The sequence below is a fragment of the Euprymna scolopes genome, chromosome 22, assembly GCF_053919585.1.
Source record: "Euprymna scolopes isolate OS-2025 chromosome 22, ASM5391958v1, whole genome shotgun sequence".
In the NCBI taxonomy this organism is placed as follows: Eukaryota; Metazoa; Mollusca; class Cephalopoda; order Sepiida; family Sepiolidae; genus Euprymna; species Euprymna scolopes.
The window spans coordinates 27,496,988-27,559,487 of record NC_136503.1 but is presented as its reverse complement, the minus strand read 5'-3'; the positions used below and the strand labels follow the sequence as shown (position 1 = coordinate 27,559,487).

Here is a 62,500-nt window from a genome sequence, read left to right as displayed (position 1 = left end):
AGACATATAGATATAGAGATATATAAATTTGCACACCTAGATAAATACATACAAACATAGATACACAAATAGACATATACATAGATAAATAGATATATACACATACGAGATATACACGCACGATAGATAAATTCACACACATGAATAGATACACACACAGATAGATATATACACACAGATAGATATATACACACATAGATAGATAGATAGATAGATAGATAGATAGATATTAATTCTCATTCTAAGATAATTCGAAGGCGGACCGAAAACGTTTCTGATACATAAAGGACATATATTAATATTTTGATTTCACACCAAAATTAAGCAAAATCGAAAAAATAAAAATGTTTAATTAAAAAGAAGCTTTCTATTATTTTAAATAATGTTTGTTTAAATGAAAAAAATGCTGCCTAAATGCGCAGAATATATACATATATTACGTTTATGAATTTTTAAAATGAGGATTGGTTATTCGAATTATTTGTTCTTATCTTGAGTGTGATTTTCACAACGTTTCGGTCGATGTAACCTCCGACCTTATTCAGGTGTTTCTTGTCGAACGTGGGAATGTTTCTGCCGAACTCAGGAATTTAGACGGAATTTCGAACGGAACCCTTTATTTACTTCACGGGGTTAGCATGCTCTCGTTCCGTCGGCCATGATTGGATAGATATTCTAAGTAATTCGCAATTGTATTTTTTTTCGGTCGCCGACAATGAGAATTGAACCTTCAACCTTCAGGAGAATATCACTTTTACAATTGATTTTTTCAAGTACTCTAACCTCTGCACCATGGATCCTTGCGGACTTCGCAATCTAGCAACTGAAGGTTTCTTCTCTTCTCTACTGTCCTCTTTTTCCACACAAGAAACGTTACTAGTATTTCTCCGCTCTATCATTATTTACATAAAAGGTGTTCGACTGATCTCCAATCTACGGTTCACCCTTGTAAGGCATTTGCAGAAATATCTCGCCACAATTGAAAATAAATTTTCTTTTCTTTCCCCACGTTCCTAACGCCAGGCGGAATTTTCACGAACAAAGTCTGTTCCTAATAACTTTATAACTGTGGAATACATTACAATGGGACTGCTTCCTGTTGTCTATTACATAGTCATAAACTATACTTGTCATGAACCGTCTTCACGAACAATCATTGTTTTATTTTAATTTCGTTTATCAATTTAAATCCTCTTATAATGTTCTTCATCATTCAACTGACAATCTACTCGAATCAACTCTTCGGAGACCTCAAATAGCAAACGCGGCCTCATCGTCAGAATGTTCGGAGGTAGGTAATATTAAACCTACTCGCGAATGACCACGTAACATGACTGGATAAATTAAAATATAGATTTTCTCTAGGTTTTTTAGGGAATATCTTGGACACATATGAACCAAGATACTAGACCTTAGCCTACAATTCTGGCTTTTCAATTGGCATTTTAAAGTTTTTTTTTTTAAATCACATTCGAACACCGCATTCCTAATGTGGTAAGCATTATGTCGGATACGCTTGTTTTAATCAATGGATCTAAAAGTGAACGCTGTTGATGTTTTATTCCAGTCATTTTAAAGCCGGTACTCTTGCAGAGAAGGTACTGCGCTGAAATAATAACGTCATTATTTCAAAATTCATTCTTAAACATGTGGAGGAAAAGATGTTTTGTAACTATTTAATACTTTCACCAAACAATTTAATAAAACTGCCTTGTGGAGGTACAGGATATTTTCAGGAGTAAGTAACTTTCTAGCACGGTAGAGACGTATACGATCGTTCTAGATACGATAAGTTTACTAATGTATGATTGCTTCATCATCAAAAGGAAGCGTAAGGAAAGATTGACACTAAATTAACAATCAAATAACAACATCATGTTTATTTCGATTCATCATCGAATTGATGGCTTATTTTTGTTTATCATAACTATGCTGCAGAATTGAATTAACCTCATAACTATATTCATCGTTTCTAATTAAGTGGAGTCACAGGTGACATTTTAGCTGGTTTCGAATCCCTCAATCAGCAATAATTATCACTTTCTGCACTGATGATAGCGAAAGCATGAAACACGAGTGTCTGTATGTATAAAAATAATTATTAATATATATATATATATATATATATATATATATATATATATATATATATATATATATATATATATATATATATCATGCTCTTCTAGGAACATCTTCACATTGCCAGCTTTGTGAATGGGAGCATTATCCTGCATGAAGATTGGATTATCATCCAGATTCCGACCAAAGTAGGGTAGAAAATGCTCAGTCAACATATTAATGTACTTGGTCGAATTAATTCGACCTTGCAAGGAAACTATAGGCCCTGGACCATTGGTGCTAATAATGCCCCACACCAAAACCGAACCTCCACCCCATTGCAGCGTGGAAACTGAGCACCTAGGATTAAATTCTTCGTCTTTTTCTTACAGACGTATTACCTACCATAATTGCATAGCCTATTGAACTTTCTTTCGTCACTAAAAAGAACTTTTTACCAATATAAAGAGTTATGATCTGCATTGCATCCGACGAAGTCCAAATATCGCTGTCTGTTTTTTGCAGAAATCATTGGCTTGCGTCTTGCAACATATCCTCGCAAATTAAAGTCCTTTAATCTGTTCTTGACAGTAGAAAGAGAGCACTTTTAAACAAGATTGCACTGTTGTTGGATTTGTGGAGCCGTTTAAAATCTGTTTCTTAGGCTGCGGATCTTGATAGCATTGTCTTCCCTGTTAGAAGTAACTCTAGTACGACCAGATTTATGGGCATCACGAGCACTGCAGGTGTTTTTGTGCTTTTACACAGTCTTTCGTACCGTTTTCTTATCACATTTCAATCTACGGCCGATTTCTCGATTGGATAAACCAGAAAGGTGAAGATTTATGAGCTCCTGACAATCACTAAGAGAAAGTCGTAGCATTTGGACTAAAGGCTACGTTGTATAACCTGCAACCATAACAATTACGATTAGAGATGCTTTGTTGCCTGTTGGTGGATATTCAAAACTGATTTAGGGACGATAATTTAAGCTGGTTTTAAGCGAATATGTTGCTGCGGACTTTCTTTTTGCCTCCTCAATTTGAAGTTATTTTTTTAAATTGACGTGAACACTAGAATATTTCAATTAAAAGTCAAATATGAACAGGTAAAATTATAGGCGAATAAAAGGCGAATCAAATGAGGTATAAGTTGTTTAAACAGTTACATTAAATTTAGCTTAAATTTGCAGATTTTGAAAAAATTACAAGTGCGGACTTTCTTTTTGCCGGCACTGTATATATAGATATATAGTCTTGGAAGTTTTTAACCTTTAGAACTATACAAAAATAAATTTATTTAATTTTCATATTTTTTATCATTCGTTAGAAAACTATTTAGTCAGTAAGTCGTTTCATCACCTGCAATCAATGCATCAAATTGCTCTCTCGATTTCATTATAGTCGTAATGTTAATTTAAGGGATCATCAGTTGTTTACCATGAAACATTGTTTCGAGGATTTAAAAACAAAACAGTATATTAAATCATGACTTCCCAGCAGTGTTGATCAAACACCACCTCCCTTAATCGCAAGAACAATTTTTGTTTTTACAGATATTAGATCTAGTTTCCAACTCTTAATTAATTTGGCTAGCCTATTCATGTTATAAAAAATTCTTCCTTACCTGTGAGATTCGTTTGCTTCCAAATTCAAAGTGGATATATTTTTTTAAATTCACCAGTGTTGTATTTATACGATTCGGATTCATTTTACTACTTATCTCCTCCTGCTATGATTAGTACTTAATGTATTTAGATTCTTATTTATTTAAAATTAAATATATATAAAAGTAAAAAATATTTATCTTAGGTTGAGCATATTGGAAAGTGATGTACAAATTACCATTAGCGTATGAAGCGATGCTCTTTGTGTAAACAAATTGAGCTTAAATATTTGGACCATGTCAAAACATACAGCGGCTGTATAGCGAAATGGTTAGAAGCTCCGATTGTCGTTTGGGCGATCGGGTTTCGATCCTGGCTTGAGTTAGTTGCTTGTCTAGCTGCACTGATGAGCTGCGAAACAGTACTACATGTGGATGACTATATATATATATATATATATATATATATATATATATATATATATATATACAATTTATTCATGACTAATATAGTTTTGGATTGTATTTGTTACTACATTCTGGTTAATTTTATACGATTACAAAAGCATCAGGATAACGAACAAATACTTTATTTAACTGTTTAAATATTTTACTTTTATCCCCACCTTGTTTTATCATCCATAGGACTAAACTAGAAACTGGGGGTATAAAATCTATTAATTTAAAGGCAATGCGAGCTATTCTCAAAACCTCTGACATAATGGTTCTATAAAACATAAAAACAGGGAAGGTACTATCTTTATGCGGCATACTAACGGGAAAGAGTTTTTTTTTATCAAATATTTTATAAAGAAAAATCCCATCCTTAATTTTTATATCTTAATCCAGAAATGTAGCCTGTTGTCCTCTATGTTCACAATTCAATTCTAACTCCTTTGGATATATAAGATGTTTTGTTTTTCGAATTCATCGTTATCGTTTATACATTTTTTTTTTACACAGTGATCACCACTTATCAAGGCCCGGAAGCCACTCAGAGATAAGGGTTATTGCAAGTACATTACGTTAGTGTGGAGATTTGATGAAGTGTTTACTTAAGGGGGCGGTTCATTAGGAATTTGTTAACGTTGAACTTGAAGACATCCAAGTTGTAGTCCGGTGGGAAACAGGCAGACGGAACAGAGTTCCACAGGCATGCATATAAGGTCATCTATAAATCTCCTACACTCATGAAAGTTATATGTTTGAGACATATCATTTTTTATTAGGGATGACATAGATATATCTATGTAAACACAGATTTGCCCAAAATGGTGTAGGATCCAATCCCATTGGGATACTTATCGTTTGGAGTAATATTTTATTTCCTATTTGAAAATAACATTCTATAATAAGATTACTTATAAGTATTTTTCAAATACCTTTAGAAACACTAGTTTTGCTGTTTTTATTTTTACACCAGAAAGCTTTAGGCTTTTCAAAAGCTAGATCTATAGTATTGTGTAATTCTTTTATAAGTTTTTGTGTGGAATTTTAGTATATAGCGTACTAAAATCACTGTAGATTTTACTTTTATTCTGGAATTTCTGTTATGTAATTTTTCTGTTACTGGTTTTGAATCATTTTACCACCCAAAATAGATTTATATTACTATAGAATTTTCTTTTCTGGTGGAAATTATTTATTTTATTTATAATTAATTTAAACACTTTAGATATAGCTTTACTTAAAGGTTTAGTAATGCACGTCTTTGAAACTACAATAAACCAAGCGCTAACTTGATTTTTGTTCATTTCAGGTATCAAATACATACATGACAGTTTTTTCCTTCTAACTTTAATCTTATTTTTTCACTAAGAATAATATTATTCAGATTAATACTATTTAAATTAATATTACTTACTTTATAGGTATCTGAAACTTTACCTATAATTCCTACTTCTAACAATAGACGTTGTATATAATATTTTTTGCAGAAAAAAGCTATATTATTTACCGTTTTATCAATAGAAACTATTACAAACTTATCTTGAAGTATTTTAAGATCCTTAAGTATTTCTGAATTTTTAAGATATGATTAGTTTTTTAGGGTGTTTAAATTTTTTATACGTTCAGCCTTTTTATTTACGAATTCAAGTATATCATTCTTCCATGCATCAAACGTAATAATTTATACTTATTTACCATAGGCATAATAAAACTCTCTAGTGCCTTCGTTACTTCTTTAACGCATTTAGTATAATTTATACATTTAGGTTCTCTAGATTTGAATCTTTACTAAGGGATTTTCTTAATTTAGTTTTTTTTACTTTCTTTAGATTACCTGTAATTATACGTTTTATCTCATTATTACAGAAAGGAAAGAATTACATTCATAATATATATATATATATATATATATATATATATATATATACATATATATATATATATATATATGAATGAGTCCTTCATTTAATCACATAAATTAATATACGAAGATATAATTTTATGCGTAGTATATATATATATATATATATATATATATATATATATATATATATATATATATATTATGGACTTTCCCGTCAATTTCGACGTATGAGCTTTCGCCAAAATAACTAAGTTGCTCGGAAATCCACACAGATAGTTTATAGTGGTGGAAGGTTTTCGTAGAACCAACCATCCGTTTTGGTATTACTGCTAACCTTTGTCAGTGCAGACAACCGTCACAAGACAGAGTATGCAGTAAACCGCATGTTTTTTTCATCAGAGTTTCCTTCTCCTAGATGTATGTCTTAACGAAGACTGAGGGTGCATCTCTGCCAGTGAGTAAATACGCCCCCAAATACCAACCTGGAAATTTCTACGGCTTGACGAGGATATATATATATATATATATATATATATATATATATATATATATATATATATATATATATATATATATACATACATATATATATATGTATGTATATATATATATACATACTTATATATATATATATATATATATATAAGAGCAAATAGTTAATAAAACATGTTAAAAAAACTTTGAAAAAGAGTTAAAACATATTTAATCTGAAAAGGAAACACTTCATAAGTGGATAGTCATTAATCCGCAGAGTTTCGAAGAAATACTTTCCTTCTCATCAGAGGATAGGAAATTAGCAAAATGCGCGATCGGATTTTGCATACAAAAGTATTTGATGAAACTGCAAATAAGTCAAAGATATTACTTGATAACAAAAAGTGAAGCAGAGGGAATATGGTTAAGAAAAAGGTGATTTCGCATGAATGGATATCATTTATTATATATATATATATATATATATATATATATATATATATCTGTAGAAATATATTTTCTTATAATATATACCAATCCTTATTTAAGAAGCTCAATGTAATTACAGAGAAATATAGAGAATAAATAACAAAAAATTATATTCCAAAATTCATGATGTTGACCATCTTATAATTTATTACTTTAATTCAGTTGACTTATATAATTCTTGACATTATCTGTTTCGTAGCGCAAAATCAATGATTTAATTATTATATAAATCAGTGAATCTACTATGCCCTTAACTCATCAGAAGAAATAGCAGCAATCAATCTGTCAAAAGGAAATGAAGTGAGATTTGACATCATTAAAATCCGAAAATTGGAAGAGAAGCTGCAAATTGCAAATACCTTTTTAATTTTTCCATTACGCAATTTTGAATATTTATATATATATATATATATATATATATATATATATATATATATATATATATATATATATATATATATATATATATATATATATACACGCGCGCGCGTGTGTGTATAAATGTAGTTAAAATTTTGCAAATTATGATTTACCTCATTATATGTTGGTACACAAGGAATACAAGATAATGATTTTTTTATTTTATGTAGTTTTAAAAAGTTGACTTTTTTTCTTTCGAGGAAAACGGTTAGCAAAATAAATTGCTATAATTTAGGCTGGTTAGCACAAAAGCTTCTAAGTTTGAAAAAAAATATTCGAAAAATTATAAAGAACTATATACAGGTGTAAAAATGATATTCAAATTGGACAATTGTAGGCGGACGAGATTTTTTTAAAGCCGTTTCGTATTTATTTTAGCTGCCATGAGATAGGAATTCTTCAGAAATCTTTATATTTTTCTGTTTATACGTTTATATGTGCAGGGTTAACTTTAAACTAACGAACAGATCATTACGACTTTTTCAGCATAATTGTTATGCGTGTAATATTTTACACGTTTGCACACGTGTTAACATCTAGGCACTCAGGACCCAACACGTTGTATCAGTGTACGTCGATACGAACATAAAACAAGTAATAACTCGACTCCTTTTTTTTTTTTTTAAACAACGACATTTATTTCCGGGTACTTTCCGGAATAAAAACGCGATCGAGCTCCTTCTCTCTGACCTCTGACCTCTCAAACACCCTCGTTTGTCTGGTTCCACGTTCTTTTTATAGTTATTTCCTTTTTCCCTACCGTGACGTCATTTCGCACACGGCTTAGTATTGGCATACGCGTACCGCGCTCTGTTATAGACGTAAGTGGTCAAAACGTGAATTACATTTAGTTTACTTTGGTTTTATTCAACGTGGTGAAAAACGGTCTGGAAGCTTTTCATGAAAATTCAGATATCTCTGCATTTTTTGAAGTTTTAACAATATTTTTTAGACCATTCAAGTAATGATCCGGTTTTTGTTGATTTTGTAGTGAAAATTAAGTACTGTGCAGTTCTAGGAGGTCCAACCCACCCAGGCTTTACTTTCATTCTTTGAGAAGGAGTTTGTGTATTGCTGATCGCATGCCAACGGGGATGTCCAGACACTTTTTTTTCAGGTTATCTCAGGCGTTGACTTTTCAATACCACTTTCCGACCCTGGTGTCTTGCAGTGGGAAAGGACTACACAAAAGAATATTTAAATGGATTTTGGAAAGCGTAATATTGAAACAATTCTTCCATTTGAGAATTCAATATTTTCAGATGTGCAAAGAATTGATAGATAGTCATTAGGAACACATTCCGCAAGATTCTCGGAAAACATTTTCTAAAATAACAAATTTGAATAAGGATACTAGAAGTAAGGTTTAGTACAACTATATCTTGATTTTAATCTTTGTAAGATAACACACATTTTGTGGAATTTATTTTACACAGTATATATATGTTTATCTCTAATACTAGCTGGCCGCCCGGCGTTGTCCGGTCGTAAAATACGCATAAATATTGCATTTTGATTGACATAGAAATTGAGGCATGTGCATGCGAGTATTATCTTTTATCTAAGCAGTTTACTTACTGTAAGTAAAAAAAAAAAAAATACTCGAGTTGAGATCGAAACCAAAACCTAAAGACCCTGAGTCAAGTGTGATAGCCATCAACCCAGCTTGAGACGTCTTTACACAGCGTTTTCAAACCTACTTATTCTTAACATAATGAATCTGTAATATTTCACGGTCGCACATGCGTATTCGTGAAACAGTTAAAAAACAGATAAACATCCGAAGTACCAATTTTTCAATGTTGACCCCTTAACAAACATTTTCTTCCGGATGAAAACACATCCAAAAGTTTTCCACTTGGCTGAATACACTATATACCAAATTTCAAGTCTGTAGATGAAAAATCCGTTGAGTATATAGGTTAAGCAGTGTCCACAAACACACATTCCACCATTTATAGGTATACTAGACTAGATTATATAAAAGAAACTTTGTGTATGTGTACGTGTATGTGTGTGAGTTCGTTCCCTATAGACTCCGCAACATTTGGGCCGATTTTTTCTGAAATTTCGCACAAATGTACTTTATGTATCTAGCAGTGTCTTCGATAGATTTTGTATCGAAATGTCTTTGATAAGTATCGATAATCGATAATTAAAAAAATATAATACATGAAGAAACAGGCGATTTTGACCAAAGTGAACACCTAACACAGCCTAACACCACAAGTGCATTTGAGAAGTTTTATTGCCCAACAAGTAGAAAGGCCCGGCATATATAATCAATAGTAGGCTGTTTGATATGACAAGGGCGCGTTCGAAATGAATGTTTCCTTTCAGAGCGCAATTAAATCATGCTACTTGACTTTAGTATTTTAAACTTTAATTCAAGCCGTATAAAAATAATTTTATAAAATCAACAGTAGGTTCTCTACAGTGCAATGTAGCCTACAATGTATTGTGGACTAAATCACTGCAGGGGATTATGTGAAGCCTCTTCCCGGTGCATCGCGATGGGTTCCCAACTAGAGCAGGCAATCCATCGATTTGGTTGAAAAATTAGCTATTTCACCGATTTCGATTACTTCCTTGGCCTTTTGGTCAAGATCAAAGTGTAGTATCTGTTCTTCAGATGCTGCACTTCTATTTCTTGTTCTCTTTCTGTGGAGGAGAAATCCTTCACGACTGAGACAATGTTTATTTTTGTACCTTTTCTCCACGTTAAAAAACGTCCCTGGTGTCTAACTCTGTCCCGTGGGGAGGTATAGTAAATAGGTACAATAAAAGTATTGGAAATATCGAACACTCGTGGATCCTCATTAAATCCCGTGCAACGTCGGGTCTCCCTGCTAATAATAATAATAATAATAATATATATATATATATATATATATATATATATATATATATATATATATATATATATATATATATGTTCCTTTAAATTCACATATTCACACTTCTAAATATATATTTTCTTGATAAAAAAATTAAAGGTATTTTCAAAAAGGCTTCATAACTGAATAAATTTTACCATCACAATTTTGGCCTTCGGGTCAAAATCAAAGTGTAGTATCTGTTCTTCAGATGCTGTACTTCAATTTTTTGTTCTCTGCCAGTGGAGGAGAAATCCTTCACGACTGAGACAATTTTTTATTTTTTTTCCTTTTCTCCACATAAAAAAACGACCCTGGTTTCTAACTCTTTCCTGTGGGGAGGCATTGTAAATAGGAACAATTTAACAAGCAACTACCAAAAAATCAAATCAAAATAACCGCCCCCCCCTAAAAAAATAAAAACTATATTAAAAAAAATAGATTTGTCAGTTTATGGATTTTTGCAAATCACATGCACACTCAAGAAAGCGAAAAATAACAAAAGTTACTTACTATGTCATCTTGTAAGAAACTATCTCTGCTTCTAAAACAAACAAGGTGTATAATTTTTAAATAATGTTGCCAGCGGGGTGTTTCATTTCATTATGAAGAAAGGCAACAGGCGATCTATTGGTCATTTTCTTTTTTTTTTTTTTTTTAAATCGCATTTGTTTCTTTTCTTCTTTTTAAAAAAAGTAAATATCATACGTCGGTGGCGTTTCAGAATTCAGATTTACTTTAGACCACTCCCCTTCGCATGAATATCAAAAACTGAAATTAATACGAAAGGCGTAGGAGCTCATTGTAATTGTACTCCCTAAACAAAACTACTCCAACCCACCAACTTTTCTAAATCCCACCGCTTTAACGTAAGTTTTCTATCCTCATAACGTCTTCCATAGGACTACTTGCCTATGGAATTCCCTTACTGCTCCGTGTTTATCCAACGGTGTCAACATGCAGAAATCTAGATGTAATGTGGACAGATATATAAATAGAGATACACAGATACACATAGATAGACACACGCACACATAGATACACACATAAACGCTTCCCCAAAGCAAAACACACATATATACACACATAGAGAGATGTACACATAGATATATACACACAAAGGGGGATTTTTTCCTGTGGAACTCAAACAAGAAATAACATTCTCCTTATTGATTGCGATATGTTGCTGGTCCTGTGGGGTTCTAGGACGCCCACCTTTCCAGAATTTACATTCCCTTTTTGGGAAGAGGTTAGTTTATTGCTAATCATCCGAGGCGCTACCTACCGGGGAATGCCAACAGAAATGCCCAGGCATTTTTTTTTTTTTGCATGTTAACATGCTCTTCATCTAGTGTGCTGACTTTTCAATCCCCATCCTCGACCCCCACCCCGTGTCAAAACTTCTCGCCGTGGGAGAGAGATGTATCCATTATCTCCCAAACCAGGATACTCCCACTATAAATTTGGCCCCTGTATCAATAGCTCGTTACGCTTTCATGGCAATATGCTATTTTTTTTGGGGGGGGGAATAAATTTTTTTTTTAAAACTGTATTAAACTAACGTACAGTTAATTCCTTTAGCATTCTTTCAATCTTTATTAATCGAGTCATGTCAAACTCTGTGAATAATTGAGTATAAATCATTATAAAACGCTAAAAGATTTTTAAGTATGTGATCAAACGGATTTCGAAAAATGTACATAATAGTTGTGAGCTTGTGTATTAAAAAAAAAAGTATGAGTTTTGATCCTCACCTGAGTATGACTCACGCGGTTCCTGGTCCTGTTAAACCCAAGCCTCTCGGGTAAGTTACCCTCTTAGCTAATCGGGTGAATGAGTCCCGCCCCTTGGTTATAGAACTCCTACTAGATGCTCACTCCTCACTTGCATTTTTTTGCCCTCAACTCCCCACCCTCAAATTATATTTATGCTGGAAATACACCATCCACTCCCAGAACTCCACCCCTTTTGCTTTCCTTTTCCACTTTAATCCCACTCCTATTTAGAGACTTCTGCTTCTGTTCTCTTCTGAATAAGATTAAAAAAAATATGGACTGTGTATTATTTAGTAAAGGGTTAGAGGGTCTTATTAATTGTTTTTTCTTTGCCAATCTTGAATTTGGAAAAAAAATATTGATAAATAAAAATGTAATTTTCTAAAAGACATTGATGTTGTTTTTAATTAGGATAGTCTCTAATGTAGATGTGGTATTTTGACAACTGCAATGATTCAAGCTAATAGTAAGATAGTAAATTTTGCTACATCAGACAAAAGATGACCAACGACCCTCCCCCCCCTCATTTTGCCCCATACTTTTGTTGGCATTGTATCTAATTTTGCATATTATATTGTACTTTTATCATAGAATAAATAATTTAAACTAAAGTATCTAATCTGTTTTTGGTCGAAAAAAAAAGAAGAAAAAAAAAGAGGAATCCTTCCCGACTGAGTCAATTTTCATTTATGTATTATGCATGGTGCCTCTTGGATATTCTCCAAAATTAAAAACCGGCCTTGTGTCTAACTTTACCTTCGTGAGAAAGGGGTCACTAAATCCGATCATACCTACACTTCCCAGTCTGCGGGCTGGAATCGAAAGTGTAGTATGGATTCTGTTTTCAGTCAAAGAAGAAGAAATCCTTCTCGACTGTGCCAGTATTTTGGGAGGATAGGAGCTAGATGACCTTCACATAGAAATAACCTCATACTACATGCATACCTTGTGTGCAGTTAATAAAAACGTTTCACTTTTTGGCTTGCGTGCAAGGACCAGGTTGTATTATTTATTCCGTCCTTACTTCAAGGATGCGAAATCCTCATCGAATCAAGCATTTTAACAACGTTTCCTTCCGATCCAGAATAAAGGTTCTGGTGAAGCTGTATTCTTCACATTAATTATGTCTAAATTTATCCTCGTGTGGAGTAAATACATTACACTTTTAAATAACAGTTTGCCTAAGATTAAAGTGTAGTATCATTTTTTCTGTAGCTTCAATTTATTCCCATCCTCATTAATCCTTCACAAAAAAAACATTCGTCTAGCTAAAATCATTGTCAATAAATTCCCCCACTCTTTATCGTTGGGAGTCAATGAACAAAGCTTCTTACCTAGAACTACCCGCCTGTGGAACTCTGTTTCGCTGGTCTGCTTTCCAGCTGACTACAATATCATTATTTTAACGTCCATCGTAAACATTAGCTAATGGGTTGAAATGTGTCTGATTAAGAGTAGGAGAAAGACACACTTTCAACACTTTTGATGGCCTTGTGCCTAATTTATTACATAATTATATTTTACTAGCGGGGCGAAGGGGGGCTCTGCCTGGGTGTAAAATACGCTTAAATATGATATTTTAATTTGTCCAGATTTTGTATATATTAATATAGAATCGTGATTTCAAACGTAAAAATAAAAGTATTAAGGTCCCATCAGCTAGAATCAAAAAGGGCAGCAGTAAAAGCTGGTGACGTTATCACAGTACCAACGTGACACGCATATAAACCGATTAAATATTAAAAATTATAAATAAACTATGATGAATGTCCAAAATGTCTAACGATTTTTTCGATTTGGACCTATTTTTGACCCCTTAAAAACAGTTTTAACCGGCTAAAGACCCATCAAAGAACGGCTCGTAAAAAATCGTTAAACATTTTGCGACTTTAGTTTCAGCAGAGATAGAGTTTGAAATTATGGAGACAGACAAACGGACCGACAGACAGACATATAGCCGTTTATATATTAGATTTGCGAATAATACAGAGTATTGCGTACTTTGCGTTTTTGTTTTTAAAGTCAAATTTTGCCTTTATTTTGAAGACTTCCACAAGAGAGACAATTCAAGAAGTTGTTTAAATTTTCCAATAATGACTGCTAAAAATATTTCTAATCACGGAAAACACAACTGACTTTCATAATACGTTCGCCAAACGTATTCTTCCGGCATTTCAAAATAACACCACCGTACACAGACCAACACGTGGACTCTTTGTTTTTTCTTCAGTCTAACACCATGGTGAGAAGGAAAAATATGCATAAGATTCTGAAGATGGCGTATTGTTCTCATAATATTGCGTTGTCATTTGGCTTTCAAGCGTATTTCATACGTATTTTATTTTAACATTCAATCAACGCTTCTATTACCGAAAACACAACTGACTTCATAAATGTTAATATTTTTATTTATTACGAAAGTTTAATTTTAATAGATTTTTTTGTTTTAAGTTATACATTTTGTATGACGACGACGACGTTCATTCGTTTTATTATTATCTTTTCTTAGACTGTTAATTAAAAAGTTCGATTGCAAGCAGCCATACATTTTCATATAATGGCCACATTTATTCTATTCAGAAAGAAAAAAATGCAAAAAATGCTTGTTGTAATATATTTTGAAATTTTAATTACATTGGGGAACAAATCTTCAGTAACTTTGAGTTGCATTGGACATTTTAACTGATTCTGAAGAGTTTTAGGCGCTGATTTCAAATCTGAAATTAGTTTTTCTCTATATGATCTAGTTTGTGTGCAATTTGAGGTTAATGAAATTGTACAAATGTGAACTTGCGTAAACCACGTATAAGCAATTGCACGTCCATATATATATATATATATATATATATATATATATATATATAATAAAAACATGATCACACACTTATGAGAATTTTGAAAACTTGAAAGTAAAAATTCTCATTTAATTTTATTTAAAATAAGTATCTTCTAATGTGTGACCATATTTATATATATATATATATATATATATATATATATATATATATATATATATATATATATATTGTTGTGGAGACGCCTACTAATTAACATAGGCGGGTGAGTGAGATATATAAAGGTATCAATCACCAATACCTGGAAAGTCCGGCAACGACCGTCAAATAGGCAAGACGCTTATGCTGCATCCAGTAAGACATGCAACACGCCACCTGCCGGAATATCCCCAACTGAAGTATATCTGAAGACATGTAAATATGTATATAACTTTTCTTCCTAATATATTATTGTATACCTTTACTTTCGTGTTCTTGTTAATTATTTGTGCAGACACAACATATATATATATATATATATATATATATATATATATATATATATATATATATATATATATATATATATATATCCTCCTGAACACCAAAATGAAGCAAAACCCTGTGTACAGGACTTCCTCCCCTGATTAAGCTATTTCAAGCGAAATATATCGAACTGACAACGGCAATAAAAATAAATAAAATGATTTTATCATTATTTCTGGCACTTTCAAGTCTTCAAAATTCTTATATATATATATATATATATATATATATATATATATATATATATATATATATATATATATATATATATATATATATATTCGTTCAAAAAAGATTTCCTAGATTAAAATAAAGCATCAGACAGCATATTAAGTTATAATATGTTTGGATTAAACAGGAAAGGAGAACCAGAGCTTTGAAATAATACGTCCCTAAAGTTGATATTGACCAATTTTTGTGGCTTGTATCAACTTATCTTCTTAAAAGGCTCAGGAATGTAAACAAGAATAAGTCTGTCATAATACATCATTTTGAAACCAAAAAAATAAGGAAATAGATGAGAATGCTTATTTAGTCATAAGAATGTTTCTTTATAAAAAATTCAAGTGAACGTTGCGTGCTTATTTTTTTACTCTACTTGACTATAAGTCTTCTTTTCCTTCAGTTCAAACATGGCTTCCATAAAAAGACATCATTGCAGAAACAAGCCTGACGCCTTATATTATATAAGTGGATGCTACACACTAGATCGTTAGAGACGTAACATATCCTCGTTCATCAAGCTTGCTTACAAGGTATATTTTGTAGTTCATCTTGGTGATCAATAAAAGCAATATGCTCCTCATATTGTGTGCCACAATTGTAAGGAAATACATCGAGACTGAACCAAAGGAAAACGCAAAGGTCTGCTTTTTGGAGTTTCAATGATTTGGCATGAACTCAGCAACCATGTAACTGACTGTTATTTCTGCATGGTAAACACATCGGGTGTTGTGAAGAAAAATCGACATAAGATAACGTATCGGAACATTCCCTCAGCTATTCGGCCAGCTACACACTGTAAAGAAATTCCTGCTCCAGTTTTCACAGGCTTGCCCTTATTGCACGATAAAGACATTGGGCATTATACAAACGAGCAAGACACTTCTGATAGTGAATTCGCAGAAAAGTGTTAATTGTCGGAGGACTGTTCTTCAGACACCGAACCTTTCCTCATCCCCAAGCCTCTTCCCGAGACTGAACTGAATGACTTAGTGCGGGATTTGGATATTTCAAAGAAAGCAGCAGAAGTTTTGGCATCAGGATTACAAGAGAGAAATCTTGTTGATCACTCTGTTAAAGCATCATATTTCAGAAATTGTGACCAGCTTTTGTGATCTTCTTTTCAGAAGACAAACAGCTTTTTTACTGCCATGACATCTTCGGCCTTCTCCAAGAACTGGATACACCTTACTATAATCCTGCTGAATGGAGACTCTTATTAGACAGTTCAAAACGCAGTCTAAAGTATGTTTTTTTTACATAATGTTAATGTTTATAGAGCAGTACCTATCGGACACTCAGTGCATTTGCGGGAAGACTATGACGATATGTGAATGGTCATGGACTTATTAAAGTATCATGAGCACAATTGGATCATTTGATTTAAATCAGTTTAAATCAATTGAATCATCAGATTTAAAAATGGGGTAAACTTTCTTCTTGGACAACAGAAAGGTTTCATCAAGTTTCCATGTTTCCTCTGTGTGTGGGACAGCCGAGTATGAGACAGACATTGGGTCCAGGAGAACTGGCCTATTCGTGATGCTCTTGAAGCAAGCATGCAAAATATTATGAAAGACCCAATTGTAAACAGAGATAAGATCATCTTTCCTACTCTTCCCATCAAATTAGGTTTGATGAAGCAATTTGTCTAGGCACTGGAAACCGAAGGTGAATGTTTCCAACATATCATCACAGTATTAATGACTTGAGAAGATCCAAGCAGGTCTGTTTGATGTCCCACAGATTTGAACCGTAGTTCGTGATGATCAGTTTGTTGCTAAAATGACCGCTTTAGAGAAGGTAGCATGGCTATCTTTTGCAGCAATTGTTTAAAACTTCCTTGAAAACAATAAGACGGAAAATTACAGTGAACTTGTGAACAGAATGCTCATCGCTTTTCGTGATCTTGGGTGTAACACGAGCATTAAGCTTCATTTTCTGCACAGCCACCTGGATAAGTTCCCTGACAACCTGGGCGCTGGAGAACGAATGCTAACATCGATATATTACATATGAATGAGTCCCCTGTGGAATTTCCATGTCTACGTCTATGGAATTTCTATTTTCATGTCTAAACAACGGTGATGAGTTTCGCATCACTGCCTCCATATACGGACGAGGCAAAATTTTGGTTCGCGCAGGTAAACGCATTCTTCGAAATACACAATTTTTCTTATCAAAGGCAGTTACGCATGTTGTACTGTGGCATGCCTGCACCTCTAGCAAAAACAGTCCGGAACATAATTACAAATCCACCTCAAGGCATTACCTATGAAGAATTAAAAGCAATGGTATTGAAACGCAGTACTGCGTCAGAGAAAAGCAGATAACCTCACTCATGCAAGACAGGCGCCCTACAGAGTTTCTAAGATAGTTAAAGGGACTTTCGAACTCCTCGGCAGAAAATGCACCAATCATAAAAAAAATATTACGTTTGCTAACTACCCAGGGTATACTGGCCCCGAACCTGGAGAACACTACTGTACAACTGGTTATCATGATGGCAGAAATGTTTCTAGAATTTTCACTCAAACCTAGCTAGCAATCCTAATCAATTCAGACTGAAGCAGCAACTGAGTTTGTTTAATGATGAAGTATTTACAAAGATTGACTTGTTAACACACAAGTTGGACGTGTTGTGGCGAAACAGACAACTTCCTCGTGTTCGGAATCATAGTCGCAATAATTCTCGGCCGCGTATTACAAATAATACTGGACCTTGCTGGTACCATCTCACTTATGGTGAGAGGGCTCGCCAGTGCCGATCACTCTGCTGTTTTAAACGAATCACGGAGAACCTGAGCACGCCATGTGCTTCTGGCGAGTGTTCTCAAATTTGTGCAATTTTTGTAAAGGATCATCTGTCGAACAGTTCGTTTATGGTGGACACAGGATCCTCGTGCTCCATTTAACCGTTACGTCTGCTTTTTAATAAACCGAATAAATCAGACATTTCTCTATTTGCCATGAATTCGTCGATGATAGACACTTATGGTCAAATTTCATTGAGCCTCGATCTCAAACTTAACTGAGAACTCTGTTGGGCATTAATAATTGCAGACCTACCCAATCCAATTCTAGATTCTAATGTCCTAGATCATTTTGACTTGCTGATAGAAAGCGAAGATTTGTGAATAATTCCACGTCCCTGTGTGATTCCGACACATGTTTTAACTAACATCGTATACAGTCCCAAAGTTTTGACCACCCATACTTCCTATCTAGAAGTAGTTGATACTACATTTGATTGTAACCCTACACTGATGAAATTCGGCTAGGACCCCTTTTTGTCTGGAAACTCGGCTCGGATCGTCTGGCCCTTCTTTGAGGGTTGCTACATTGAATCCTGTATGCTGAAAGCGAATATAGAAGGCGCAGGCAGAAAGAAAAACAGACACGTGAATTCTACTCTATAGAATTAATTCACAAACTTATGTACAATGTTTTTACAAATATCGTTCAGTTCTTAGTAAGTTTTTCAGTCTCAAATCCTTTTCACAGACAGCGTCAGACGGGCGGAGGAGGAGGAGTCACGTCTCCAGGGAACGGCGGGTTACCTCGATTTTCACGCACAAACTCTTTCGGAAACTGCTTCGAAACTGGCTAATTTCCACGCGACATTCGTATTAATAGTGGCGTATGGTCGGGGTTGGAAGTCTCCTCAGCCAATCAGATCACGTCACGGAATCGGGAAATCCCAGATTTTGTGGGTATGCAATCCACCATTTTTATGATCTGAGATTTACAGATATATTAAATTCACATGACCCCTAAGGTCACCCTGTCAGTCTGACATCTGGCTTTTGAGTTTGCTAAGGCCAGACAGTGTTATGTTATTGTTCTAAATTCCTGTCACCAATTTTAAATGCAAAATATATTTCTTTGACTTCCAAACAATATCTATCTTGAAAATGAAATAAAATATATATTTATATTCTCTATTTCAACTCGTCGGGATATCTGTCGCTTCCCGGGATCGATTAAAATGGTCAGCATAGTTATTCGGCCCTCCGTAGGCCCCAATGAGGGCAAATTGCTCCCTCAGGTTGATTACGTCACATATTAAAAATTGGTGCATTCGACCGTTCACCACACCAAAATATATATTTATATTCTCTATTTCAACTTCTGTTTTCTCTCGTTCGAGACGACTCACACATGATCGTCTCAAAAATACTAAAGCGGAATTTGACGCCATGACTCACAAGCTACTCTCTTTTGCTTTGTCATCTAGATCTGATACTCACTCGCCTCACACTTTCCATCATCTGGACTATATATCTCAATTTACCAGTGACATTAGACATATTTCCGGAACTGAAAACGTACCAGCCGATGCACTTTCCTGACTACGGGTTAGTGCCCTCACAATTTCTGCCTCTATTAACTTAAAAGACATGACAAAGGACCAGTTAGCCCTGGAAAATTTATATTTAACGCCCGAAAAAATTTCCTGTAGCAAATTCTCGGACATTCAACTTCCCAATTCGAAGGGTAAAATACTCTGAAACACTGCCACTGGAGGGGGGTCCCTAGCCCTCTGGTACATGAACAACATCAATGAACGGTGTTTAAGAAACTGCACGCACTATCGCACCCGGGAATTGCTGCATCAGTAAAACATGTCATAGTCATTTTTTTTTGCCGGCCATTCGACAAACTATCAATTGTTGAACCTGTGCTCACCTTTAGTGTCAATTCTCCAAGATTCACCGACATGCCCCTCGAATGTTTCCCCCCCTTCCCGTAGGGCGTTTCTGACATGTTCATATAGATATCCTGGGACCGTGGCTTGTCAGTTTTGGTTATTCTTACATATTAACGAGTGTCGACCGTTTCTCTCGGTGTCCCGCAGCGACACCGATAATCGATATTTCTGCGGAGACTATTGCAAAAGCTTTCATTTCTTAATATAAATAATTACTGATCGCGGCCGGCAGTTTGAAGCTTCTCTTTTTCGCGAGTTATTGTGAATCTTATGTACATAACGCATTCACACAACCAGTTATCACCTAGCTTCCAATGAGATAGGCAACTTAAGGTTTTGGCCTGAAATGCTACCTACTATTCTACTCGACTGCCGTTAAATCAGATTTAAGTTACTCATCCTCAGAACTGCTTTATGGGAATAATCTGGTCTTGCTTGGTACGATGTCCACACCTGACAATACACTCAGTACAGATATCTCGTCGTACTTCTCATTATCCACAATACATTTAGTCTATATCATATTGCACTGTAAATAACCTAATGTGGATTTAATAAAATTATTTTTAATATATAATGGCTTGAATTAAAGTTTAAAATGCAAAAGTCAAGTATCATGCTTCAATTGTGCTTTAAACAGAAAAGTTCATTCCGAAGGAGCCCCTCTCATTTCAAAAAACTTATTGTTGATTTTATATGCCGGGCTAATGTCAGATGCAAGGTTTAAATGTTGGACTCTATTAAAAGGGTGCTATAAATTATTAAGATTTTCGTTTTTTATTCTCTCATTTTATTCTCTTAATTCTGGAATAATCCCCCATATTAACCATATCTAAAAAAAAACAAAAAAAAAACAAACAAAAAAAACAGCCTTATTATAGACAACATTGGTCTATATAATTATGTACAAAGATACTCGACGTTGACTATAGAAATCGATGACACTATTTCTTAATTGTATTCTCATCACAAATACCCGTTTAAAAATCATTTTCATTCTAAGCAAGGCAAATTTCCACTTGGGATGGGATTACTATTTGATATTATGGCTAACAGAGGATTGTGAGGTATTAAGCAGCGAGGTGGCTTTTCACATAACATTTACACATCTGCAAGTTAGTAGAGTCAGAGAACCAGACAATGGGTAGGAAACTCCAAAGTCTGGCAGTTCAAGGGAAGAAACTATTAAAGCAGAAGGCTTTCCGGTATATAGATATTTAAACAGTATAAGGATGGGATTTTGCTGCTTGCCAGTCGAGAGTATATACGTCGATGGGGCACAAGTCTTAAGAGTTCATCAGAGTACATTTCATTAAAATACTTGTAAAATAAACAAAAATACGACATTGCGGCGATGGGATAGAGGTTGGAGTTTGGCTGATAATGCGTGACCTATTACATTTGAGAATCTTTTTTGGATGAGGAAGAGACTAGTGGTAGATGCACCAGCCCAGATGTGGCAACAATAGTCCATGCATGTGTGAATGTTTGAAAGAATATTTGAATCTGAAACGCGTGCCAGAGTCTTTTAATTTGAGATTCCATCTCACTCCCACCGTAAATTATAAAAGATGGGTTCATGCCATATATTTTAAATAAATAATAATAATAAAAAAAGACGAGAATGGGTAATTGCTTGCTGTATAGCTGTGTGTATGATCAAGGTAATCCGTTCCCTCCCCACACACACTGAGAAGAATAGGAGGATGCTTGACGCACCGGTAATGAATCAACATGTTTTGATATATCATTCTCCGCTCATATTTTACGGAATAGGCTGTTGCTCGGCGTGTGACGGCAGATTGGAGGTTGTCTGTGGCTGTATCTTTCTGTCATCTGATCCATCTGTATTGTGTACGTGATCGTTAAATCTGTTTTGAACGAGAAAGGATGCACATTTTATCAATATTTATTTTGAAACGAAGTTGACATCTGTCTCTTATTGGCAAACCTCTATTCAAATGAAGCCTCTATCTTCCTTTTCTTCTCTCATAGTTGGCGTTCTCTTGATGGGGGTCCCGACTCGCATTTGTATTTCGGGTTTTAATTCGCTTTATATCGATCTCTGTCAATTTTGTGCCTATCGATCTAAACCCGTTCATCGTTGAAGATAACAATAATGATGGCTAACGATACGTACACACGCATATGTATTCAGGTGATAATATCGGACACGGCTGGACACGGCTGGATACGGCTGGACATGGTCATATCCATTAATGAGACTATTCACGCGCTTTATCTGATTATGACCTTGTCCGTTTTTCAGTTATCGATGCGTGTCTGTCAAAAAAAAAAAAAAAAAAGAAAAAGAAAAAGAAAGCGGATGTCTCAAGCCATATGTCAACTGCCGAGATGATGAATGGGTTAGGCATGGTTGGTTGGGGGCTAGAGAAAAATTGTCTTACGCGCGACTGCGTCTGGTGAAAACAAAAGTGAATAGGATCGTGTCTGCTGATGAGCTGTAATTTGTGAAAGGTATGCGCCTGTTCCTAGTAATTCGGATATTTTGTCCTGGGAGAGACACCCATGGTTTGCAAATATCCTGAAAAATAAATAGAGAGCGACGAGAAAGAGGGAGAAGATACATAGACAAACAGAGTGAGAGAGTGGGAGAGTAAAGGCGAGTGAAAGGGGATGGAGGAGGAAGAAAGAAAGAAATGGGAGAGAGAGAGAGAGAGAGAGAGAACGAGGAGAGGAAGAATCGCAAGGAGATGCAGAGTGCAAAAGAAGTTAAGAAGAGGGGATGACAACAAAAGGAAAAAGAGGAGGATGATAAACATTAATAGAGAGAAGTAAGAGAGATGCGCGAGAGAAGAGTGTGTCGAGATCGACCGACAGATAGATAGATAGATAGATAGATAGAGGGGGAGTGGAAAGTGTAAAGAAAGAAAGTAGAGCGCCCAGAGAACGCGTTATGAGTCAGGTGAAAGAGAAAGAAAGAGAGAATAAAACATTTAGAGACATGAAGAGAGAGGGAAAAATAGGACTGAAATAGAGAGAAAGAGAGAGAGAGAGAGAGTGAGGGAGAGAGACAGAGAAAAGAGAGTGAGATGGATGGAAGTAAATAGCAAAACCCACCAAGAAAACGGGCGAGAATGATTCAAATAAGAAAAAGAAATATCGACAGAGAAAGAGAGAGAGAGAGAGAGAGAGAGAGAGAGAGAAAGAGAGAGAGAGAGAGAGAAAGAGAGAGAGAAAGAGAGTAAAAAGATAGAAAGACAGAATAAAAGAGAGAATAAGATGTCTCAAGAAAAAGAGTGCATTGAAAAAGACATGGACGAAGAGAGAGGCAAAGAGAGATATATAAGCGAAGAGAGAAATAGGGGCGATAGAGACAAGGGCAAAGAGAGGTAGGAGCAACGATAGAGATGGGGGCGATGAGAAAGATAAGGGCGAGAGAGAGAAGGCAAAAAGAGAGATAGGGGCGAAGAGAGAGAGAGAGAGAGAGACGGGGGAGGGGAGATAACGGCGAAGAGAAAGATATAGACAAATCGAAAATCGACAGAAAAAAAAAGAATTATATACAGTTTTATATCTTTTCTGCCATGCATGCGAGTTCATGGTAAATATGTTAGTACATTTTAATATATATATATATATATATATAACTACTTCATTTACTCACATAAATTTAATATACGAAAGTATAGATTTATGCGTAAACTTTAAGTATTTACTTCAAAAGTGCTCAATACGTAGGTAGAGCTAGTTAGTAATTTATATAATATATATGGCGATTAAGTTACACTGAATATTCTGCGTTTCATCCACTATAGGATTCGTCAGGCTTATGCGTAAGCCTGACGAATCCTATAGAATATTCAGTGTAGCTTAATCGCCATATATATTTTATAAATTACTATATATATATATATATATATATATATATATATATATATATATATATATTACTTCATGTGTCTGGAATTGTTTCTAAATAGGTTTTATCTAGAATGCCTACAATAAGAATCAAAAATCGATAATCGAAAAAATCTGATTACAGAAAGAACAATCCAATGTTAATCAAAGTGAACACTCTTCAACAGCTTAAACTCAGAAGTGCATTTGAGAAGTTCTATCTCCGCAGAAATAAGAGCCGGCGTATTAAACCAACAGTCCAATTTTAAGTAAAGTTAACATCCTTATACGGTCTAAATTCACAGGTTAACTTAAGAAGTTTTATCATTGCACAAGCAAAAGGATCCGGCGCGTTCGAAATAAATATCTCAGTATAGTGCACAAGTGATAAATAATATTTGACTTTTACATTTAACACTTTAATGTACAGATTACAAGTTTTTTTTCGGTAAACAGAGAATTAAAAAAAAAAATTAACAACTCTATAGCTAAATCGATTTAAGAAGAATCTAAATCGGTAATTGTATCGAAATGAACCACATATGCACGCACACACACGCACACACACTCGCTCGCACGCACACACGCGCGCGCGCACACACACACACACGCACACATACACACACACACTTTTGTGTAAATCGGACGTGTAGAGTGTGCCATATACGCGCCAGCCGCAAGGGTTATGCTCCAAATTGTATTTAAATTAAGTATGCCAAGAATTATGTTAAAAATAAACGATACATTTTATAATAAAGATATTTTTCTGTGATTTAATTTAATTTAAAGATCGCCGCCATTTTGAATTGCTTATTTCCGTACTCTCCAAGAATTCAACATAAACAGCAATTTTGTGTACGGTTGTTTATGAGAAGATATGATTTTTATTGGTATCAAAATCAAAATCAAACGATATCATGATGACAATTCCATCCATACTTCCTTTCAGTCTTGAAAGACAGAGAATGCCCTTTAGGGGCAATTGCGTGTGTAATTGTGAGACAAGGCTTGCGCAATCCCCAACCACACCTCTCCTGAATGGCACTGTTTGAGTCCAGTGACAAGGAGACTGGAAACAATGCCGAGATAAGCGGAGAGAGCACATACAGAACCTGAAAGCCCAAATGGTCACCCATTTAGTACTGACTAGGTTCAACGTTGCTTAACGTCGGTGATCCAGCGGGAACCGGTGTGTCAACGTGATTACAATTGTAAAGACATTAAAAAGTTATTCAGCAAATTGAGAGGTTGGGAGTGTTACACTAAGGTAATGCAACTTAATTAGAATATGTTACAAAGCAATTGTAAACACAATGAAATATAATAAGGAAAGCGCAAATGGTTTACATTATAGGTATGTATATATTTTATTTTTACTTTCATCATATTTTGATTTGGTTTTGATACCCCCAAATTCGAAGCTATCTCTTACAACCCTTTCTTTTCATAACCTATCATACTTTCATAAATCAGAGTCCATTTTCTGAAGGTTGTTTTTGAACCCAGCCAACGACGGTTACTTTTGCTAGTGCATATATATATATATATATATATATATATATATATATATATATATATATATATATATATACACGTCATAATCACGTTGACACGCCAGTTCTTGTCAGATCACCGATGTTGGGCGTGGCTAGTAGCAGATGGGGGACTATTTAGTACTATCCGCTAAAGATACAATATAACATTTTTAAAATTTATTATTTTTTCATGTGAAAGGTTTAAAATATTAAGAAAAAAATAGCTAAAATGTTATATCTATGTTAAATATATATACATAGATACACACACATATAATATAATATAAAATTTCCATATATATATAGTATATAGATATAAATCTATTATATAGACAGGTACATAAATAAGGTATTTAGAAGGCTATCACAATGCAGGGAATGGAATGTAGTCAGTATTGTGGAAAAATGGTGAAAACAAGTGGCACTATATATATATATATATATATATATATATATATATATATATATATATATATATATGTATATATATATATTGCTGCGATAGACCGAACAGCTATCTTTATTTTTATTCTTTCACCTGGATAGATCTGTAACATAAACCATTTGAGAATATATCATGAAACATTGTCACAAACAGTAGACCTTTTCAAGTAAGACATATCGATACATTATACAATTGATATATATATATATATATATTTATATATATATATATATTTATATATATATATATATATATATATATTGATTTACAGATTTTCACTTGTCTTTGTCTTTACATTACATTAAAACAAAACTGCAATTTCTGCAGATGGGAATATAAATGGCTCAGTGATTCATATATCTTGGTTGACGCGCATATATTTGGTTGCTGCTATGCAATCCATATATACTTGAGTAGCCCTTAATCGACACCTCCTGCCACATGGACCAGACAAAAGGTGGACTTGAAATGTGTTTGAAACGTTCTGTACGGGTCCTTTCTGCAAAGCACATTTCAAGGTGGAATACATCAGTTGATTTGTCTCAGATCTCATGCAGTCATCGAAGATACGCTTTTGCCAAATTAGTCTCACGTGTGCCATTCTCTCATAGTCTTATACGTCCTTGCTAAAGGCTTTCATAAGAATTTATACTGACATTTGTTATTCACTTTTTATCATTTATTATTATGCTTCCATTTTTCACCTTAAGTTAATTTGGTATAAAAATTAATGCTAGGAACATAAGCATACTTACATCTTGATACAAGTTCGTCCCTTTTGTTTAATAACTTATAGGTATATTTGATGCATTAAAATATAGATTTTCTTTTAAGCATCACTTGTTAACTCGTAAAATTAATTTTTTTTTTACATAGGCATCACCACTTATCAAGGCCAAGAGGCCACTCGAGGATAAGGTTAAAGAGTGTACAGTAGAAATTGGACAATATAGTAATCGTTAGTAATTGAAATTCGGTAAATTTGTTGACAAGTGGAACGGCTCATCAAGAACAGGAAAACGGAAGACAATTCCACAAATTTCATGAGTTATTACGTAAAACAAATAAAATGAGAAATTTATCTATCACAGCAGTAACATTTGTTGATTGTTGTTATGGAACCCAATTTTATGTTGAGATCTGTAAGTGATTTCTAATTAGAAAAAAAAACACAACAAAAAAAAAAAAACAATATCGACTCCATTGTTTACTTTTTAATTTTTGACTACTCCGAAATAAATTTAAAATATTCATAAATAATATATCAGAAAAAAGGCGGCCAAAGAGTAGGAGAAACACAGCTGAATCATTGTATATAATAAACAATAATCAATTTAATAAGGTATTTGTATTATTTGGCTCCTTCAAACTACTGTTATTATTTTGGGTGTTATTTTCACAATGTTTCGATCGGTTTATTTTTCGACTTTCAGGTGTGTCTTGTTGAATTTGCGAACTGGAATTTTGAACGAAATTCGGTACTTGTACAGGTTAATCAAGACATTAAAAAATGAAAATATCGAAAAAAGCTTATATTGTACGTATTCGTTCTGAACTGAAGATCTCCGAAAAACAATTTCACTTAATTTTATCGAGTAGTTTTTTTTTTTACAGCTAAAAAAACACGTTTTTATGACAACATGTTGAAGGCAGACATCTTGGATTTTTAAACATTTTTTTGCTTGAATTTTAGAAACGCCACGGGGAGATAACTGCAGGTAAAGCGCCGACACTCCCTCCTCATCTTTAATCCGAAAAATCGAACCTTTTGCTCGGTATCATAACAAATTGTTTTTCGCTGTTAAAAAAAAAAAAAAAAAAAAAAAACTACTTGATGAAATTAAGTGAAATTTTCTTCGGAGCGCTTTATTCCATAACGGATACGTACAATTTAAACTTTCTTTTTATATTTTCATTTTTAATGTCTTGATTAAACTGTACAAGAACCCGAAATTCTTTTTAATTCACACGATTAACTTACTCTCGTTCCGTGAATTACGACGAGTAAAAATTTAAATAAACAATTTTTAATGTATTTATAATATCGCCCGTTCTGAAGGATAAACTAGTATATAAGATAAGAACATAGTCTGACTAATTCAAATTATCAATCCTTATCTAAAAAAATCCAAAATATAGAGTGATGAATTCTCATTCTAAAATTCGGAGGAAAATGTATTTGTTAGGATTCTTCTTCTTCTTCTTCTTCTTCTTCTTCTTCTTCTTCTTCTTCTTCTTCTTCTTCTTCTCCAGTTTCTCCGTCATTTGTCTTCTTGTACGGTCTGCGTGCGTCGTCAGGTGTGTTTATACTCTTCTCGAATGATTATGTACAACTTAGTACCATAGTTAATAACAACGAAGCTATACTGAATAAGGACGACCACCGTGAAGAGTAAGATGTCCTTTTCCCGGGGGCCGGGCAGAAGGAAGCTGAACGGAAAACATGTGCTTTCAACCAGAATCATCAAATACGAAAGGCAATGGACGCATCTGTCATTGTCATATAACAGGTCAACGTTGACAATGGTCTTGTTTGAACCGCGTTTAGGATTCGTGCTCTTAGTTTGGTTCGTCAATATTACGGTGAGGAGGAGCTGCAGAAGGTGGACGGCCGGGAACATCCGGACGTAGGTTGACTCCGCGAAATAGCAGACGCGATAACCGGTGGACTCGTCCAGCTTCTCATAGCCGAGGCTGATCACCGATTCGCGTTTTATGACAAACAGCGGCAAGCTCGAAGTAATCAGGACCGAAAAGAGCAAGAGATGATTGGCCGTTGTTGGTGTTACGTGACAGTGACTTGAGCTTTTCGTGTTCATTTTTTCTCCTTTTGTTTCTTTATTTCGAACGTCAGCCTCGTAATCGCAGTCCGTCTTCTTTTTTCCAGTTGTTGGCGCGGCATCGTTTTGCTTCTGTTGCTCCTTGTAACTGCTCAGCTTCTTTTTCTTACCATCCATAATCTCTACTCTGCTGGTATTACGGTGCCATTCTCTGTCGTCAAACCCATCGTTTTTTTCACCTCTGACATTAGTTCTATCTCTATCTCTTTTCTTCATGTGTTTTAACCGCATGCTTCGTGTCCATTCCTTCCTAACCATTACTTTCTTGGGTCGTCCCATTAATTCAAGCAATCCAACCACTAGATAGCGCACCTTTCCGCAACCACACAAAAGAAAGAAAGCATGCGTATTCAGAAAGACTATAAACAATATCGATCGTAGATGGCATATCAACAATGAAGTCGGTAGCAGGAATAGTAACGGTTGAAGAAATCCGACAACAGTCAACACAAACGATAATTTCTGGAAGGGCATGGCCTTATACAGCCGGTGTTCTTTCCAACGTCGTTGCGAAAATACGGCGAACAAACTGAGTACCAATAGTTCGCCCACGCCGCAGGCCGACAAAACGGCGATTCCGATTGTTTCGTTGTAACTGAAAAAGACAAGCTCATCAGTCACACACAGTGTCCGATTCCAGTGGGAATGTTCCCTAGCGGGACATTTAATGCAGAGATGAGGCATGCTGGAGTTGCTGATGTGATTCGGGGGACACAGTTCACAATGCCAACAGCATCTGTGAGGGCCTTGGTTGGTTTTATACCCGCCCGGGCACGGCTTGGAGCAGCTCGACTCTGGAATACGACCTGATATGTATATAAAAACAAAAAGTAAAATTAAAAAAATATGAAGAAATCATATAAAGTATGAATATCTGCTGAGCATTCTATTATTTTTGCGCTGGGGATATATTATTCCTTGTATACGTGATAACCGTGTTCGTATCGGAAAGGAAATATGAAAAGAAGCGTATAACGTTGCGTTTATTTACAGATTTTCGGTGTTTAATAGAAACGTCAACTACACATCAAAGACATGTGTTTTATGCCTGGCATGTCAAACTCAAAGTCATCTCAAAGCCAGACCTAAAGTCCTGAGAGCCGCAAAGGTATAACAAGATAAATAAAAATGTTTGCTATGTTTTTCTTCAATTAAGAAACAAAAACAGTTTGCGAAAGAGGCAGCATAAAGTTTATGATGCCTCTTTTTCACACACTACTTTTTTTTTGCGTTTTTTTTTGTAATACTCACCAAAGTAGCAAGCGTTAACCTGCAATCTCTGTGAGGTAAAGAGAGTGCACACTGTAATTCCCCTAAGATTGGCTGGGGGCGCTCTGAGTGTGTATCAGCAGCTTAGTCCCACCAAGAAGGCTGATGTGACCGCTATAAAAAATGCGCTGTACAAGGCATTTGCAATGGACCCTTGCACGGATTATGAAAGATTCGCGTCCAGGAATCTCATGCCGGGAGAAACCGTGGATGTGTTCTTTGAGGAATTGAAGAAACTTGCTGTGCTGTTAGACAATAGAGTGTCGGAGAGAACATTGGCATATGCATTTGTGGCCGACATTCCCACCCGTGTTAAGCAATTGTTGAGAGCCTCTACCAGTGTGTCCGCAACGCCTATAGAGCACTTGATGGAACGCGCCCGGGCTATCATCAGAGATGAGGAGGACCTGAAGGAACCAGTTGTGATGGCGATAAAGGCAGCCCAAAACGAGGCCGGGGAAATTCCCAGTCTGAGCCCCACGACTGATGGAAGATGTTACCACTGTGGTCGGCGAGGTCATTTTGCGAGAAGCTGCACTGGGGCGACTGCGCTAGTTTCCAATGTGGCAGCATAGGGCACCTAGCCCAAAACTGTGCGGGAAACGCGTCAGGGGGCAGGATGTCAGCGCCACCCTGCTCCCCAGACAAGATCTAACTGAGGTGCAACCTACGATAACTGTGTACGTGAACCGAGTGCCCTGCTCAGCTCTTCTCCGGTATGGTCGCGGAAATTAATGTGTTGGTGACGCGAGGGGATTTGCTGGGGTTCGACTTACTGCTGGGATATGATGCTATCGAGGCACTGGTAGGGGGAGTGATCATTGAAAGAGACGAGAGCATGCGCTTTTCAAAAAACCCGGTGTGTGCTGCAATACACATTAATTACCCTGACATTAAGGTGGGCTATTACTATAGCCAGCAGGCCTGGACTGCGTCATAGAAGTGGGCCGAGTGAAGGGCACCAACCGAATTAAAGAATCGCGTCGCAAAATACCTTATACCTGACGAGGCTCGTGATGAGTACAAGCAAGAGCTTGAGGCGTGAATCCGAGATGGATGGCTGATCCCCTACTCCGAGAAGCTTGGTCCGCCTAAGGGTCTGATACCCTTAATGGCAGTTATCCAGCATAACAAGTCAAAAGTAAGACCAGTGCTGGATTATCGTGAGTTCAACCAGTACATTGAGGCTTACACTGCCGATGATGACGTGTGAGCCAGCAAACTGAGGGAATCGCGCCAGAAGGGCGTCAATGTGTCAATATTAGACATACGGAAGGCCTATTTGCAGGGGCGAGTAGATGAAACTCTGTGGCCGTTCCAGACAGTGTGATTTCGGGGTCAGAGGTACTGCCTAACACGACTCGGCTTTGGTCTGAATGTGGCACCGCAGATAATGAAGACCATTGTGAATGCGGTGTAGTCTCAAGAAAAGACCATTGAGGACGCAACATCAGCCTACATTGACGATGTGTATATCAATGAGGACATAAAATATGAATCGCGTATCAGGGAAAAATTGTTTGGTCTGCAGTGCAAGAATCCTGAACGTCTGAGGGCCGGAGCGCGTGTATTGGGATTAGACGTCTGTGAGAAAGACGGCCCCTACGATGGAGGTGTGGCAGTGGGATTCCAGGCATCCCTAACGTTGTTAGGAGGCGGAGCGTTTTTTCCTGGTGTGGAAAACTTGTTGGACACTTACCAGCCTGTGGGTGGCTCCGTGTAGCTGTGGGTGTCATCAAACAGAGCGAATTTGGTAACCACAGGTTGAGACGATGTGCTTCTAACTCTGATGGTAACTGAGACCCTGGAGAGAGTCAACAAGGAGGACCCTGCCCGTGGAAAATGGTGTGTTGATGCAGACCACGTAAATGTGTGGGTCGACGCTAGTTCATTGGCGTTAGGAGTCGCATTAGAGCAAGGAGGGAATGTGTTTGAAGACGCATGTTGGCTGCGACCCGTGAGTGATGCTCAGCACATCAACTTAGCAGAGCTGGACGCTGTTGTAAAGGGAATAAATCTCGGGGCGCGCCAGAAGAGATCTTGACGGATAACAATGCAGCATTTTGGCAGCTGTTACTACGGCTGCGATGCGCTCATGTGCCATCAAGGAATGGCATTGCTGAGAGGAGCCACCGTAGCATTAAGATAATTGCTGCCAGAAAGCAATGTACCATTACGGAGACCACGTATTGGTATAACGTCATGCCAAAGGATGGGGAATTACCTACAACAGCGCCGGCCAATGCCATATACACATATCGTGTTAGACTAAAGGGAATTGATGCTGCACAGCCAGAAAAGACATGCCAAATATGAGGTAGGGGATCCAGTTTGGGTGAGACCACCTGGAAACCGGTGCACCACCAAATTCAAGCGAGGACAAATCTCTGGGGTGATCAGCCAACAGACGGTCCTAGTTGGCGGAACCCCGTGCTATGTGCGCGATCTTCGCCCAGCTTCTGAGGTATATCATACATCTATAGAGGAAAGCAATGAATCCTCAAGTGATGAGCTACTTTTGAACGAAATCGACAAACCAGAGAGTGATGATTGTGTATCATCTGACGCGGCGGAAACAGAATCAGAACCAGACCCGAAACCAGAATCAAAATATGAATCTGAATCAGAACCTGAACCTGAACCTGAATCTGAATCTGAATCAGAACCAGAGCCAGAACCTATGAATGTGCCCCTTTGCAGAAGTAAGCGGACTAGGAGACCAACCCTGCAGTGCACTCTGTGTGATCATCAGATTAGGGGAGGGGGAGTGTAATACTCACCAGATTAGCAACCGTCCGCGTATTTGTGCATTGTGTAGATGTGCGTGCGAGCGGTGGCGTGCTAGAGGGGTGGACTTGCCGAAGGAAAGTGTTGGGTGGGAAGAGAGAAAAAAAGATGGCGCCTGGTGTTTTATAAACTGTGGTCTCACGAGAAAACAGAGGGCACACATGCAAATGAGACAGGATGAAAAACTGCATAAAAAGCAAGCTTGAGTGAGAGGAAGGAACAGTGTCGCTTACAGTCACGAGGTTATTGTATGACTATTGCGAGCGTTGGTGACGATTGAAGTTGAATTCGATACATTTGTTTTGACGTACAAACACCGAGGACAACCTGGATACTTTGCTTATTAAAGAAAGATTTACTTATGTTAAGTATTCGTCCAGTGATACCATATGAACTGATTTTCCTAAGAAGACAACTGTGCCATACTCTGTCAAAAGCCCACTGCGCTACCTTCCTCTGCTTTATCCATTGCATGGTATATAGTCCAGAGATTACAGTTAGGATATCGGCAGTAGAACAGGCTTGCCTAAATCGATATTCTTTCGATACTAGCTTTTCTTACTAGACACCACAATATATCTTAGTCTACTTTTTCTACCTTCCTAGCAACTTTATTCTCTCTCCCCTCCCCCTCTCTCTCTCGCCACTGTTATCTCTTTCTCTAAACCTGCCTAGTTTTCGCTCTCCCATCTCTCTCTCTCTCTCTCTCTCTATTTATCTACCTATATATCAATCTTTCTTTCTCTCTATCGTTAATGTTATCTCTTTCTCTGAACCCACCTATTTCTCGCTTTCTCTCTGTCTGTCTATATATATATATATATATATATATATATATATATATATATATATATATATATATATATATAGGCACCGCCAAAACTGGGGGGGGGCAGGTAAGTGCTTTTTGACGGACCGTCTTTTTAAAAATATACCAAAAATCAGGTAATTATCCAATCAATACGCAATTTTCAGCGATTATTAAGAGAAGAATGAAGTTTATAACAGTGTACTTATTTTTCATAAACGATATATATATATATATATATATATATATATATATATATATTTGCTTACAAAACCTCCTTTGTTTTGAGGGGGTTCCAAATATGCTTAAAATAATCATAAAAATATATATTTATACGAAAAAAGCCATTTTAAAACCTTTGATAAATAAATTAACAATTTTTTTTAGCGAGCCGAATAATGCATGACCATTATTAAACAGGGAATGCTTTGAAGAATCGATACAAAAAAATTGATAAATATTGTGCCCTTTGTGTTAAAAATATCATCATTTTTTCGATCCCGTTTGAAAACGTTTGCCGCCTTTCGACTACGGTGGACCAAACGCGCTGAAATATTTTTTTTTATTCTGCTTTAAATTGCACCCCACATTTTGGGGAGCCTGACCTCCACATACATAAACATTAAAAACCAAACTCATACAAATGATCACCCATCTGGTATTGGCCAGCCTCAGCGTTAATAATACATTGAAATTTTCGTCACTGAAAAATAAGTTTTTTTTGGCTTGTTTGGTCTTCCATAGTTTGCTTTTTATCAAGTACAAATGCAAACATTGTCTCAAATCGACGCGAAGTAACTGGTTGCCTATATGAATGAGTGGAATTATTTGAAATCCAGGTACTTATATTATAATATTTTTGCATATTCTCATAGAAAATCATCCTAAATCTTAGACAAGAAATAAACGAATTAATTCTTTCAAAACCCCCTTTTTTAACTATTTATATACGTATTTTGTGCAAGACAGAAAATGTCAATTGTTAACTGTTGAGGAAATTTTAACATTTAAAATTTAATTTAAAATAGTAGAAAAAGTTTTACATTATTCTGCTTTCTATATGATAAAATTCAGGGTTTTATCTTTCTGGAAAAAAAGTTACTCAGAAATAATGGATTTTAATAAACGTAATTTCGTTTTAAAAAACAACAACAACTTGATTTTTCGACCATTTTTGGCGGTGTCTATATATATATATATATATATATATATATATATATATATATATATATAAATGTAATTCTTGGTTCGTTCAAAGTCGATAAAACCATATTTCTACATTACCAATTTAATTGAAATTTTCAAACAACCCATCTTTAAAGTCGAGGGATGTTTCTATGCTATTAAAATAAATAAACATCGCCAATTATAAAAAAAATATTAAATAAGATAAAATATTTTTCGTAATTCCATATCGCGGACCTGTTTTTGTTGGTAGAACTGAACTTCCGTTTCAATTCATTTCATACACCACGATTTGACGAGGCGAATTAGATTTCATTTTCTGTTTACTCGATAAGTAAAAAAAACAAACTGTATTTTAACATTTTTAATTCATTTTTTATCTTCCAAATTTTGTAATTTAAAATTTTTTTCTTTATTATATCAGGCAAAAAAAAAGTTTTTCGCTTGCGTTTGAGTTGAAGCATAAAAGTTGAAGTCGAAGTTGTTTTTATGTTTTTTTTTTCAAACAGTTTCGATATAAGAAATATGAAATTTTTTATTATTAAAACAATAATTGTTAGGTGAAAATATAGTTTTTTTTTCGAAGAAAATTTACGGATTGGTAACGTGCTTAAATAATATTTGGTGCTAATGCAGAGAGTGATGCGCGCTATTTTTTTAAATCGTATTTCCACGTTTAATTAAAGTTTTATGATATATTTTTTATTTAATTGTAAGGTTAAAGTACAGAGTAGGTACAAAACCCCTCCCCGCCCCATGTTATGAATGTTTTTTTTAAATAATAACGTTCTTATTTCAGCACGGATCAATAAGTGCATGAGTACCCAATTTTTTTAATAAAGAAAAAGCATTCATATTTTCTTATGTAAAAACAACTTCTGTAAAAAAAAAAGAAAAAAGTGTACTTTCAATTTTGTTAAAAAGGTTTTCTTAAAAAAAAACAAAAAAAAAAACAGCGCTAATGCACTTACTGATCCGCGCTATTTTTTAAATCGAATTTCCAAGTTTAATTAAAGTTTTGTGATATGTTTTTTTTATTCAATTGTAAGGTTAAAATACAGAGTAGGTACAAAACACGCTCCCTTCCCCATGTTAAGAATGGCTTTTTAAATAATAACGTTATTATTTCAGCACGGATCACGCTCTGCATGAGTACCGATTAATGTTTTTTTTTTTTTTTTTTTTTTTGCGGTACATATCCAGATACGCTACAGCAGAACACCGACCACTCTAATTTGTTTTTGTATAGGTAATTGAGGTCGCTGACAACGAATCTGATAGTCAAACTTGGGGCAAATTTACCGTTTGCATGGTATTAACCCCTGAACCCACGAACTACTTTCCACCATTTTGCAGCTTCCATTTACGCTACGCGCGTGCGCTGTAGCGTAAACGACGGCTTCCCCAAGCAAACTATGCTACGCGCGTGCGCTGTAGCATAAACGATGGCTTCAACAAGCAAACTGCCTTCTCACATGGCGTACAAATCTTCCGCGGAAAATTTAAAATTAGCTGAAAAAGAAATAAAACAAGAAAAGGGAAGCACTCCAAGTTGGGGAGGAGGGGGTAATTTAATTGTTTTTTTTTTTCCCCTGGAACATAGAATTTTCAAAAAGTACATTATAGCACTTTTTGGGTGGAAAAAATTACGGACTGACATTTTTTAATGACTTACAGTTAAAGAAAAGTACAACAAATTGGGGAACTTTTTTTTTTTTTGTCTCCCGTAGTTTTTAATGCGGTTTACAAAACAATAAGCACCAAACATTTTCATGTTTTTCGTTCTTTTTTTGCGGGAGGGGGATTCAATTATAGAACTTATGTGGCTTAATAAGTGCTTCTGCAGTTTAGTTAACCGTTTTTCCGTAAGTAACGCACTGAGAGTTACCGATTAGAACGCCATTTAACATTTTTGGAAGATTTTACTGTTTACAATTACATTACCCCCCTCTCTCCCCAACTTGGAATGCTTTTCTTTTCTTGCTTTAGTTCTTTTTCAGCTAATTTTAAATTTTCCGCAGAAGATTGGTGAAACAAGCCGTCGTTTATGCTGCCGTGCGCGCGCGTAGCGTAAACGGAAGCTGCAAAATGGTGGAAAGTAGTTCGTGGGTTCAGGGGATAATACGATGCAAACAGTAAATTTGCCACACGTTTGACTATCAGATTCGTTGTCAGCGACCTTAATTACCTTTAAAAAAATAAATTAGAGTGGTTGGTGTTCTGTTGTAGCGTATCTGGATATTTACCTTTTTTTCTTTTTTTTTACGGTAGTTTTTTTTTAAGAAAACCTTTTTTTAACAAAATTGAAAGTACACTTTTTCTTTTTTTTTTTTTTACAGAAGTTGTTTTTACATAAGAAAATATGAATGTTTTTTCTTTATTAAAGAAATTGGGTACTCATGCACTTATTGATCTGTGCTGAAATAACGTTATTATTTAAAAAGTCATTCTTTACATGGGGAGGGGAGGGTGTTTTGTACCTATTCTGTACTTTAACCTTAAAATTGAATAAAAAAAAGGTAAATTTTTAGATTAGGTCCACCTCCAAAATATTTTCTTTTAAACATTGAAATTTTGCAGAAATAAGTAGTTATCGAGATTTAAAAAGTTGTATAATGCATTGTAATCTCTGGCGGCCATCTTTTTTACGTGCGTGTGCGCGTCATAAACAAATCTACGCGCTTAACAAAGATGGCCGCCAAAGAATACAATGCATAAAACAGCTATTTATATCTCGATAACTACTTATTTCTGCAAAATTTCAATGCGATTTCCGTATTCAGCATAGTCGAAAACCAAAAAAAGTCGTCATTTAAAAGAAAATTGTGGAGGTGGACCTAATCTAAAAAATACAAAATTAAAAAAAATTTGATTAAACTTGGAAATACGATTTAAAAAATAACGCGGATCAGTAAGTGCATTAGCACCCATTAATCGACTAACGTGACCTTATTGCCAAATAAGCTCCGGCTACAATGTTGAACGCGCCGTTCACGTTTTTTTGTTTTTTTTCAAGTTAAATTCAACTTTCACAATATCTTTTTATTTGTTTATAATTTCACGATATCTTTTTTTTAATAATAAATTGTTAGTTAAAAGCACAGAATATTTACAAAACCCCATCACCTCTCTATGGTAAGAATGGCTGACAAAAATAAAATAAAATAAAAGTCTTAGGTACTCATGCAGAAGTGATCCATGTTGAAATAATAATGTTATTATTTAAAACGCCATTCTTACCATGGGGAGGGTGTTTTGTACTCATTCTGTACGTTAACCTTACAATTGAATAAAAAAAACATAAAACTTTAACTAAACTTGGAAATACGATTTAAAAAATAGCGCGGATCAGTAAGTGCATTAGCACCAGAAATTGTTAGGTGAAATACAGAAAAGTTTCTACCAAGAAAACCGTTATTTTTTTTTCAGCCATTCTTACCAAGGGAAAAGGGATGGTGTTTTGTCACTATTCTGTGCTTTAAACTAACAATTTATTAAAAAAAGGTAAATTTTCACATTAGGTCCACCTCCACAATTTTTAACATGAGTAGGTTGGGGGTGTTTATTCCGAAAGCCGTTCTTAACATGGAGAGAATTGTGATATTTATTCCAAAAGCCGTTTTTAACGGACGAAAGACGGGTAAAAGGTTAAAACACGTGGTTAGGCATGGGTGTTGTTTATTCCGAAAGCCGTTCTTAATATGGGGAGGTTGAGAGTGCTTATTCATGGCCGCCAGTGAATTATAGTGCATAGTACAGGTCTGTATATCTCGAAATCTACATGCCTCTGCAAATTTCAAATGAGATTTTCTTATTCAGCATAGTAGAAAATTGTGGAGGTGGACCTAATGTAAAAAAATACTCCCCTAAAAAAAGATATCGTGAAATTTAAATTTAAGCGCCGTACCAAAAATAAAATTAGACAGAAAAATACCGCCTTCAGGTTTCTACTTGCACAAAGACTTGAAAAAGTTGTCAACAAAAACAAATATATAATAAGTAAATATTTTCAAAGGCAAGATAAGTTACTTTTCTACCTAATTGGATTATTTTTAGTGTTTTTATTGGGTTTGTACTACTGTATATATAGATTCGAAAAAGTTGTCAAAAATATTACAACAAATATTATCAAAGGCAAGATATGTTACTTTATTACCAAAATGGATAATTTTAGTTTTTTTTAATGTAAAATGTTTATTCGGCTCGAAAAACACAGCGTTTACTGCTATATTTGAAAATTGCAAATGGTGGCAGACTCTGTGTTAAACAAGTTAAGTTTGGGTAAATGAGTTAAAACTAAAAACTATAGAAAATACTGTTAAAAACCATTGAATACATGTCTGCCTATATCACGGTAACATATATTGAGTGAGTTCCTGACAACATTTGCTATAGTTTTTTAGTTTTAAGTCATTTCCCAAACTTAACGTGTTCAACACAGTCTGCCGCCATTTGTATGTTTCAAATATACTGATAAACACTATGTTTTCGAACCGATTAAACATTTTACACTAAATAAAAACACTAAAATCTTATCCAGTTAGGTAGAAAAGTAACTTATCTTGCCTTTGATAACATTTATTTGTTATATTTATTTTTCGACAACTTTTTTCATTTCTGTGTTTAGTAATACAAACCCGTTTTATTTACTGCAACGTTTAGTCGGCTCGAAAAACAGTGTTTATCAATGTATTTGAAAAATACAAATGGTGACAGACACTGATGATGTTAATTTTGGGAAATTATTTAAAACTAAAAAACTATACAAAATACTGTCAGAAACCCACCGAATATGTCAGCCTATGTCACGATAACATATAATCAATGGATGTCTGACACTGTTTTGTGTAGTTTTTTAGTTTTTAACTGATTTTCCCAAACTTAACATATTCAACAGTCCGCGACCATTCGTCTTTTTCAAATACATCGATAAACACTGAGTTTCTCGAGCCAATTAAACATTTTACATTAAATAAAAACACTAAAAAATTATCCAGTAAGGTAGAAACATAGTTTACCTTACCTTTGCTTTCATTTATTTGTTTTTGGACAACTTTTTCGAATCTGTGTATAGTAACACCCCCTCACCCAAATATTAATTAAAATCTCACATTTTTTAATACAATAACGCCAAAAAACAAAAAAACAAAACAAAAACAAACTATTTAGCGTTTCAACATTTTAGCAACGTTCGGCTGAATCCACTGAATGTTGGTCGAGCCCAAGCCATAATTGACGGTAACTCCTGAAGATCCGGTACAAGAGTACCATTTTTTTTTTCATTTTCGCCCCCCTCCCTTTTTTTAAAAACTTTTTGGAGTGGATTGCTGTACTAAGAATATAAAAAAACATGCATTTTCTCTTTTTATTAGAATTTTCCATTACACCAAATTGAGCCACAGCAACGCGTGGCAGGGTACAGCTAAAAATGAGTGTATCAATATATATATATATATATATATATATATATATATATAGTAAGTTATAAAATATATACGGCGATTAAGCTACACTGAATATTCCGCGTTTCATCTACTCTAGGACTCTTCAGGCTTATGCGGAATATTCAGTGTAGCTTAACGCGGAATATTCAGTGTAGCTTAATCGCCATATATATTTTATAACTTACTAACTAGCTCTACCTACGTATTGAGCACTTTTGAAGTAAATACTTAAAGTTTACGCATAAATTCATACTTTTGTATATTAATTTTATGTGAGTAAATGGAGTAGTTATATATATATATATATATATATATATATATATAATTTCTTTATACAAACATTAATGGCTACATATGTTCATACATGTTTCTGTAATCACCCGCGTTGGGGGATTACGTCTTCAGGCCAAGAATTATCGTCGAGAACTCCTTTTGGCCTGAAGACGTAATCCCCCAACGCGGGTGATTACAGAAACATGTATGCACATATGTAGCCATCAATGTTTGTATAAATAAATTTAATATACCTGCTCTGTTCACTCATTGAGCACTCTTTGGCAGACACATGTTGTTTCATTGGATGTACTTCTAGGAAACTAAACTCTACTGGCTATATATATATACATACATATATATATATACATACATATATATATATATATATATATATATATATATATATATATATTGATACACTCATTTCTTTGAAAACGGTCATTAAAATTAACATTTGTTTCCTCTCGCGGAGTGTTGCCTTAGTGAAGTGATCTGGTCTCACGATGACAAGTCAGTTTCCAGGGCGTAATAAGTATTAATTTCGACCGAATCTTTGGAAGGACTACTTTCAGACACTTTCAAATTTGGAAGTCAGACAGGCACCGATTTAAAAAGACGTCTTTGCTCTTACCCCGGACAATGGACGTCCAAGACCCTTTTTTTTACTCTATTTCTTCCTTCACTGTGATACAATCTTAAATTTAGGCAACCTACACCCAACGGTGTAGGTCGCTCAAATAAATATATATCATTTTTTTTTATATATAGAAGGGTTTTATTTTTCTTTGGTTTGAGGAATTTCTTTTTATTGATAAATATTATTATATAGAGTTGTTCTTACTGTTATTACGAAGATTAGCTGCTATCCATTCTTTTTTATACTATAGAGTCATCGCTTATCAACACCCGGGGGCCACTCAAGGATAAGGGTTAATGAGTGTCAGGTGAGACAACACCGTGATGATCAGTTATGGTGGAAATTGGATAGGAATACATTTATTCAAGAGAGTAGCTTATCAAGAACTCTCTATCACTATTATACTTTGGTATTATTCCGATGTGTTTCTCCTTCTCTTTATTTTCTCTCCCCCTTTTGTTACTTTTATGCCACCTCTCACTCTCTGTCTCCTCCTTCTTTCCCGCCTCTCTTCTTCTCTATACTTCTCGTTTTTTTTCTACACTTATGACCGCAAATGTCTCCTTGCACATTGCTAAGTTCAAGTTTGACAGGAATTCTCTCTTTAACGCGAATCAGTCGGAATTTTAAAACGAGCACGACTCTCTTCCGTCCAATCAAAACTAACCTTATCTCTCTGGATATTTCCTTAATTTCGGAACGGGTGGCACGTTATCTGCTCTCTTACGCCCTTACCCATCCCTGTGTGCCGAGAAAAGAAAATCATAAAAAATAAACGCACCTTTATTATTTGAATTCCTCGAACTACTATTCTCATCTTGAGTGTTATTTTAACAACGTTTCGGTCGATGTAACTCACGATCTGCTACAGGTGTATGTTTTCAAACTTGGGAATCTGTCTGTGGAACTCTGGAATTTGCACAGAATTTCGAACGGAACCTTTTTATTTAATTCACAGAGATAGCATGCTCTCGTTTCATCAGTCATGGCTGGGTAGAAATTTTAAACAATTTACAATTGTATTTTGAGTATCGCTCGCAATGTGGATTGAACCATAACGATCCAGAAGAGTGTAACTTTACAACTAAATTTTACCAAGTAATTTATCCACTACACCACGAGTCCTTACTGGCGAAAATTACACTCAAAATAAGAACCGTAGTCCGAAGATTCCAGATAATACGAAGGTAATATTTAATGTTAGTAAGGCTAAGCTGTTATCCTTTAAAAATTACAAGAAGCATCTCCGACCACCGATATCCATGATAAATAACTCCCCATCTGAGAATTCTTCCTTCAAACTCTTCGGTTTAACATTCACAGGAAATATGAATTGGAACAAATACATTAAGAACGTTGTGAAGGTTACTGCAAGGTAGGTGGGCTCCCACTATCGTGCTAGAAAACTACTCACACCTGGGAACATCCTGTACCTGTACAAGGCCACCATTCGCCCATGCATGGAGTATTATTGCCACATCTGGGCTGGTGCATCTACTACTAGTCTCTCTTTCTCTCTTTCTCTTTTCGATGGGGTCCAAAAAATGGTCTCCAATTTAATAGGTCTCACTTTGTCAGCTAAGTTCTAACCCATGTGCTATCGCCGCAATGTTGCATCATTATGTTTGCTTTACAAGTATTTTAATGAAATGTGCTCTGATGAACTCATTTCACTTGTGTCCCCTCGGCGTACATATCTCCGACAAACCCGGTTTGCAACAAAATCACACCCCTACACTGTTGAGGTCCCTAAATGTCATAAAGTTTTCTACTCTTTCTAGGACGGCTAGACTTTGGAATTCCCTTCCTGCTACCTGCTTCCCAAACTGCAGTGATATGCAGAAGTTCAAATGCAACGTAAACAAGCATCTTAATCTTTCTTAGGCATGGTCCCATTTAATAGCCACTTACGTCCAAGTGGCAATGTGTTCTGATTGTAGGGGGGGGGGGGAAGGTGAGCAAAAAACTAAAAAAAAACCAACAAAAATCAATGTTCATGTAAAGAATTCAGAAACGTAAAACCCACCTGTGTTCCACTGGATGGAAGACTGTTGCAGAAACATTGCATGCACCATTTTATTCGGCTGGGAAAGATCTTTGGCCCAGCTCCCGACTTGAGTAAATTTCAGTCCTCTATCGTGATCATTCGATTGGAGGTTCACAATCGTGTAATTGATTACGGAAGGCCCGACATAATTAGTGAACCCAACATCCCGTGATTCCGAGTCTACAAAATGCATTGACTTGATGCTTTTCAATACGTCGGCGTAATCAAACAGCGTTTTGTTTGAACGTGAAACGAGATCGTCCAACGCCTGCGCGATCGTGCGAACGGCGTTCTCGGCAAAGCCCCATATGTACATTACAGAGTTTGGGAAGAGCCTTTGAAAACACACGTTACGTATTGGTGACTTTTGTCGGGACAATGTCGCCAAAGAGCAATTCGACCAGCTGATGTTGTGATGTTGACAGAGAAACGGGAGGAGCCAAATGTTCTCTTTTAAGTGTGCGAAGCGACACATTCGCTTGCGGACAGAGGAGTGTTTTGCTGACAGCTTCACTCCGAGACTTCCATGAATGATACGAGATGGGAAATCCAGGATTGCTTCGTTTTCGGCCCATGCTTCACTCGCGATCCACGTAATTCCTATTCACAGAAAAATATGAAAAGACAATTTATAATAAGAAATATTCATATATTTATAAAAGGCAAGACAATGCAGAGATGTAACGAATAGACACACACTGAAACAAATTAAGACATACAGAGGTGGAATGAACTTTGCAAATTTACATTGAATTAATGCAATATATGAGTATTTTAAGTTATATACTTGCACAGTGTTCTCGTGTCAGCATAGTCAGATGGAAGTTCCGTATGGTATGATAGTTCGGGAAAAGTTTCCTTCCTCAGATGTGTTCGACTTTAGATCAAACTTGCATTTATATATATATATATATATATATATATATATATATATATATATATAGTAGAAATGGTAATTAATAAAAACTGAAGTAAGTGTTCAATAATGTTGTAGAGCAAATATGCGTTTTATTTTTTATTACCGTATCTTTCTGTGGGTTACATTATTGTTTCAGCTACCCGGCCGTTTTTTTTGGCCGTCTGTAGCTTCCTCAGACTTTTACAGAAATGTTCGTTATGATGTGATGAAATGGTGAATGATGTCAGGGGAGGGGTGCGAGAAGAGCAGAAAAAGAGGAAGGGAACAAGGGGGAAAGGTGGGAGAGGCTGCTTGGTATGTCGGTAATGTTTTAGTTTTGGAGTTTAAGGAACTTGTGGGGGAGGGTGTGGGATGTTCATTTCTGGTGTGGCTGAGGGCATATATATATATATATATATACATATATATATACATATATATATATATATATGTATGTATAAATAGAGAGAGAGAGAGAGAGAGAGAGAGAGAGAGAAAGACAGAGAAATAGAGAGACAACGGAAGAGAGAGTAAATATGACTACACGAAATTAATCTCTGATCATTTATATATGTTCACAGAATTCAAACAATAAAACCTTGAAATTATCCATGATTATTTGTATCAACTAATTATATAACCTTATACTCAGCACAATATTGGGGGGGGTATGATAAACCACTTTTAGTTATTTAATAAAAGTTCCCATTAATATATATATATATATATATATATATATATATATATATATATATATATATATATATATTTGTTTTTGTTTTTGCGATACGTCTTGAATTAATTCAATTATTTACGAAAGTGCATTTTTATCTAAATGCGAGTTGGGAATAATTTCCCCTTTAACCAATTTGGCACCCCCACATGGGGAGCGGTATATATATATATATATATATATATATATATATATATATATATATATATATATATATATATTATTTTTTAAATATAACGATCCACTAACACGTGTTTCATCGTCTACGACTCATCAGAGTCGCTGAATCTAGCGGGATTCGAAATCAAGACCCTATGGCAAGAAGCCTAAACCCTTACCCCTTTTCTACCTCGCTGACTGTTCAGATATATCGCGATTTACGTATATGTTATTTGTTTTTGTTTTTGCGATATGTCTTGAATGAATTCAATTATTTACGAAAGTGAATTTTTATCTAAATACGAGTTGGGAATAATTTCCTCTTTTATCAATTTGGTAGCCCCACATGGGGAGCAGTATATATATATATATATATATATATATATATATATATATATATATAATTGCATACGACGACTAAAATTAGTAGAAGCCATTCTTATAAAAAATTCAGCCCCTTTTGAACCGGATCTCATTAAACACCGGACAAATATACTAACAGTATTTAATAACTAACAAGAAACTAAATAAAGAAACTATGAAATAAAAAAATCGAAATTAAAATAAAGTAATTCATCCCTAACCATCCTGTACTCACCTTTATAACCAATAATAAAAAGAAGAAAAAACTATAAATACACCAAGCCTCTAATGAAAGGAAAAAGAAAACGATCACAATAACAATCCCCTCTGACGATAACCGGATGCACCGATAGAAAGCGCTTGAGAAGAATATGGTTAAGAACAACCTTTGGGCGCCATTTTATACAATATGCCAGCCGAAATAAAAAAGACCGCTCGGCGAATGGAAAAGGCATCCAGAAAAATCGGAAAAAAGAATAACTCTGTCGGGTTCAATCAGATGTACTTTAATAATAACTTGCTGCCAATTGCAATAACCCTTATCCCTGAGTGGCTTCCGGGCCTTGATAAGTGGTGACCACCTTGTATATATATATATATATATATATATATATATATATATATATATATATAATTACCGTTTTTATCTGTTTAGTTACACACGTTTCTACGATCGGAATCAAGTCAATCTGATAATTTCGTCAGACCTTACAGATTTGAAATGTTATTATGGGGAAGAAGATAAAAAGCAAAAAAATGTACAAAAATTAAAAAATAACATTAGCTCCAACTGTAATTTAATAAAAAAGAACAAGAAAAGAAAGACGTATAAGAATAGAATACTATATAAGCGATAGAGAAAGTTATAGATGACTGAGGCAGAGAGGAACGGAGGTTTAATTAGGAAACCGGAAGCAGAGAAGAAGACAGAGAAAGTAGGGGAGAGGGAGAAGAATAAAGGGGGAACATTATTAATGGATAGGGAAAGGGTATAAAAATGATTATGAGTATGAAGAATATTGAATTAAATGAAATTAAAAATCAAGTAAATGATGATAATTAATAATTAATCAAATGAAAAATAATTAAAGATGAATGCTTAAATGAATGAGAGACAAATCGATGGATAAAATAAAGAAAATATAGGTAAAAGAGATACATTAATAAGATTAATAAAATTGATTATTCAGGTTTTATGACGGAATCTTAATAAAAAGATAGAAAAAAAGAGAACAAGAGAGGGAAAGGGAAAGATATAATGGTTGAGAAAAGTGACCAAGAGTCTAGAAAGTCGGTCAGCAGACAGTTTTGGGGAGGGTTGAGTCTGCATTGGAATGATAGTAATATTGCATTAGAGATACGTCCATTTATTTAGATTTGAGACGCGTCTTTTTACTTATTATAAAAGAGAATGAGAATGACATTAACGCAATAGATTAAGACTATAACTAGGGATATATATATATATATATATATATATATATGTACACATATACATATATGTGCATATAATACACACGCACATGCAAATACATATACACATACACACATACACACACCTATTCATACATACACCTACATACACACATATATATGTACATATATATATATATACATGCATATATGTACACACATACACATACATATAAATGTGTGAATTAAGTAACTAAATAGATATAATACTAATAATAGTACATGTACAAGGAAAGCAGCCGTGTTAAACGCATATCTTATTTTTCTTTTATTAATATTATTGGAATTTTTCCCCTTTTCCTTGTACATATTTGTGAATTATTCCACGGGTTTCGGCCGTTTGGATTATTTTGGACCATTTTCCAATTACGCGATTTTCTTGAATTTTACTTGTGCGAATGGAAATTTAATTAACTTTCTTGGATTTACATTTTTGGATTTTACCGTCATTGGATACTTTACCTTTCACCAAACTATCCATTCACGTGAAATCACCTTTTTCTTCACCATATTCCCTCTGCTTCACTTTTTGTTATCAAGTAAGATCTTTGACTTACTTGTAGTTTCATCAAATACTTTTGTATGCAAAATCCGATCTCGCATTTTGCTAATTCCTACCCTCTGATGAGAAGGAAAGTATTTCTTCGAAACTCTACAAATTAAGGACTATCCACTTATTAAGTGTTTCCTTTTCAAATTAAATATGTTTTTAACTCTTTTTCTAAGTGTTGTTAACATGTTTTATTAACTATTTGCTCTTATTATAAGCTCTATCTCCTATTTGGTTTTATAGAGCTTTTACATCTGGTTGAGATTACTTTATAAATATTAATTCTTTAATTTACGACATACTTTAGTTTTACCATCTTTGATTGTAATTTTTATTTTACATAGTATATATATATATATATATATATATATATATATATATATATATATATATATATATATATACTATCAAAAAATACCCGTCAATGACTGGGTGCAAAAACAGCCTACAGAAAATGGACTCTGATTTATGAAAGTATGATAGGTTATAAAAGGAAGGGTTGTAAAGAGATAGCTTCGAATTTGGGGGTATCAAAACCAAAGCAAAATATGATGGAAGTAAAAATAAAATAGATAAACCCCATAATTTATTATACCGCACCTGTTCACACTGAAACACTTATCACAATATTCTGTGGATCTATATTCCAAAACCTTGTTAAACTTTGTGACATATTTCCATTCTATGGAGGTCAGGTGCGAACGAACACCCCATAATTTTATTATACCATATTTCTTCAAACTGAAACATAATTATCAAAGTATACTTACGCAGATAGATATGAAAAGTCTTTATTAAAGTTTGCGCCTATTTTCATTCTATGGGGGCCAGGCGCGAACGCAGACGCCACAATTTTATTTTACCATCCCCATTTAAGTTAAAGCATACGTATCAAAGTATTATTATGTACATCTATATCAAAAACACTTGTAAACGTTTTTTTTCTTAATTTTTAATTTTTTTATTTCCATAATTTGTGGACCAGGCTCGTACGCAGACCCAACAAATTTTAATGAATCATCATTATGCCAGATCAAACATACCCATTCCTGTGTCTTGATACATCTTCTATCATTATATGTGATCAGTTTTCTATAATAGTCAACCATATAGGAACCTATTCGTGACAGGACACACACATAGACGTTCAGCTTTATATTATAATAGCGGGGGGGGGTACCCAGCGTTGCCCAAGTATTTGGAAGTCTGTGTGGTCGGTCGGGGGTGATGGGTATTAATGAAAACCTAAGAATAAGCGAAGTAAAAAAGAAAACAGAAAAACGAAAATTAAAACTTATCTGAAAAATAAAGCGGGAGTACCCGGGCCGTGGGTGGGGTGAAGGGATAATCAAAACAAAAAACATAAAAAAACTAACGTAAGGCAAACGAACGATGTTAAATGTAAAAATTTGAAAAACAAAAACAAAAAAGGAAGCAGAAAAACGAACGCTAAAATTTCTGAAAAATAGCCCCCCCCCCAAAAAAAAACACGTGAAAAATGGCTTAAATAAGCCTGTTTCAATATTAAAATTTTAAAAATCGGTGGGTATCCGGGTGTTTTTGGTGTGTGTGGTCGGGGTGGGTGGAGGTGTTAATGAAAACCTAAGAATAAGCAAAGTAAAAAAAAAAAAAAAAAACAGAAAAACGAACGTTACGTAACAATGGCTTAAATAACCCTGCTTCAATATTAAAATTAAAAAAAAAATCGAAAAAAAAGACATCTCACATCACGATTCGAACCCAAAACCTTTAGATTATCACCCAACGATCTAACTAACTGAACTAACACGACGCACATGAAATTGTGTCAGTTCTTCAAATATATAAACTAAATCAGGTCATGACGTCGTCTGACGCATTCGTAGAACCGATCTCGTCATGAGAAGACGGTTTTTGTCCCCCCCCCTGTAGAAAAGTGTTGATTTCAGGGTGAAAAATTAACGTTTTTGGCCAATTTTTCGATATTTGTCGAGTGAAGGATGGGCTTTCATATAAAACCAAAGTTGTGAATTTTTGTTTGTCTGTCGAAAGTTTTTAGCAAACACACAAACATACACACATACATACATACATCATACATACATACATACACGCTTTTATATATATAGACTAGCAGAAGTACCCGTCGTTGACTGGGTTCAAAAACAGCCTAGAAAATGGACTGTGATTGATGAAATTATGATAGGTTATGAAAAGGAGGGGGTTGTAAAGAGATAGGTTTTGATACTAAAAAATTTTACCCTAAGCAAAATATGATGAAAGCAAAGATAATTTTCGCGAAAATATATTTTTTTTACATTAACTTTTCATTCGTAGCCAAGAGTGACCAACGAAATGATGTTTCCTTACAATGAGAAAAATGTTATATATATATATATATATATATATATATATATATATATATATATATATATATATATATATACAAGAAATAAATGTTACCAGTCAATAAAAGTTATTTTATGGTAGAAAATTCATTGGTTTGTATTTTTAAGTAGTTTGCAAAAAAAAATTTAATTCCCGAACCGGTTAAAAAATCAAAATGTCAGCGACTTTGAAATGGAGAGCCCGTTTTCAATTTGAAGGAGGGGCATCTGAGCATTCTGTGTTTACAATTTAAGAGAGTTCTGTCAACGTAAGGAATATTTATAAACATATTTTAATGTTTTCCGTTATTTTGTGTTTGGGGAATATACATGTGTAGTTTATATTAAAATTCATTTAAGTAGTTATCGCCTCAAATTTCGTTTTAATTTCGGTTCGCTGAAATTATTTCAAGTAAAGAGTATTAAAAACTATTTCAAAACAACCAAAAAAACAAAAAATGAACTGAACTTTTATTGACTATGGTAACATTTATTGTATATTTATTTTTTCGGGTAGTCGTTTGTTGGCTTTTCTTTTTTTTAGGCAAACCGACTGGCAAGCAGATTAGCCTTGTCAGTTGCCGTGCAAGCAACCTCATGATTGTTTGTTAGTGGGGGAATAGTTGACTGTCCATTATTAACTATGCTGTTGTAGATTTTCCAAAAATCCCGGGTTCCTAATTTCTGGGCTTCGACGCGCTTTCTGGTGGTTCCAGAGTAATCTGTCTTAGCTGTCTCTATCACTCTCTTACAATTATTTCTAGCTTCTATAAACTATTTATTTGAGCTGGACTTATGTCGGTTGAATCTGCGGAACGCATGCTGCCTTTGACAAATGGCAGCTGCACAAGCAGAAGTAAACCATTGGGGAGAGTGGGGCTTGCTATAGAATTTCCGTGCGGGAACATGTGCTTCAATAGCAGTTTTGAACCATTCAGTGGTCTCATTTGCACACTGTTCCGCTGGAAGAGTAAAGATATTTTGCCATGGAGCATCTCTGACGAGCTCCCTGATGGCTTCCCATCAGCCTTTTTGTAATACCTCGTTGTTTGATGACTATTGTTTTGATGTCTATTGTATAATGATTGGGTATAAATAACCTGAAAACATTTGATCTTCCAATATGTGAAGATTTGTTCAGCACTTTATAGCCAGTTACAATGACTTTCTATTCGCTAGTTTTAATGTTCAAAACTACCTTTCAAATTCCAAAGGGTCACAAAGTAATGCGTTCTTTCTTTTCAACTAATGATAAAAGCTTAAAATTTCCGACTTCTTTGCGGAGAAATAGGAAATGCATTGTGATGGATTAATTTTGTAATTAAATTATTTTTTAAATACTCTTTTCAAAAATCGTTTTAGTACAATACGCTATTTCAGTTTTATCTCAATAAATGCTATAACAGATAAAACAAATAATAATGTGTAACACACATATAGACGAGTGACACACACAGATACATGAAAAGTGTCACACAATTTTATTAATATAGATGTTAATGAGGATAGTGTTTTCCGTGTTAGAAGCATTGATTGGATTTAAATTTTAAAGCCGAATACAGCGCAATAAAATAAGTATTTACTTGTTTTAAAATTAATATTTCGGAGTTATACTCCTTCGATACAATTGTATACATTTTTTTCCTTTTTTTTCCTCGCCATAATGTTACATTGAAGAAAAAAAAGTAATTCGGGTGTTGTTATCTGCTGTTTTTGAACTGTCGGAAGAATACGTTTGGCAATACGATTTGGAAGTAAGGGTAATGTTTTCCGTGTTAGAAGCGTTGATTTAATTTGAATTTTAAAATTTAAATAATACTATTAATAATAATAGAAGTTAATATTATATTTAGAATATTTAAAAGCATTCTTTATCGTAATTACGTCATACGTTTACGTCTTATCTTTAGAAGTTATAAAAGATGATTCTATAACCTAATTGTAATGAAGCAAAATAAAACGAATCTTTGAGAATGTGACATAGATTCTCTTACAGACAGACACCAAGATGATTATAATAAGAATGTTTAAGATTATTTAGATTTTTCTACCATTTATGATCTTAGTTGTTTTATTCACAACGTTTCGGTCAATTCAAATTCTTATCTAATTTTAAATTTTTTATGGCAAACCTGGGAACCTTTAATGGATTTCGAACTAAACACTATTTAATCCCCAGGTGTTATTTTATTCTAGTTCTGTCAGTCATTATTGGGTAGAAACAGTAATTAATTATGATATCATTCTCAGTAAGTATTTCTTGTAATATCGGTTGAACCATCGATTACATCGGCACTAATTGCTGATTAACGCTTTTAGTCATTCCGCCACGTATCCATGATACATCAGCCAAAACGTTGTGAAAATATCAGCCAAGATTAGGATAGTAGATCGAATAATCCAAATAATCCAAATTTTCAATCATCATCTGAAAACAAAAACGATGCATAAAATTGCTTTGTATTTACCCGTGAGGTTTTGTCTTTCAACTTCCTGAAACAATCGTCTAACTTCTTCAATGTACATGAACACGATGACGACGGTAAGCCTCTTATCTTTCTTTATCTGTTCGATGGCCTTCCTTATTGACGTGTTGTTGCTGCTGCCTCCTGTTGGCATCAGGATCGTCTGACTGTGCAAGCAGATCATCCTCTTTGCTGCTTCTTTCTCCAGCATCGCAAGTCCTTAAAAAAAAAACGCAAAATAAACACATGGAATCTCATAACAACAGAACATCGATGCCCCCGTTCAGTCTCGAAAGGCAAAGGATATCCTTCCCGTAGGGGAAACTGCGCGTGTAACTATGAGCCAAGGATTTCGCAACCACCATCCACACATCTCCTGAATCGGCACTGTTTGAATCCAGTGGCAAGGAGAAATCCAGGACGACTGGAAACAATGCCAAGATAAGCGGAGAGCACATACAGCACCTGGAAGTCACAAATGGTTACTGATTTAGTACTGACCAGATTTAACGTAGCTTAAATTCGGTGATCCAGCGGGAACCGGTGTGTCAACGTGATTATGTCGTACACCACAGAACATAACACGGGCCTATTTAAAAAGGTTCTACGACAGCACCGAACTTTCTTAATGAGGATCGTGACCAACGAGACTAATTGCCGTGTCTTCGTTGCATATGATTCGATTGCTATGTTCCTTGTTTTAGTTTCCAGTTAGTCCCCTTCGTTAGCTCACAAACGACACAAAGAAAAGACATACAATTCTTATATCTAGTTTGTAAAAAGGATTTTTTCAGTTTTATTAATCATCACCATATCGTAGGAATCCGAAGATTTTCTTGCTCGCATTCGTTTCCTGATATTTCGATTATTATTTTGATTATTTTAGTCAGAATTATTTCCAAAAAGACATAGACTACTTACGGGAAGGGTCACGAGAAGTTTGCCAATGTCCTAAGTGAAAGTGAGTTTTTGTGGAACGAACTGGATTCGAACTTGAGACAGTCCATGTCGTTATCAATTGAACCACCGTCACCTCCCTTCTGTTTTCTTAATGTGAGCACTCAATAAAAAAGTATATGTTTATCGTTGATAGACTGCTACCAGAATGTTTGCAAAGGCATGTGCATATGTTTATCTGCATGTGTGCATGTGTGCTTATGCAAGCGTGTGTATATCCGCGTAGGACTTTATATTTATCATTTTAAACCATAGTTTTGATTCTCATATTCTTCATCAGTAAACCTTATGGCTAATTTCGTCTCACCGGGTTGTCGTGGTATGGAACGCGACATTGTAATGTCTTTTATCAAAAAGAAATCCTTAGTTAAAAAATCCTTAGGGAAAAAATCTACCACAAGATACTATGTACCAGCCTTTCCACAATGGCTTGAGGCGACACAGTGTAGAGTTTAACGTGGGTTGTGACTATTACCAAACAACACACCGACGTGTACAGCCGTGTGGCATTCATTAAAGGTGACTGACAAGATTGATTATTACGTACACCTTTTATGGATTATCTCAATTTCAAGACCGCCCATGTATGGAGTATTGTTGTCATCTTTGGGCTGGTGCATCTGCTACTAGTCTCTCGCTCCATTGACAAGGTTCACAAGAGAGTCGCCAACCTGATAGATCCTGAACTGTCATCTAAGCTGCAGCCTGTGTCCCACTGACGAACTTTTGCGTCCCTCTGCTTGTTCTATAAGTATCTTAATGGTGAATGCTCTGACGAACTGCAAGCACTTGTGCCCTCACGACGTAAATACCCTCGACAAACCCGACAAGCAGCTAAATCCCACCCCTACACAGTGGAGATCCCTAGATGTAGGAGAGCTTTCTACTCCAGTAGTTTCTTCTCCAGAACTGCTAGACTTTGGAATTCCATTCCGGCTCCCTACTTCCCCAGCTGTACTGACATGCAGAAGTTCAAGTGTAACGTAAACCGACATCTTACTGTCCAACTCCCTACATAGTACCCCAGTAGCTTATGTCCCTGATAGCAGCCCTCTACACCAAAGTGGCAATGTGCCTTGGTTGGGGTGAAAATGTAATAAAAAAGATACAAAAGATACTAACTGAAACGAATTTTTCCAATTTCATTCCCATGTAAAATCTCAGAAACAAAGGGGACCTTCACGGGATCAATACTTAATCGATATCCGAGATACACAGATATCTAAGTGTTCAACTATTCTCCCTTATATTTCAAACCTTAAGATATTAAAGATATGAATGATTTTTTTTTTCTGAAAAAGACCAGTTAATTACAAAGGACGTTCCTAAGTAATGCCTCCATTTTTTTTTATTCCGCCCAAATGGGCCAGAGGAGATTGCAAATTGCATTGTTATGATGACGGAGTTTATGTATTCATGACCTAAAAGTTTCGTCTCTCTGTTGAAGATATTGACGGTGTGAGACTCCAAGAAAGTAACTTCTATTATAGACGTGAGTAGAGATGCGTCATTGAATTCCTGGCAAAAGCGCATTGAGAATGGTTATAGAAAAGAAATAAACTCTGGCGCACAAAAGGTCCCTTGTCTTAATGGTACACTCCAGTCTTTGTAGCACTTCAATTTTTTGAGTTAAAAAAAATGGGAGGCTTTAGTTGTGGACAGACCGACCGTCGTATGACTAAGTGCGAACTGGACACTCATGCACAGCAATCGTTTATCGTTGGCAAAGGTGCGTTGAGAATGGTGGTGACTATATAGAAAGATAAATGTTGGAGCATAAAGGTCACTCATTTTAATCGTATCACTCCCGTTTCCGTAGCTTTTCGATTTTTTAGCTAAAAAAATAGGAGGTTTTATATTTGGAACCCATAGTATAATCTTCCGATTGCTTAATAACATTAGCCTTAATGAAAACATGCCGTTAAAATGCACACACACACACACACACACACACACACACACACACACACACACACACACACACACACATATTTCTGTGGAAATATACTCTATTTCCTTGTATACCAATTCTTATTTAAGAAGCTCAATGTAATTACAGAGCAATGTAATGAATGAATGACAAAAATCTATATTCCAAAGTTCACGATGTTGACCATCTTACAGTTTATTCCTTTAATTCAATTGACATTTACAATTCTTGACAGTAACAAAATGGCGTAATGTAAACATATTATAAGGTATTTAAAGCTACTCTTCCAACTTTCGGATTTTTAATCATGCCAAAGCGCACTTTATTTCGTTTTCACGGATTGATTGTTGCTATTTCTTTTGATGAGTAAAGGGCAAAATAAATTAACTGATTGATAATATTATTAAGTGATTTATTTTGTGCTACGAGACAGATACTGCCAAGCATTGTCAACTAAATTAAATGAATAAATTGTAAGATGGTAAACATCATGAACTTTGGAATATAGACTTTTGTCATTCCTTCATTACACACACACACACACACACACACACACACACACACACACACACACACACACACATATATATATATATATATATATATATATATATATATATAGGCATTTGGGCTAATGGATATTGAGTTTCTGAGGAATGGCACTCGTCTGACAAGACCTTGCAATCATATATATATATATATATGATTGCAAGGTCTTGTCAGGCGAGTGCCACTTCCTCAGAAACTCAATATCCATTAGCCCAAATGCCTCTCTCTCGGTTCAAAATGTTGAGATGCAGCAACAAGCAAGAGCGAGATAGCCAGCAACAAGTTAAGCTGAGACCAGCTTAATGCGGGTACTGGTCTCCCGCTTTATGGTTTTTAAATCAGAGATTTGCTTCTACTAGAAGGGTTGCCTTCACCACGGCTTACGGGAGCCCTCTCCACTCCAACACGCACATACATACACACACAAACACACACGGTTCTAGTTGGCCGTTGACCCCGAAAAAGGGTTCATTCGCCCTATATATATATATATATATATATATATATATATATATATATATATATATATTCAAGCAAATATTATTAAATGCAACAGAGACACTTTGTTTTATGATTCTTTTTTTTTTTTTTTAATCTTTCGATTTTCCGTATAATCTTTTTTGTATAAAAATCAAAATATTAATAAAAGTTCCATAGTTGTTGCTGTCACAAGCGCTTTCGATTCGTCCACGAATCATCATCATGTGTTGAAGTAAAAATCCTAAGGAGCAAAAATGAGAATTAAAAGTGAAAACTAAAATATACAGTAAACGACGACGAGTTAATATATATATATATATATATATATATATATATATATATATATATATATATATATATATATATATATATATTAGCTTCCCTCTAGTCTTGACAGGCTATGATGTATACCCACTTTAAAGGTGCTTGTGCGTAGAATTTTTGTGGTAAGGGTTGCACAATGTCAGTGTTGTTAAATACTAGTGGCAGGTGGAGGTTCAGAACGACTGGAAACAATGCCGAGTTAAGCGGAGAAACCAAATGCATACGGCATAATCACGTGGACATATTACTTCTCGTCAAATCATCGAAGTTAAGTAACGTTGAGCCTACCTAGTACAAGATAGATGCCTATATATATATATATATATATATATATATATATATATATATATATATATATATACATATATATATACATTATATATATATATATATATATATATATATATATATATATATATATATATATATATATATATATATATACTGAATGTCCGCCCGCCGTTGCCCGGTTGTAAAACATACACATATTATATTTTAAGTCATGCTTATTTTGTATTTATTATTAGTGAGCCAATTCTCTCTTAAATACATATAGAGTTGGTTTCAAAAGTTTACAATTAGGTGTTTTCAGCTAAAATTGAAACTGAAACAATCAGCGTCTCAGCCGCCTTCGCTAGCGTTTGGCCTAATCCGACAAATAGATAAGACATTCATAAAATTAAACCACTTCTAGCTATGAACGGATTTACGCATGCGCAAAAGTAATAGAGATTTTTTTAATTGTGGCGTGTCTAGTTGTAATGTGGATTTATCAGTTTATGTTGATATAGTATTTTTGTGCTATTGATTAAAATGGGTCCGTATTCAGAAAAAAGAACGGCCATGTTTTTAGGTGTTCTTAAATTGATCTAGAGTCGTACAAATACATAATCAGTTTACATGAAAGTGTTATTGTAATACAACGATGCAATTCTTAGTTATTTTAAAAAAATGTAATAGATGTATTCTCTTAAAGGGAATTGAAACTGATATATACAATTGTTTTCCTCTACTGATTTTTTGGCGGACTGAAAGGATTTAACTGCTAGGTTTAATATTTTAATATGATTGAAATTTCATAAAAATGGGATCTATTAAAAGGTTCAAAGGGATAATTCCCTCGGATTCCTCTTAGATTAGGGATTCGGGAATATTTTCATTGTTTTCTGAGTAAATTTTACCTAAGAATACGCTTTTAGATTTTATGTAAATTTTCTAACCTTTCTTTCTATAGCACAAACACAAACATCATAGAAATACATACATGCATTTAGTTTTATATGGAGATTTTATCAACTGCTGTAAGCGATTGGTTCTAAAAACGACTCTAATGCACGTAAACCAACTTACCTTGAATTCCGTAATAAGAGGTTGTGACCAAAGCAAGAACATAGCTGAATTTGAATTCTTCCGTAAGGTCCATGATGGCTTTCGCCTGGTACTTATCGGACGGAAGCAGGCTGATCATAAACGGGAAAGCGTTCACACTTCTCAGACTGTCACTGGTTGCCATATAACTGACGATTGGGATTTCAATTGGTCTCAGCACAGTGGCCACCCGTGCCCCTATGTCGCTAGTAGTACCACCCACGACTGCGATAACAGGTTTATCAAAGAGTGTCTGTTGGTTGATCCAATGGGCAACAGAACGCGTACGATTGCATCGGAGATTAACAAGATTCCGTGGCCCGCGCTCGAATTCGTTTCTGATTATTCGGTTTGACAGTGACATGGCGATTTCAGTTGCTCGCCGCTTTGAACCGTAATCGTCGTGGATGTTATAACCAAGCGTGATGTTTCGCAGAATATTGCGGGAATTGTTTATATCGTCGACGATGGAGACGATCGCTTCGACGGCCAGGACGTTAATCATGTTGAGCAGCTTCTTGCCATCATTACCGACACCGTCATGAAGAGATAGGATGAATTCGATTATATAGTCGCCGTCTTTACTGATCGAGTCTTTGTCCACGGACGAAACTAAACACTGAAAGCAGAACAAAACCAAGAATACAACTATTGTCAGAGAAACAGGCATGGTCATTGTTGTGGTGCTTACAGATTAAAATAAACTTCCCCACTTACTGTAAAAAAAAACGAGAGAATATGTCCATCGGCAATTATACTCAGTCGTGGCGGTCGAACTGACCTATACCGACGCTCTTCGTTTGTTATATTTGCTTTTCAGTTCAATATATTCTGTTTCCACTAATTATCGAGCTGTGTCTTTCTTCCAGGAACACTCCCGGAACCACAACAGTTATATACGATGATTCTGGTAAATGAGAAAAAGAAATTATCGACCATGTAGTTATGCCTGTTTGCACAAGGAAAATAATTCCTCCCTACACTCCTGGGTCACGTGTGTGTTATTATAAGCCAGAGGAAAAGAGGAAGTGCTATATCAAACTAGGCAGTATATGATCTCTGATGTAAAGAAAAAATTGCATTGGTTAAGAGCAGGTTTATGTTTATTTTTTTTTCTTTTGCATTAAATATCACGTCAGTTTTTTGTTATTGTTTTATTTTCTCACTTCTGTGTTATAATTGCCCACCTTAGAGGGGAAAAAGAGAGATTAAAAAAAGAAAGAAAGAAAAAGGGTTGTATAATATGCCTTAATGTAAAGAAGAAAGTATATTTATTGACCGTTGGTTTATTCACGTCTGTTTGCACAAAAATCAGTAACACTTTTTGTTGCGCTGTGTCTTCAGCTTTTACTTCCATGTTTTCATGACAAGTACCGAAGAAAAGAAAGGAAGATCGCAACAGAGACAAGCGTGCTCATAAAATCTCTTGAGTAAAAGAAACAACCGTATTCATCGACCGTTCTTTGATTTATTGCCGTTTACATAAAAAGAAAACACAATATTTTCTTTCCTTTTTCTGATTCACCTCGAAGTAATAATGGCTTCCAAGAATGACGAAAGGAATAATAGAGTTGAATAAATGTGTAAAGCAGTTTCTTTCTCTGACGAAATTTTTTTTTTAAATTTAAATGTTAAGTGAACGAATCTGACACCTATCACAGTAGCTCCTTATCCTTCAGACATTTAACACACAAACGCGCACACATTCATGCACACACGCACGCACACACACACACACACACACACACACACACACACACACACACACACACATATATATATTGAATTTCTTCCCTGACAATACAAATATACAGCAATTTTAATGTTAAGTGAACGAATCTGATACCTGTCACAGTAGCTCCTTATGCTTCAGACATTTAACAAATGCACACATACACACATCCATGCACACACACACACACACACACACACACACACACACACACACATATATATATATATATATATATATATATATATATATATATATATATATAAAATTTCCTCCCTGACAATACAAATATACAGAAATTTAAATGTTAAGTGAGCAAATCTTATACCTATCACAGTAGCTCCTTATGCTTCAGTGACAATATGCATTGTTTGACCTGAATAAAACTACATGTATATAATTTTCAATATGGCAATCATAATTATATTAATAAGTAATAAATAAACATACTCTTGTAGAACATTAAATGTAAATAAGCATCCAAATTAAAACTAGGTCATCGTCGATCAAAAAAAGTGATAAAAGTCCTCGTTACAAAAGCAAATAAACAGGTGTACAGGTGCTCATTGGCTGCAATTAATGGGTGTGTGAATAATAAGAATCTGAGTGGGTGACTAGCGAACCCAGCACCACGACGATATAAAAAACACGAAGCAACATCAATCCCATGCAATAGCCTGACCAATCCTCATGAGGATGAAACGCGGAAAAATTCTGCGTAGCTTAATTGCCATATATATATATATATATATTCAAATCTTACTACCTAGCTCTACATACTATCGAGAACTGTGGAAGTACATACTGAAAATACTTACATAAAATTTTATGTTGATACATAAAATAATAATAATAATAATAATAATAATAATAATAATAATAATAATAATAATAATAATACGGCACAATCACGTTGACACACCGGTTTCCGTCAGATCACCGAAGTTAAGCAACGATGAGCCTGGCCAGTACCAGATGGGTGACCATTTGGGAAGGCTAGACACTGTATATACCGTGCCGAGTGATAGAAATTTCTAGGTTGGTATATGGGGGCGCGTTTAACTCACCGGGGGAAATCCCCAAATCAGGACGGAAAGCAACGGGGGAACTATCGGCTTGCCTTGCCGAGATTACCATAGCTCTACAATTTGGAGAGCTGTGGTCGCCGACGCTGTTAAAAGACAAGACCGCTGATTCTGATGCTGACGACGATGATGATGATGATCAAAAAAAGGCTGTCTTCTCAGTTTGACACTGAAGTTCGAATATAGATTGCTTGGACAGTAGTCGAACGTCTTACAGTTACCTTTGCTACGGAGTAATGGAAATAATAATATTCCTATGCATACTTCTACACTTGCATGTTCAACCCGCCGAGAGTGCTCTATGTTTTACAAAGAGCCACGTCTTGCGATAGCAATTGTTTATTTCCGTGCTAGAAAACGGAATCAACGAATGGGGATCAAATGTGGCCATCCGCCAATACCTGATTTTCCGTATCACGGTTCTTCAATAAAAACAAAATGAATCGATATTCGCGCTAGCTTTGCATGGAGATCTTTTTTTTCCGAATCGTTTAATTATGCCTGTGAAGATCTTTTCCATTTCATTGTTAAAAAAAATGCAACAAATTTGCTTCAGGTGTGTCTCTTTTACATCGTCATAAATGATTTTTATCAAAGGCCATCGAAGAGAAGATTACCAGGTGAGTTCGCCCTATTATTGTAAGACGAAAGGCAAGGTATCAGACACCTGTAAATTCAGGTGGGACTTTCTAGCTTCTCTCTTTTTCTTCAATAGGAATGCCTGCTGAATGTCAAAGAAGGGATTTAGTTTATTACTGTTGAAGAGCTTTGATTACCTGAAAAAAAAGAAGAAATTAATCCATAAGAATAAAAAATACCTTAAATTCGATTCTACTTTAAATGATATATTATATATTTAATATATTCATATATATATATATGTATAAACAAAAGCAAATAAAAAGATTATCACAACATTTGAACATATCAAGAAAGTAAACAGCCCAAGTTAGTAGATAGAGGTATTTAAAACAATAGAAAAAAGGATATAAAAATTAAAATTGCAAAAAGATTTACAATATTTATTAATCTATTAAATAAAAATTAAGAATTATAATGATGAAAAATCCTTAACTCATAGATTTTCAAAAACATCAGTAAAAAGTGGATTTGTATTACTGTACACATAGAATCGAAAAAGTTGACACAAAAAACAAATATATAACAAATACATGTTATCATAGGCACGATAAGTTACTTTTCTACCAAACTGGATATATTTTTTTGTTTTTATTCAATGTAACATGCTTTTCAGCTCGAAAAACACACAGTATTTACCGATGTATTGGAAAATTTAAAATGGCGCCCGACTCTCTCTTTAACACGGTAAGTTTGGGAAAAGGTGTTATAAATAAAAAAAAACTAGACAACATACTATTAAAAACCCACCGAATATATGTCAACCTATGTCACGGTAACATATATTGAGCGAGTTTCTAACAGTATTTTGTCTAGTTTTTTTTCATTTATAACACCTTTTACCTAACTTACCGTGGTAAAGAGAGAGCCGGGCGCCATTTTAAATTTTCCAATGCATTGGTAAACAATGTATGTTTTTCGAGCTGAATAAACATGTTACATTGAATAAAAACACAAAAAAATATATCCAGTTTGGTAGAAAGGTAACCTATCTTGCCTTTGATAACATTTATTTGTTATATATTTGT

At 34.9% G+C, this 62,500-nt stretch overlaps 1 protein-coding gene across 1 annotated transcript; it reads right to left on the bottom strand.

The window, feature by feature from the left end:
• Positions 1–28,338: 28,338 nt before the first annotated feature.
• Positions 28,339–58,932, bottom strand: LOC145243776 (extracellular calcium-sensing receptor-like). Its single transcript, XM_080106818.1, has 4 exons — positions 57,999–58,932; positions 52,412–52,627; positions 43,381–44,001; positions 28,339–29,754 (listed from the first exon to the last, which is right to left on the bottom strand). The coding sequence occupies exons 1-4, from the start codon at positions 58,690–58,692 to the stop codon at positions 28,403–28,405; spliced, it is 2,883 nt and encodes a 960-aa protein (XP_079962944.1). The 5' UTR covers positions 58,693–58,932; the 3' UTR covers positions 28,339–28,402.
• Between the last annotated feature and the right edge of the window lie 3,568 nt (positions 58,933–62,500).

Bases quoted from the DNA above. Each gene is read 5' to 3' on its own strand.
- LOC145243776 (XM_080106818.1), bottom strand. From the start codon at position 58,692: ATGACCATGCCTGTTTCTCTGACAATAGTTGTATTCTTGGTTTTGTTC. The intron at 44,002-52,411 runs GTAAATACAAAG...TTCTGTGAATAG, and splicing joins TGAAAGACAAAACCTCACGG to GAATTACGTGGATCGCGAGT. The intron at 29,755-43,380 runs GTGGGTTTTACG...TATACATATCAG, and splicing joins TTCCATCCAGTGGAACACAG to GTCGTATTCCAGAGTCGAGC.